The 70,563-nt window shown below is 39.7% G+C and overlaps 1 long non-coding RNA gene and 1 pseudogene across 1 annotated transcript; one reads left to right on the top strand and one right to left on the bottom strand.

The window, feature by feature from the left end:
- The first annotated feature begins 33,003 nt into the window (after nt 1-33,003).
- On the top strand, nt 33,004-34,622 carry LOC113835944 (annotated as a pseudogene).
- A 22,995-nt stretch (nt 34,623-57,617) lies between these two features.
- On the bottom strand, nt 57,618-64,373 carry LOC107980261. The gene is made up of 4 exons (XR_004770244.1): nt 64,190-64,373; nt 62,203-62,288; nt 60,565-60,705; nt 57,618-57,667 (listed from the first exon to the last, which is right to left on the bottom strand). It is a non-coding gene; the product is annotated as an uncharacterized LOC107980261 (long non-coding RNA).
- Nucleotides 64,374-70,563: the final 6,190 nt, after the last annotated feature.

Below are 70,563 nucleotides of genomic sequence, written 5' to 3'. Positions count from 1 at the left end.
GGCAAGAAGTTGCACACAAAGGAGTTTCAAGGAATATGAAGAAGAATTGAAATGCTTTAAGATGCAAGAAAATGCATCCTAAGTCCACAGTGAAACCTACATGCTTAGAAAAATGATGCAAACGAAGAGTCAAAAACATCAGTTGTTGTTGAGACCATGAATAATGAGTACCCATTCTTTGTTGGTGAGTATAAAGTAGTTCAATCATTCTCTGTCATCTACCACATTTATGAATCTCCTCCATCCCAGTAATTTCACTCCCAAATACCCAACATGTGCTCAGACTCTGGTGCATGTGTACCAACCCAAACTTGAAAACAAAACATCAGTCATGCAACCATAACATTGTTTAATTTTGCATTATATGCAGAGCATAGCGCTCTGACACAGGAATGAAAATTAACAAACTATAATTATTCACAATCGTTTGATGAATCTCACAAACAAGAAGGTGAGGAGCAAGGGCTGGTAGGAAAAATCACAGAAATAGCCTATCACTGGGAATACTTATAGTGTCCTGTTTATTTTCCTGGTAGAAGATAGATGAAAATGTTCACTAGGTGCTGAATGTTTTTGCATCATTGTGCTCTTTCCTAAATATGCAATTTATGAATAACAGGTTCTAAAAATTAAAGAGATGAACACCTAATAGAAGATTCACCTAAATTTAAATCCTTTATTCTTTAATAGGAAATTTCACTAAAGATGTCAAAGCTGAACTGCCTTAGTTCATCCCTGCTGTCATAACAAAATACCTTAAATTGAATAATTTATAAACTATAAAAAATCATTGCATACAATTTGGAAACTGGAAAATTTAAGTGCTCCAAGATCAAGGCACTAACAGATTTTGTGTCTAGCAAGGATTAAGGATTTACTCTCTGCTTCAAAATAGCACTTTTCTTCTGTCTTTACATAAAGAGACAAGAGAGACAGCCTCCTTCAGTACTCCTTCAAGTTCTTTTATTAAAGCATCAATTTCATGAAAGTGGAGGCTTCATGGCCTAAGAAGCCATCTCTCACTGGACCCAACCCTTAGAGTCACCTTGAACACTGTTAAGTAGTAGATTTGAAGTGTCCTCCAGAAGGGATCATTTGTTGGGACTTTGGTACCCTGTTGGTAATGTCAATTTAAGGGATTCTGAATAACTGATGGGGCTGAGAGAGAAGAAGCAGGTCACCAGAGGAGCATTTTTGAAGGGCACCTCTTGCTCTGCCCCTTTCTGCAGCTGCCCTATTTACAATCCACCATGAACAGAATAATTTCTTCTGTCACATATCATTGCGAGCTTGATGATCTACCCAGGCACCTGGAGCTAAGCAACCATGGACTAAGCCCTCTAAAACTGTGAGTCTATATAAATCCTTCCTCTCTTAAGGCATTTCTGCCAGATATTTTCACTACAGCTTGCTTGCTAGAGAAAAGTAAGTAGAACAGGGGTTAAATTTCAACATGTGAAATTGCTGTGGCATTGCCATTCAGAGCACAGTATTAACTGATCTATAACTACAATCACCATATAATCCCAATCAAGATACCAATAGTTGTTTAGGATGAGGAGGTTACTCCTTGGTACCTTGGTAGTTCAGGGTTTTTTAAAAGTTAAGAAAAATGATGGGTAATATATCAACTCTTCCCAAGTAGACATTAAACATTTAGCAACTACATAATAAAACATAAAAGTCAATGTTTTACCAATCCAAATCCTCAGTACATAAGATGTGTTGTAAAACTACAATATTAGAGATGGTTTAGAGTTAGTATGGTAATAAAGAAAACAATAGGATTAAATCAAATGGAATCGAGAATCTAGAAATAGACTCAAATGCATATGGAAATTTTATAGCATTCTAATTCAATAATTATGGCATATTTATAGAATTGGGTAAAGAAAAGTGATTATTTTATGGTGTGCATTTGAAAAATGATGTATTTGTCTGGGAAATTTACCAAATCTTCATCTTACTCCCCACAACAAACTATTTCCTATAAACTAAAGATTTAAATGAAAATAATGTAAAGCATTATGTACAAATGACAATCACAAAATATTTTTAAGATGCAATAAGATTATACATGCATACAATTTTAAATTTATGTGGAAAATAATGCAAACCATATGGAATTTAAAAACTGAGAGAATATTTGCAACAGATGGCAAAGGACCATTTTTCTCATTATAAAATGTATCTTTATAATGAGAATGTCTCCTACAAATATATAAGAAAGGGGCATCATGGCTAGAATAACAGAGGATTGGATCAAGTGATATAAATGGAGCTTAGAAGCACACACAAAAATGTTACTCTGTATTCACTTTTGGAAGAATCTTCACCCTTTTACAGTAGGTTCACACTTTCACCACAGGAAACACAAATCCAAACTTTAAATCCCCACACAGAGAACCTGCCATAATCACAAAATTCACACACACAAAAGGACTCTCATTCAAACTGATAAGAGTTCAACTTAAATCACTAAATTTGAGTGCATGCTAGTTTGACAATGCCCTCCAAATTTTAAATACTTAGAGTCTTGATAATATTTATACTGCTTGGTGCTTGATTTTCTTTTCCTTCCAGTTTGTGTTTTTATAAAGAATTATAAATCATCCTGGTTTTTGCATTGTTATGGAACCCACTGTCATAAATAGATCACTCCAAGTTTATTTAAGAAAAGACTAAGCCTCTCCCATTCCAAAAAGAATAAAGTCAATCTTAGTGAAGATTGGAATCTGTACAGAGACATGAAATAACACAGATGATATATTTAAAAAATTGAGAAATGTAAACCATTATTTGAGAGGCTAGAACTGAAAGGCAGAGAGCCGGTCTGAGGAACACAAGACCAGGCATGATCCCACTACTGCCTTCTTAAAATTTTGATATTTGCCACACCTATTTCTAACTAAACCAATAGCAGCAACAACAAAGAAGACTGAATCAAAATCCTTTCTCCCGTGAATCTGAATGTGCCTCCTCTTGTGGCGGTTTTCCTGGAAGAGAGTGGTGATTTATCTTAGCACCTTACTGAGTCAGAGGTGAGCATGTTGTTGCCAAGCCCTTTGCAGAATGCCATGCTCTGTAAGGGCAAGTTCTCAGCCTTAGGGGAAACATCCCTAAGGTATTCAGGTCTTCTCAGGGCTCTCCTCACTAAGGTGGGCTGAGCCCTGAACCACTCTACCTCTTTGTTTCAGGTTCATCTGTGAAGCAGGCGTTATCTATGCCTGCCTTGACCACAGGGTTATATGAGAAAATAAACCACATTCATGAAAATGCATCATTGACAGATATTATGGTCACTTATATGATCTATGTGTGTCCCTGACACCCAATTTCCAAAGCTCTTGGCTGAGTGTTGGATTATTAGTTTCTGAAAAGGTCTCTCAGAAAAAATTTTCCCTCCCTGTGCTAATAATACTTAGACAAGTACAGCCCACTGCTCTCTTGTCCCATGACGAAGATGGTGCACAATTTGACCATTTTAACTCTCAGACATAGCCGACGTGGAAGTGGTCTCCATTGACCCCACACTCAGGGAGAATTTGTCACAGCCTTTCAGAAAATGAAGTTAATAATTTGTCATACTCTGCGCATTCACCACTCATCTGCTACTCGGCTTCCCGGCAATAGGTATCAAAAATCTTCAGATTGGAAATGTGGTGATCCATGCATAAAAGGGTACCCTGGAGAAAAGCCCTGTAACACATTAACCCTGAAGTAAATTGAGGTTCAGTGGGCAGCCTCCTCCGCCTTCTCCTGCTCTCATTTCATGCAGATGTACCTTTCTGAACCATACAGCCCTTCACTCATGCCAAAAAGCATCCTCCCAGAGGCCAGAGGTCCCTTCCGGCTTCTGCTGACTCCGCACTGCCCACGGTCATCTTTGTGCCAGGGCTTCATTCTGTATGGCTAAGTCTTCCTCCCCCAGATATAGTCCTTCTGCCCCTTGCCCTGGGCACAGTCTAAAACGCTGGCTCCACTCTGCACTTCCTCTTGCCTCCTTTGCCATTATACATAGTAAAATAAAGGCTTTCCCTGGATGATTCCCTCAGAACACGCCGGCGAAGATGGTGGCAGAAAGGTGCTCCATGATGTTGCTGGAAGACTGAGAAGTTCCTTTAGATTCTTCACGGACCTCCACTTTAGAAAACTGTGGTCTTGGCTATACTGTGGGAAATGTATCAGGATGAGACAGCACGAGGCAGAGGTGGAGTTTGGGAGCCTTCGAATCAAATGGGTGGACAGTAAGGAAATAATTAAGATTCCCCAGCACCCATTGAAAAACTGCATGCACCTGCAACCACAGCGGTGGGAGGCAGAAACATCCCAGGAGCTTGCTGGCCAGCCAGGCTCACTGAAAAGCTGAGCTTCACATAAGGGACCCTCTCTCAAAACATGAGGAGCAAGATAGAAGAGAACACCAATGTCAACCTGCACAGAATGCACACATACACACATTTCTGGGTATATACCACATGCACACACAAGCATATTCACAATTTAAAAAATAGAGATGTACTATATAGATTATGTGGTTATACCTGGCCTGTGAATTTATTATGAAGCAAGATGTCACTATAAACAAGCCCTTGTATGTGTGTGCTGGTACATGTGTGTGAAAGCATGTGCACATTGTGTGTGTGTGTGTGTGTGTGTGTGTGTGTGTAGGCAAGAGGACACCCTCAAGTGTCATTTCTCAAGTAACATTCATCTTTTATCTTTTGTGTACTGGGTCTCTTATGGCCCTTTCTGGCTGGCCAGCAAACCCCAGTGACCTGTGGCTCCAATACATACGCATTCACAAAAGAAATGGAAATCAAATATATTAATTTTTTAAATTTATGATTGTTACTCTAGCTAACAGATGCCAGTAAGTCTAGCTTTATTACACAGATGCAAATGAGGCCATGTATCAAAAAAATTGATGGAAATGAAAAGGGTGTGCTGTGGGTATCACTAGACAACTCCATGGCAGGCAAATTGAAAAGATACTAATGAGAAATACTTTGAGTGTTTTAACAAAATTATTTATGAAGTATGAGGGTAGGAAAAACTATCACTGTTTCTGGATTATACTATTTTAACATCTGTGTGAATAAATAAACTATAGAACATATTTTTGACATTCATTGCATCCTCAAAAGTTTATATGGTATAATTGAAAAAACTTTTAGTGTGCCTGTGCTACTCCCCAATGGGAAAACCAGAGCCCTTGCATGAAGTCCCCTCCTCCATGGGCTTGTGGGCTAGCCAAGCACCCATGTATTCATACAGTTAAGAAAACGGAAGCCCTACAGTGATATCACAGTCAGCACACTGGAAATGGTAGTGGCAGCAGCTAGACAAGAAGCAGGTGTCCACTTAGGTCCATATTCAGAAAGGAGGAAGCCATTCCACTCAGAGAGGCTAAAGCCAGAAACAGGAGGAACTGCTGTGGGAGAAGGAAGGAAAGAAGATGACAAGTTATTAAACTTTGTGTGATGGTAGAAGACAACAGAAAAGTCAGACTAGTTTTCCTGAAATAACAATATTCTACTTTTCTGTTGTGCTCAGAGTAAGAGGGGAATGAAGCAGAGGACAGAGCAGTGTTGAGGAGAATGGTTGTGAGCAAAGTAGAATGACACAAAGAGATGAGAATGTTAAAATGAGACCATTCCTTTTTATGCTAACCTGAAAAAATTAACAAAATATCTTAAAGTAATATGATGTGGAGAAGCATGGCTTGGTTTCAATTCTTATGTGAACTAATTCGTCCTTGACTCTGTAAAGTGTCACCAGGGAGATGTACCATACAGTTACACATTTAGGAGCAGGATTGACACACACAGAGACATGTACAAATACACACACACACACACACACACACACACACACTCATGCCTCTCCCTCCTAAACACAGTTATGATGCCACCAAATCCTATGACGCAGCAAACCCAATCAGAAAGAGTGTAGAAAACTATTTCTCCTGGAGTTACAGAGTAGGAATCACAAAGGCCAGTTTTGGCAACAGCCAGGAGTTCTGGTCACAGGAAGTAGCTCTCTGCACTGGAAGACAATAAGACTAAATCTCAGAGAGATAAAGTCAAGAAATGTAATGAGACTATCCTGCTTTGAGTCCTTTGTTCTAGCTCTTCCAGAAACAGGCCTTCACACTGTTTCCATTCATATGCTAAACTGTGTAATTTCCCTATTTAACTACAAAACAATAGTGATTATATTGGGGAAAATACAATCAAATGGAAAACAACAGAAATAAACCCAGTCACCATTCAGGAATGAAAATGTTAAACATGAAAATTGCAAAGGGAAAGACCAAATCCACAATTGTACAACTGAAGCAAACTTTGTTTAATACTGGCCAGGAAGGTTGGACCCTGGCCAGGTCCATACCCAGGATTCTCAGAGAAATGATGCTGAATTAGGTCAGTGAGTGGTCTATAAAGGACAAACTCACAAGGCTACATACTTTATGTTCTCATCCAATGGAGCCATAGCAAACATCCTGATGCACTTCCTGCCTATATATCTCCTGCCTACATGTGATCAAGCATATCCTGTGCAGTCAGAGCAACTAACCTTGTTAACTGAATTGAAAACAAGTGACTTGTTATCTTATGGAAACAAGATTTCCCAGCATTCCAGAAAGTTATTTGTCCTTGGACAAGTAGGGCTTGCACATTAAATTTAGCCCTTATAAAAAATACACACACACACACACACACACACACACAAACACACACACACACACACACTAAACTAAAGGATTTTGTTGTTGTTGCTACTGTTTTTCATTATTTTTTATCTGGATTGAATGTGCAATGACTGCTCCCAGCAGGCTTCTGTACTTGTTTACTTGCTCCCCGGCAGTAATGTTGTTTTAAGGAGTGTGGATCCTTGAAGAGATGGGGCTGAAATGACTGCTGCAGTAGATCTTGAGCTCTCTGCTTTCCATCAGGAACAGCAGTGAGACCAGCCAGGACAAGTTTCCATCACTAGACACACACACACTTGTAAGTCAAGAGTCAAACAAACCCTTCTTTCCTTCACTTGCTTCTGTGGGGGTATTCTGTCACAATGCTAAGAAAGCAAGGATACATTTACCAACAATCCATTGAAAATATATTTTCACAGAACATTTACTGCTGATGTCAAGCCTAATATACCCAGTTGTGTGAGCTCGAATCATCTCTTAAATATCTCAGGTTGTAAGTGTATACAACCTCCCAAATAAGGACTTGAGAAAGAGATGGAGTATCAAGATTCAGGCAAGTTGGTCCAGCAGTTGAAAGATTGTAAATGCCTGGTTTGAAGTTTGAAGTTTGAAGAGCCGTAACAGGGGCCTCAGAACTCCATATATTCCATAATATTCTTTTATTCGATTTTTCTTCTTACACAGTACCATTTGAAATTTTAAGATAGTTGGGGTTTTCTAGAGTAACAGAAATTTTAGAATGAATATATATTCTAAATATATATATAAATGGGATTTATTAGAATGACTTAAGGCTGAGGCCCAGCTAATCCAACAATGGCTGGCTTTGAATGGGAAGTCCAAGAATCCAGAAGTTGCTCAGACCATGAAGCTGGATGTCTCAAATGGTCTTGAGCTCATTTTTATTCTTGTTTTGAAAGACCCCCGAAGAGGTACTTTCGTAGAGGGAGACCCACACCCAGGAATCAGCGAGGCCACGAACTGGATGCAAAAAACAAGAGGCTTTATTGGAGACGCGGGTACCCGGGGCGACTTAGCTTTTCTGAGGCCAAGCGCGCCGAGCCAAGGGAAAGGGGTCCTTATATAGGGAAAAAGGCGCAAGCTAGGAGCAGGGATTCTATTGGATGGTTCAAATGAGGCACAGAGTTATCAGTATATTCTCAAGGTCTGCACCTGGTACAACAGACCCAATTCCCCCCTCCGCGTCCAGATGGCTGACCTTGGGACGGAGGTTCCCCATGGGGGGGGCGTCCTCTCCCCGCTCGGCCCCAGCCCCGGGGCGCGGCGCCAGGCGGGCGGGCCTGGGTCGAGGGCCCCCCGCCTGGGTGAACCGGCTTGGGAGGGAGCCAGCCGCCAGGCGTGTGGGAGTGTGCGCGCGTACGGGAGTGTCACCGAGAGAGAACCAGCCAGGGGGCGGGGTCTTTCATTCCCCCATTTCTCTTGTAACTGAATGGAATCTTTCATTCAGAGGTCTCTGGTTAAGTCTTTCTATAAGCTTGTCCATGCTGTCTCTAACTATTCCTGTATGGTCTGTATAAAAGCAGCATTCTTCCTTGAGGGCAGCACATAGCCCTCCTTTCTGTCTGCAGGACTACCTCAGAGAGTGATGTTAAGGATTTCTCGAGTGCACTGACTGACTCTTCTAGGACCTGGATATCTGTGTGCATGGCTTGTTGTAGAAGCTTAAAATGATTAATTCCCTGTAGGGCAACGGTTCCGGTCCCTATGCCGGCTGCTATGCCCCCCACTGTTATCCCTCCTAATAATAGGGCCACGGTAAAGGATATTGGCTCCCTCTTATGTCGGGTTGACTTCTCTAGTACCCTATAAATATATTCAGGTTGGTGATATGTGACCCTGGGCCAAAGTTCTGTCAATATACAAAAGTCAATAGTGGCATTGAGAACGGTAGTAGAGACACAGGGGGTCAAACCAGTACTGCCTATGCATAGCCCCTTTCCTGAGACCTCAGACAATGTGAGCTTGTGCTGCATGGCAGTTTCACAACTGGTAGGCGCTGAGGTCTGGTGACGCCGGACCCAGACAGTGTCCCCGATCTGGTAGGAATGGGGAATGGTAGGATGGTCCCTCTGGTCTTTATAAGTTTTTTTTTTTAAAAGGTGTGAGCCCATATGGCCTAGGGGTATGCTAGGGGGAGTAGGAGGACCCAGTCTCTAGTGTCCCCATCAGGGAGTGATAGGTACTGGCATCCCCACGCAAGGGAGTTCCCTTTGACTTAGCATTTCAACCAGGGAGAATGGACGGCGAAATTCTTTTCCAAACTGCTTCCTGCTGACTTTGGGACGAAGTTAGGGACCCCAGAAGGTTGAAATGCTAGTCAAAAACAAAAAGGAATTTAGGCAATGGGGAATCCATCAGGGGCTTCTGGTTAGCAGACATTGTTGCAGAGATAGGGGGTGTCCATATCAGCAGACTGGTTCACATCCATAGCAAGTCTAGGGTTCGCAGTCTACTTAGAACAGTCTGAAGTCAGCAACTGGTACTCAGATGTCTGTCAGAAGCAGAAACCTGTTTAAGACATATTTAAACTAGGAACAGAGGTTAAAACTTATTTATAGAAGCCCACGGTGCAGAAAAAGCAGATATCTGGATATCTGTTCAAACAGCAAGAACATATTTATAACTTTGAGTCCTAGCAAAAACTACAGATTTGGGCTATAAGCATGTACATTTTTCTTCTGTCCAGAGAGCTAGGTATGGATTGGACAGAGGTGCCTTTGGCCTGATGAAAAGCCCTTTAAGTTTGTACTTAGATGACAACCAAAATAAACTTAAAAACCTTGAGCTTGTGCCTGAACAGTAGATAGTCATTATTTTATCAGCTAACATACTGACTAGTCTATAGTGGATCTGACTGTCTGATGCTGTCAAGCTGACAACCAGTAATATTTCAGAGATCTGAGAAGGGTATATTTTATCCGAATCTACTAAAAATTGACAGAAGCCAGTTAGAAGCAAGTCCATATACAGTTAGCCAAATCCAAGTTTCTCCATTATCGTTGGAGGCAGCTGTCTCAAAGAACAACAATCTTCGCCAGGCCTATATTGTGAGAGGTTTTATTTTCTCTCTGTGGAAGAGGGACATGGAAAAGACTGACCTTGTTTTGTCTAGGCAAAGGGGTACAATCAATTTTCCAGTGCCCAGCAGCTTTGTCCACAGTCTCGGCCAGGTTCTGGCAGGCGGCAGGTTTCATATCTGAGCATCTGCTCATTGGTCCAGGTGCAGGAACTGAGGTGCCTGTAATCTTCGGGTCATTGTCAGGATCTGGCAGTCTGTCTGACATTATAAACTTTAAAGATAACAATTTAAATGCCATATTCTGAAGATCTCTGAAGCATTAGAGGTCTGTTTGTCTGTTTTAATTACTTGCCTTAAGCACACATTAAGTATACAGGTGGCTAGGTAAGGTCTTATTTCTGTAAATAATTTTTAGTCTGACTGTAACTGGTTTTAACTTAGTAAGATGTTTGAAACAGCACAGCTGAACTTAAAACTGCATAGAGCTACCTTATATTCCTTAAACAGTAGCTTAACTTCTTTCTGAGGCCGGGTTTTTCTGTGACTTTGGATCCTGTCCTGGAATTTGATCTGCCAGACCAGGCAGGCCTTGAACTCATAAAGATCTGCCTCTTCCTCCCAAGTGCTGGGATTAAAGGTGTATGCCACCAATGCCCTAAACTTAAAGGCGTGTGCCATCAACACCCTGAGCTTAAAGGTGTGTGCTACCAACATCCTAAACTTAACTTCTAAAAACATAAACTGTAACATCTTACAATAGATCAGCATCTTTCACAAAACAAGAACTTTACATTGTCAGGCTTTGCTTAAAAATAATTCTAAATTGAAGCTCTTTAAGTACAAACATTAATAAAAACAAACATAAAAAAACTGGTTTTAAAAAGAAATTTAAATTCCCTTAAGGTCTTTCTGTAATATATAGAAGCATTAACATTGTAAATCTCAATTGAAAAACTTGTTTCTAAGATGGTACCTCTAATTTCCATGCGGTCATCTTTAGTCAAGATGGCGGTTTAAGTATTCCTTTTTTAATTTTAGCAAAATGGCGACCAGTCAAGTCATATGAACATTTTAAAACAAGTATATATAAAACAGAATTAGCTTAATATGGTTAAAATTTTAGACATGAGAAACCATAGCACAGTTTACATTTTTCTCTGACTTATAATAACCTTTTTTCTGACTTTTAACAACTTTCCTCTGACCTTTTACAACTTGCTTTGACCCTCCATAACTTTCTGTAACGATCTTCTCTGCTATGACTTGCTTGCTTTAATTTTCTATAACCTTTTAGTTTATTTCTCTGACTCTCTTAGACATTTCTAGACAAATTTTCTTTTTATTATTTAAGTTTTCTACATTTTTTTTCATTTTTTAGTCAACATAAAAATTTTGTCAAAGTCCCCTTTTCATGAAGTATTGCAAAAAGTACAATGATCCCTGTCCAGGTCGCTGGTGGCCTGCCCTGGATCTTCCGGATCATAGGGAGTATACATCCTATATATTTCTTTTAGTCTCTCTAGAAAAGTGGCAGGTGATTCCTCCGCCCTCTGTATCATCTGCTTCACCTGGGCCAAATTGGTGGGTCGGCGTCCTGCCCCCCCCCCAGACCCGCTGCGAACACCCGGTGATAGAGACGTCCTACCTGCTTCAGTGGTAAAATCCCATTCAGGTCTTTTAAGAGGGCAAGCTGCATCAATTTCATTGGGCAGCTGTTTCTCCTCCGAGGTTAAGGGGACCTGCCGGGGCCGCCTCCGCCTAGGCGGCGGCGGCCGCTTCTGCCTCTGGCGGGGGCGGCGGCGGGCGGTTAGAGGGGGAAAGGAAGGGGGGGCCCTTGGGGTGTCTTTTACCTGAAATATAGTTTGGGGGTTAAAGGTATCATCCCGCGGCCAGCCCACGTCAAAGGCTGGCCATTCTGAGGAACAAAGAGTAATCCATTTGCGTTTATGCACATCAACTACAAAACAAAGACCGAACAACACAGAACAGGCTTTCGCAGCGCAGTTTCGACAGAGAGTCGAAAGTAAAACTCCAGAAAACAAATGAGCCCACTGAGGCTCCAAGCGCTAAGGCATCTACCCTAGTCAGAAAACAAATGAGCTCACTGAGGCTCCAACGCTGCCAGGACGTCTCCTGGAGCCACCAAATACGAAATGTACTCAGCTGGGTACTGCAAACGCAGGCGCAGTTCATAAGACGGATTCAGACAGACAAGACACAAGACGAGACAAGACAGCGGATCCGCACAACGCTTACCTCCCAGACGTGGGTCGGTGGTCCCTGGGCGGGTCTCAATCCCGGACCGAGCCCCCAAATGAAAGACCCCCGAAGAGGAACTTTCGTAGAGGGAGACCCACACCCAGGAATCAGCGAGGCCACGAACTGGATGCAAAAAACAAGAGGCTTTATTGGAGACGCGGGTACCCGGGGCGACTTAGCTTTTCTGAGGCCAAGCGCGCCGAGCCAAGGGAAAGGGGTCCTTATATAGGGAAAAAGGCGCAAGCTAGGAGCAGGGATTCTATTGGATGGTTCAAATGAGGCACAGAGTTATCAGTATATTCTCAAGGTCTGCACCTGGTACAACAGACCCAATTCCCCCCTCCGCGTCCAGATGGCTGACCTTGGGACGGAGGTTCCCCATGGGGGGGGCGTCCTCTCCCCGCTCGGCCCCAGCCCCGGGGCGCGGCGCCAGGCGGGCGGGCCTGGGTCGAGGGCCCCCCGCCTGGGTGAACCGGCTTGGGAGGGAGCCAGCCGCCAGGCGTGTGGGAGTGTGCGCGCGTACGGGAGTGTCACCGAGAGAGAACCAGCCAGGGGGCGGGGTCTTTCAGTTTTATGGACAAGGGTCCCCACTCTAAGACCCTCTTCTAATCTAAGTACTATCAATCGCTAGAGTATCACCAGCCCATCTGCCCTTCACTCACTCACAATATCCTGTCCTTGGGTTTCTTTTTGATGCAGTTCTAACTTTGAATCCATTTCCATTTAGCCAGGGAGCAATCCCAGAGTGGAGGAATGGCAGAATATATGGACTTGCTTCCCTTCTAGAAATTCTAGGAGTCTGAGAAGGGATTATCTTAATAAGGAACTCTTCATAATAAAAGACCTCCCTGTGGAGAGATAAGTAAAGCCATTTATGGGGTCTGTGGCTCTTGTTCTTCTTTGCAATAAATACCTTGAGGAAAATGATTTCAAACCATTCATCCTAGACTTAATGGATGCTGTGATGATCCCTGTAAGACCCTGGAAGAGTGCCTCCTAACACAGACAGACAAGGCCACCTCCCTGTGCCCCTATGACAGGGCTTTATTTATCAAACAAGGGTTTCATTAATGTTCCACTCCTTCAACAATATTTGCAGTTTCCCACAGATCAGTGTCTTTTCAACACGGTTTCTTACACAGGAAGCCAGTTTATACATGAAGTCTGTGGGAGTGTGAGATAGTGGGAGCAAGTAAGGAAGATGAAAGTTCCTTGTGTCTTGGAGCATCTAGTCTTAACCGTCCCCAAGAAGCCACAATGAGAAGTAATGTTTCCACACCTTTCTTAAACCTAAACTAGCCTCTTGCTGCATGTCATTAGGGATCAGGCCTAAGGAAATACTGATGCACTATGATGATATCCTGTCACTCCAATTTCATCCCTTGCCCTAGTCTTTACCCTTGGAGATCTGAGCCTTTGCAGAGTGGGACTACAGGCAAAAATGTCCAACAATCACATGGCCAGAGGCAGCCTGGAGGTCTGGCAGCCAGCTCAGTGAAGATGGCCTCCCCAAGAAGACTGGTTAGGCTCACAGGATTTGTGACTTATGTCAAATAAAAAAGTAAGGTGAGCCTTTGTTCTAGTTAGTGTATGACTGTGGGTAAGAACACAAAGGAGCCAAGAAACAAATGGAAAATGCAATTAGCAAAATATTGTCTGAGTTAGCTGGACTTCAAGCACTTAAAATGCTGTTTGCAGGGCAAAGTGAGCCCAGAAAGTAGATGCTGATGCTCCAGACTTGCTCTTCTGCTTGATTATTTCCTAGAATCACCTCCTTCTACTTTCTCAAAAGCTATGGTAGCTTGAATGAGAAGGGCCTCCATAGGCTTGTACATTGGAATGTTTGATCCCTATCTGTTGGAACTCTTTAGGAAGGATTAGAAAAGTGACTATATTGAAGGAAGTGTGCCACAGGGGTTGGCTTCGGGGTTTCACAAGTCTTTCACACCATTTCCAGTTAGCTCTCTCTCCCCCTCTCTTTCTCTGCCTCATGCTTGCAAGCTCTCAAATATTGCTCGAATCCCTGCCTGCCTACTTGCTACCACGTTACTCACCATAATGGTCATGCACTTAACTCTCTGAAACTGTAAACCCCATTAAGCACTTTCTTCTGTAACTGGACTTGGTCATGGTGTTTTGTCATGGCAATAGAAAAATAACTAAGTGCTGGTGGTGACAAGCACAAAAGATTTGGTTTTATCATAGACATGCACTTCACATATACTATTTCTACAGTAAAACTGCTCTAAACTTTCTATGCTTTTGAAATTGGTCTTCAGGCCCAGCTATATTTTCTGCCACTGAACAGCACAATGACAACTGGTCGAGATTAATGAGTATCTGGCTTTAAGATTCATAATTGCTGTGTTCATGCTTTAATTGGCAGATACACACAGAGCCATCACAGTAAGTGCTGGGTGAGCAAATGAAATTGCAAACACTGTGTCCTAGCTCAGACAATGGCAGACATCAAAATGAGAGGCATTACTTCAAAGGCAAGGGAAACAGACAGATGAATACAAAGATGATGACTGCTCCACATTTGTGGTTCAACAAAAGGTCACAGGAGTTTAACAAACACAGTCCCAAAGAGCAGGGAAGGTAAAATGTTAACACATGATCGCCTGGCCTTATCTAACCATTCACTGGTTACCTTTCCCTGGCAACTCTTTTGTACCTATGGCTACCTATGGCTGCAGAGCTGAGTCTCCTAACAACTATGCCTTTTGGGTTTTGTAAATAAAACATTGCATTGAGAGACTGAGTGCATAGGTCAGTTGGTAGAGCATTTGTGTAGCAGGAAAAAGTACCTGGATCAGTCCCGAACACCACATGAAACAGGAGTGGTGGCACATGTCTGTGATCCCAGCATGCAGGAAGTAGAAATATGAGCTTCAGAAGATCTTCGTCACCTTTGGCTGTGTAGCAAGTTGAGACCAGTCTTGGCAACATGTGTCACTATCCAGAGAGAGAGAGAGAGAGAAAGACAGAGACAGAGATGGAAAGACAGAGAGAGAGAGAGAGATCTTAAACCTATAGAAGGTATATGGAGGGCAACAGATATATGGAAAAAAATCCAGTGCTAATAATCATGAAAACATGCAATTCAAATCTGCATGATATCTAATCTCCAATCTGTCAGGATTTCCAGTATAAAAGAAATTATGAGTATCAATGAGTGTCAGCAGTGTTACCAGTGTCAGAATCTGGACTGGTTGTCTCCAGGTTCTTGGTATCTTAATCAAGGAACCAGAAATGATGCACAAAAAGCAAAACAGCAAGAAATCATCCTAAGAGCAAAGTCAAAGCACACCTTCTGAACACACTGCCAAGAAATTCTGTGGCCACCTAAGCGAGAACATGCTCAAGGGCTCCAGGTATTGCTTGGGGCTTCCCTTTTAGGAGTATAAAAGAAGAAAGTTCTGATAATTAAGGGGGATAATTTGAGTGCTTCTATACTTTTGAATTGGTTTGGTTTGGTGTTTTTTAGTCAGGGTCTTTCTATGTAGCCCTGACTGCCCTGGAATTTGGTATGTGGACCAGGCTGGCCTAGAGCTACAGAGATCTCTCTGCCTGCCTCTGCCTCCCCAGGGCTGGGATTAAAAGGTATAAGCTACCACATCCAGCTGCTCCTCTAGTTTGATGGACAATTTAATTTATGTAACCTTTTCTCTAATGTGTATGTCCCTTCCTAAGATATAACTAATTTTAATTGTATATACACACAACCATGCATAGGTGTAAGATGGTAATAGGGATTTTGCCATAAAACTGCACTCAAAGGAAACATTCTACATTTTTGCGGATATATCAAAAATCAGACTTGGCCAGACTGGCCACCTATTATATGCTGCTGGGTATTTTCTGGAATGCATTTGAATAGAATGCTATCCAATATAGAGAAGTAATGATGGTTGTTATGGGAAGTAAAATTTTATTCCATTGTTCAAAGTGTGATATGTACATACCTTGATGCAGGTGGGGGTCCCAAGTTGCTGGGTACATTGTTAGGAGAGGGGTCCAATCCAAGTAAAGCCCCAAGTTGCTAAGCTATTCCTTATGCATGCCTGCCTCAGCATGAATATAGGGAATTTGGAACCTTTCATACCATTCTTGGGAATGCAAAATGGCATAGCTGCTTTGGGAGCAACATGGATATTCATAAAAACTAAAAATACGATTATCAAATGGCATAGCAATATAATTTCTGGGTATTTATACAAAGAACTTGAAACCAAGATCTCAAAGAGCTATTAGTACTCTGGTATGTTTTGCAAAACTATACTTAAGATATGTAAATGGGCTGGAGAGATGGCTCAGCCGTTAAAGGCTAGGCTCACAACCAAAAAATAAGATATGTAAACAACCTAAATGTCCACTAAACAATTGGTGGACTTTTTAAATGTGGCATACATATACAAGGGGATGGTAGTTGGCTTAACAAAAAAGAGTAATATTTAAGCATGTGCAATAGAACCCATTAGAACAGTGATTCTCAGTCTATGGGGTTGCAACCCTTTGGGGAGTTGAACAACACTTTCACAGGGGTCGTCTAAGAAAGCACAGATATTTGCAATTCATAACAGTAGCAAAATTACAGTTATGAAGTAGAAAATAATTTTATAGTTGGGGGTCACCACAACATGAGGAACTGTGTTAAAGAATCACAGCATTAGGAAGGTTGAGAATCACATCATTAGTGGCTGTAGAGATGCTCAGTGGTTAAGAGCACTGGCTGTTTTTCCAAATGACCCAGGTTCAATTCCTGGGACCCACATGGCAACTTGGAACTGTCCATTGAGTTGCTGTGACCTCTCATTTATTGTGACAAACGAAAGCTAAGTGAATAATATTTTTCAACAGAATTGCCTGTAAATATTCTTTTTCTTGCTTGCTTATTGTTGCTTTCTTTTTTAAAGCAAAAATCATAAGCTTTGTTATTCATTTTAATGATCTTTATGTCTTGCCATCTATTTTTCTTTAAATCAATTGTATTCACTCATAAACAATAAGCCAAGGTAAAGACAGTGAAATTCCAAAAACTATTTTATCTGATTAGATATGGTCTTAATCTCTGCTTTCAAAGGTTCTGATTCTATAGCCACCACATGATTCTGATCGTCTCTAATCACACACAAAATCCCTACCTGAATTTTTTCCATGACTCTTCATATTTCCCATGACTCTTCAAACCTATGGAGAATATACATCCTCCCCAAATGTCCTATGATTGGAAAACTGTATCAACTGTCTGATACAGGTAAAAAGCATTTCAGCTATATCTTTTGACCTAATTATTTTCCCTGTCTGCAAGAAAATGAGTTCAGCAATGATACAAATTGTTGTGGAATAGTAATTTAAGATGTGTAACATTCATTTATGCTGTGGAATATTTGATTAATGATGCAAAGACGTGTTAAATTTGTTTGATTAAATAATTAATCTGGTATCAAGAGGATGAGTCAGCAGTTAGCTGACAGGAAGTGGTAGGGGAGCCATGTGTAGTGAGGGTTCTTAAGTGGGGGCTGAGCAGAAGGACACCCTGTTTTGGTGGGGAGATGCGAGCTAGGAAAGATTAGCTACTTACTATTCATCCTCTCTGAGCAGAATTTCATCTAAACCTTTGAATCCTGAGTTCTGTAGAGTGATAGAGACCTGGATAAAATTCCCTTTAGAGGTGTAATAGAGCCCATGACTGAGGAAGCAGAATTCCCAAGTGCCACTACTAACTATGGAGTTGCAATTGCCGATTAGAACATCACTGCATTTGATGAAAAAAAATCAACAAATATTCATAACCTGGGAGTCTAGGTATCAAGTTAAAGGCAGTTCATTCCCTATATCCTGTGGGTCACGTGCTACTTGAGACACAAATGAGAGCAGTGAAATTACAGCATACTCTTGCTAGGTACTGTTCCAGGGTTGGTGCAGAAAATATAGTATACAGTAACTGATTACTTGGGGGAGGACAGTAAAAGTCAGTGACTTTTAGACCAGCTCTTAAGTTTACAGGTTTCACCAAATCAGGCATCAAAGAGTAGTCCTTTAGCGAGAGCCTAACCAGCCTCTGCTTGCCAATGGGATGATGGGATGGTCAGAAATTAAGTATGGCAGAGGACTAGGTAATGAGATGTGGGAAGAAGTGGCCATCACTTCAAACCCCGATAGGTGAGTCTGACCAAGAGATCAAGAGAGAATTTTATTTGGCTAAAGATACAGAGCAAAGGGAAAGGGAGGAGTGACAACATCTGGTCAGAATACCACCCTAGGCCACTTCTCCAGAGCCACGGTTGGTTGTTTAAACATCCAGAAAATGATACCCAGATGTTTTGACATGAGGACCTGACTTCCCGTGAAGTCAATTAGATGCATGTGTGGCTAAAACACAGACGTCTGCTCTCTGCCTGATTAGTGTGTGCTCTGAGGGGATGTGCTGTTCAACCCTCTCATTTCTCCCCAGTGTAATTGTCATGTATGTGTCTAGAGTTAATTCATGCTCGCTTGCTTTGTAATAATTAGTCAGGTGGTGGTAATAAACACTGAGATGAGAAACAAAAACCCGGGCTGAGCTCCACTTAATGACTCTTTGGATAATGAAAATGAATAACCGTTTAGTCCAAGCACAGCCGGCCTTGACCTTGTGTACTGAAGTAGAGGGTAAAGACAGGTATTCCTGCTGTGGCTCCCACTGAAAAGGAAGTGGGACACCAAAGAGATGTTGTGTGTCTCTGTGATGGTTTCAGGTTCCTAGAGAAAGACTGAATAATTATCAGTGGAACAGATAGGGCCTCTCTCAGCATCCTTTCTCATCTGCATTGCTTTGCCCTCATCTGGACCTCTTCCCTCCAAGAGCTTTCCCGTAGTCTCATTTTGCCAACTCCTCCACTGGAGAACTTCCAAGACCTTTCAATCTCAGGATCCTCTGAGTACTATCTTGATCTTCCAGGAAAAGATGTTAACAATGTACTACAAGCAATTCTACTGTTGGCACAGAAACTTCCAGAATTGAAGTTTATGCTATTCTATTAGACAAAGAAACTTACCCAGTTGAGACCTTGGCTGAAGCAAAGGGAACATAATTAATACTGTTAGAGGAAAGTCATTAACATCTACAGTACCCTTCAAATTAACTTTTAAAAACAATTGCAAATGTTCTTCTTGCATACTTTGCATTATATTGCACTTACCACTTAAATCTTCATGCACAACACACTCCCATATATTTTATAGCAGTCTGTAGAAGTATAAAAGACTTAGCATTAAACTTAATGTCTTTATTGAGGTTAGAAGATAAATATAGATATAGTCTCTCCAGAACTAGACCCAGCCATCTAGAATAATGGCTGACTACCAACTTTCCATTTGCTCAGGTTTGGAACCACAACATTTTCTCTTTGTGTGTCACATTTAATCCACTAGCAAATACTGTTGGAATCCTCCATTCTCTGACATTATTTGTCACCTTCACTAGGATTTGTTATTGAGGAGGAGGTGGAGATAGGAGAATTAGAAGGCTGATGTTATCCTTGGCTGCATAGACAATTGAAGCTAACTTGGACTATGTACAAGACTGGCTCATATCTCTCTCTCTCTCTCTCTCTCTCTCTCTCTCTCTCTCTCTCTCTCTCTACTGATCAGAGTTCCTCTGGGCAGACCCTGCAGGCTTTTCACATTTAGAATACAAAGTAATTTTTGTATGAATGTGCTTCTTTGGGGTATATGCCTAAGAGTGGAATTGCTGGATCTTATGATAGACTCATTCCCATCTTCTTGAGGAGTCCCCATACTGATTTCCAAAGTGGCTGTACAAGTAGGCACTCCCACCAGCAGTGGAGGAGTGTTCCTCTTTCTCTGCATCCTCTCCAGCATCATCATTGTTGTTTTTTATTTTGGCCATTCTGACAGAAGTCTCAGAGTTGTTTTGATTTGCATTTCGCTGATGGCTAAGAATGTTGGACACTTTCTTATGTGTCTTTCAGCCATTGTAGATTCCTCTATTGAGAATTGTCTATTTAGTTCTGTACCCCCACTTTTTAATTGGATTGTTTGGTGTTTTGGAGACTAGCTTCTTGAGTTCTTTGAAAATTTTGGAGATAAGCGCTCTGTCAGATGTGGGGTTGGTGAATATCTTTTCCCACTCTGTGGGCTGCCATTTTGTCTTGCTGACTGTCTCCTTTGCCTTACAGAAGCTTCTCAGTTTCAGGTCCTATTTATCAATTGTTGACCTCAGTGTCTGTGCTACTGGTGTAATGTGCAGGAAGTGGTCTCCTGTACCAATTAATTCAAGGGTATTTCCCACTTTGTCTTCTAATAGGTTCAATGTAGCTGGATTTATGTTGAGATATTTGATCCATTTTGACTTAAGTTTTGTGCAAGACGATAGGCTTGGGTCTAACTGCAGTCTTCTATATGTCTGCAACCAGTTATGCCAGCACCATTTGTTGAAGATGTTCTCTTTGATCCATTGTATAAATTTGGATTGTTTATCAAAAATTGGGTGTTCCTAGGTGTGTGGATTAATATCAGGGTTTTCAACTCTATTCCATTGGTCTACCTGTCTATTTTTGTGCCAATACCATGCTGTTTTCAGGACTATAGCTCTGTAATAGAGCTTGAAGTCAGGGATGGTGATGCCTCCATAAGTGCCTTTATTTTATTAGGGTTGTTTTGGCTATCCTGGGTCTTTTGTTTCTCCATATAAAGTTGAGAATTGTTCTTTCAAGGTTTGTGAAGAATTGTGTTAGGATTTTGATGGGGATTGCATTGGATCTTTAGATTGCTTTTGGCAAGATTGCCATTTTTACTATGTTGATCCTACCTATCCAAGAGCATGGGAGATCTTTCCATTTTCTGGTATCTTCTTTAATTTCTTTCTTTAGAGACTCAAAATTCTTATGGTACAGGTCTTTCATGCTTTTGGTTAGTGTTACCCCAAGGCATTTAATGTTGTTTGTGGCAATTGTAAAGGGTGATGTTTCTCTGATTTCTTTCTCCACCAATGTGTCATCAGTATATATTAGGGCTACAGATTTTTTTGAGTTAATCTTGTATCCTGCCACTTTGCTGAAGGTATTTATCAGCTGTAGGAGTTCCCTCATAGAGTTTTTCGGATCACTAATGTAGACTATCATATTGTATGCAAATAGTGAGAGTTTGACTTCTTCCTTTCCGATTTGTATTCCCTTGATCTCCTTTTTTTGTCTTATTGCTCTAGCTAGGACTTCTAGGACAATATTGAAGAGGTATGGAGAGAATGGACAGCCTTGTCTTGTTCCCGATTTTAGAGGAATTGGATCGAGTTTCTCTACATTTAATTTGATGTTGGCTGTCAGCTTGCTGTATATTGCTTTTATTATGTTGAGGTATGTTCCTGTTATCCCTGATTTCTCCAAGACCTTTATCATGAAGGGGTGTTGGATTTTGTCAAAGGCTTTTTCTTACTGTTGCACTAGCCACCGAATTAACTATTGACAGGTACTGACTTGTTTTATCTTTACAACACCATAAACTCAGCATTGAAACATCTACAAATCTCCAAATGCTAAAAACAGAGGCAACATCTTGCATAAGTTCCAAGATCTGCCCTGGATTTTGTACATAACAGTTGATTGGTTGCCTCTTTCTCTAATGTTGATTATCAGCAATGTCCTTCCCATAATTTATTATTAAAAATAATAATAGCTCAGTTGGTAGAGTGATTGCTTGGAATGGGCGGAGATTCTGGATTCCATCCTCAGGTTGAGATAAAGTATGCATGGCGACGAACACATACAACCTTATCACACAGGAGGTGGTAATTGGAGATCAGAAGATTGAGGTCATCCTTGGCTACACAGAAAATTTGAAGCTAGCTTGGGACTAAAGCTAGCCTGTGTTTTATCATTTGGAGAACTGGAGACAATGTTAATTCTGAATTTAAGGTGTTGTTGTAAAGATAAAACAAGTCAATGATTGTGAAGTCTTTTTTCCCTCCAGTTATCCCTCAAATGTCCTTTATTGCAGTTATTTTAATAGCATAATTATATAATGATTCTTTTGGAATTTCATACCATGTACCCTATCCCACTCACCTACCAGTCCCTCCATATCTACCCCTTACTCCAGCAGTATCACCCCCAAAAGAAACTCTCCCAAATTAATTAAAAACAAAACAACAACAAAAGTCACCTTGATCCTCCATCTTTCTTTTTTTTTCCAACTTTTTTTATTTGAATTAGAAACAGGGTTGTTTTATATGACAATCCCATTTCCCTTCTCCCACCCGTCCTCCCCTAACTGCCCCCCCCAAAATAAAACCTTATCTGTCACATATCTTCTCTGCTCCCCCTGGATGGTGAGGCCTTCCATAGGGTGTCATCAGAGTCTTTCATTTCCTTTGGGGTAGGGCCTAGGCCCACCCCCCGTGTGTCTTGGCTCAAGGAGTATTCTTCTATATGGACTGGGCTCCCAAAGTCCACACCTATGCTAGGGATAAATACTGGGCTTCTACAGGAGGTCCCATAGATTTCTGAGGTTTTCTCACAGAAACCCATGTTCCTTGGGTCTGGATCAGTCCCATGCTGGTATTCCAGCTATCAGACTGGAGAGCAAGAGTTCCCGATATTCAGGTGAGCTGTTTCTGTGTGTTTCACCAGTGTAGTCTGGACTTCTGTGCTCTTCACTGGTCCTTCTCTGCATCTGGGTTCCAGTTCAGATTGGTGATTAGTTATGGGTGTCTGCTTCTACTTCCACCAGCTGCTGGATGAAGGCATATAAGTCAGTCATCAATATCATAATCAGGGGAGGGCATTTAAGGTAGCCTCTCCTCCGTTGCTGAGATAGTTAGCTGGTGTCATCTTTGTAGATCTCCAGACATTTCCCTAGTGCCTGATTTCTCTGTAAACCAAAAATGTCTCCTTCTATTGCTCCTCCATCTTTTCAACACCTCTTCATTCATCCTAGTGACCTTGGTTGTACTGTGGTGTGTCATGCAGTATACCCTTTTATCCAATTATCCCCACCCTCAAAATGGTCATTGTAATGAGTCATTGATCTGGTTCAAGGCCTCTGGCACACCATCACCACTAGACTTTTACTGACACTCTTCTTGAATATCCTGCTGTTGACCAGAGTCATGGAGATCCTGTGGTTATCAAGATACACAGGACTAGTCTCTTCATATACTCTAGCAGGTCATAGATGGGTAGATATTAGGGTGAGCCAACCTAAGGCCCAGGATATGGGTCTGGGTGGTAGCTGACCTGGTTAATCTGGGCCACTGGAATCATCCCCCACCCCATCAGGTGAGGGGCATAGCCAGCCCTGCTAGGACAATGCCATTGGAGCCAGTTCTCCCTGCCCATGGTGAGGATTGGGGTCATCTCTCCTGAGTGTGCGGACCAGCTCTCTCATAGGTTGTGGCCATATCTCCTCCTGTAATGTCTAGCAGGTGTAAGATCAACTATCCCAATAAGGGGATGGGCCAGCTTATCACAGCCCTTGGATTTCGACATTCATGCTTTGTATGACCCCCTGTGGTGACACGGGCCATGGACATCATCATACAACCTAGCTGCAGCAGGAACATGGACCCAGATATGGCCCTCTGCAGCAGCTCAGGCCCACACATCACCACAACCCCAGTGTCAGCACAGGCTAGCCAGGTTAGGACTGCTTTGGCTGTAGCAAGGCCCTCAGACACCAACATGGTCCCAGGTGCCAGCCCAGACCCCTAGCATCAGCATGGCTTTCAATGGTGTCAAGAGCCACAGGCATCAACACAGACCTTGGCTTTGGTAGGGCCACAGACCTAGACATGGCCCTCAGTGTCACCCCAGGACCAGATGACACAATGCCCCCATGTGGCAGTACAGGCCACCCAGATCTGTATGACCCTGGTGGCAGCAAGGCACTTGAACACCAACACAGCCACAGCATTCAGTTTCCCCTTCTCTCCTCCCTTCCAAAAGGCCAAAAGGAAGAGCTCTATATAATACTTCCAAAGAGATTTTTCTAGTTCTTTATAGTGCTCCAAAGATAACATTGAAGAAGAAGATTAGAGCTGTTGATTTATTAAATGAATGTGGCCTGTGATTCCCTTTCATAAGAAAAAATATTAGAATGGCCTTTGGTGTCAATTCCTTTAGAACTGCTTTAATATAGCCTGACTTAAGGACAAATTTGCCAACTGCTAATGAAATCAGCAGTAAAAATGAAACCCTCGTGGAATTATCTAATTTAAACCATATTCAAAAGTTTTTTGATTATCAAGTATACTTTTAAAAATTAACTCTTTGCTGTCAAGAGTGTTAGGTGGTGATTTACACTAGAAAGATCCTATAGTGGTTCAGATTTTATTATGTCCAATAGCCAGAGGACTTAGATGGATTCAAAATGAACTTTGTCATTAACAGGAAAACACCTAGAATATTTTCAACTCTTATGTTCATTCCAGTTGGGTCTACTTTCTCCATTCATGGGGTAGGGGAGCTGGGGGGGGCTGGGATGAAATGAAAATCCAAGAGGAAAAAATAAAGAGGAAAAACAAAATGGCAGTTGGGTCAGGATGGATGATTACCTTTAGTGACCATTTGATTGCTTCATTTACTTACCCAGGGGTTTCTATTATGTGCAATGGGAAAACTGATGAGCATTTTAAGGACAGTGTATAACAGAGACACTGCAGACACTTAAAAAGACATGAGATGCACTATGGAATGTGAAGCAGAAAATACAAATGGAAAGTCATTTGGAGGTCAAATCATGCCTATCTGAAGGAAGGGCAGCTAGCATGAAAAAATGAATAAACAGAAGAGAACACTAGACTGTCAGAGAGCAGAGATGTTTCATAAGCTGTGACAAGAGTGAGAAGCTGAAGGGCACCCCATATGGGGCAGCCATGGGGCTAAGGGGGTACAGTATAGAAGAACCAAATGGTTGCTTACCAAGTTTTAGATTTACTATTGCTGCAAATAGATCCATCAAAGGCATTTCAGCTATAACAACAACCTGAGTAACAATAGTGTTTCTTTGGATTTGCAGTTTCCAAAGAGTATTTTGTTTGTTTGGTTTTTTGAGACAGGGTTTCTCTGTGTACTTTGGAGCCTATCCTGACACTCTCTCTGGAGACCAGGCTGGCCTCGAACTCACAGAGATCTGCCTGCCTCTGCTCCCCAAGTGCTGGGATTAAAGGCATGTGCCACCAACGCCAGGCAAGAGTATTTTTTATTATATACTAGAGTCTAGATTTAAGAAAGATAATTTAAGAAAAATAATAAGAAAGAAACATCAATATAATATATACATCTTTTGGCGGCAAACACCATTCTTGCACTCTAAACAAAGGTTACACCCCTATACAAATGAGCCATCAATAACTTTTTTTCTAGGCACTAAAGATGCAGCATTGAAAAATGATAAACTGTAAGAAGGCAAAAATAATTAATAGTCTAAAAAAGTAAACATAGATCAACTAGAATGCTAGCTATCAGGAACAGAGCAGACAGATTAATTTTTAAGTGACCTGCATAAGACAGTAATACAGGAAGAGATAGGCAAGAGAGAACAAAATGAATGTCAAAACTCTGTGTTAAACTATTTATGGATCTGTTTTTTTAAAAAGAAATATGAGTGATGAACAGGTGTGCGAGACATGTCAGTGAGGTCAGTTTTGCTTCCAAAATAATTCCAGGTGATTTGAAACATTCGAGTGGAGATAGAAAACAAAAAGTTGTTTACAAATGGCTGTGGGTTGTCTGGGGCCAGACATGGGTTTCCTTACTCAGAAAAACTATGAAGTTAGGTAAGTTTTGACCAAGAGCAATGTAAAAAGTGAAAAAAAAAAAGAATCTCAAGGAAGTTTTAATTTTGTGGTTACTTAAAGGACTCAAAGAACTGGTAGCTACTTAGAGCTGTTCAAAGAAAGTAAAAAGAAATAATGAGAGAGTCTGGGAAGAGTGGATCCTTGAGCGTAGTCAAAAATGGCAAATGTTCCCATAAGGTCAAGTGAGATATTGCCTGGGAATCACCTGGTATATTCAACATGAGTGAAGGTCATTGGCAGTCTTGGTAAAGACAGCTGTAATACAGTGATGGAGGTAGAACCACACTTTGGTGAATGGAGGAATAAGAGATTTAAAAAATGAGACATAATGAGGATAAAATTACTAGATTTAAAAATGGGTAGAAATCAGGACCACCAAGAAATAATTTGATCCAGGTGAAAAAAGTTGTGGGTTGTCAGTGCATTGGAGAGAGGTGAGCCCCAGACTACTTTCAAGTCAACCCTACCCCAGCAATTTATCAAGTTATACTGACTTGCCTTTCTCATCCCTACTCCATCTGGCAGCTTTCTTTGTTGTTATTTTTGATGGAGAGGAATGTGGCTGAGATATAGCATATGTGAAGAAATTGCAGCCACTAGCATTGGAAGGAATTCAACAAAAGGATGAGCTCTGGGAAATGAGTATGATGCAAGAATTGCACTATTAGAAGAGATACCCACTCCCTTGTAGTAGGACAGAGGAGGAAAGTCCATTAAAGTGTAGGAGAGCTATGAAATTGGTAGCAGAAGTTGAGGAGGTTCCCGTCTGGTGATTTTTATAGTCCCTATTAAAGAGGAGTTGGATCATCAGCTTCATGGAACAGTGAGATGCACAACTTTTAGAAGCTTGAGGACAGTGTGACAACTTGAAATGGAAAAATGAATTAATGGAAGATATCTGGCTAATATTGTACCCTCGTTAGCAATGGTGTTCACACCACATAGTTGTCCCAGTCTGCACAAAATTATGGCTTTTGTCGAGAACAATAGATCAGATACAAGAGCATGAGAATTTCAAGTGGATCTATCCAGGGCTTCCAGGTTCATGGGTTTGTAAAATGGACATAGGAATATGAGGTTGGCATGTTAGAAAGAACAGTTTCAATGTTAGAATATTGCATACATACTTGGTAAGAATGAGAGATAGTAAGAAGTAGAAGAATTGGGTAATGCAGAACCTGTGTGCTAAAACCCAATGTATCCTGAGAATAATTGAGTCAGAAGTTTAAGGTGTAACTTGGGGTTACTATTTCTGAACAGTTTTGATTCTAGACTGTGGTTGTTCATAGCTGAAACTGTCAGAAAGGAGCCATGCAAAGAAAGAGTCCAAGTATGGAGCATGATCTGGGGACAGTGAAAGGCTCTTGGGATGATGACTGGACATTTGAAGTAGATATACATGGTAATCGGGCTTGATTTGGTTTGTTTGTTTGGTTTGTTGTTTTTGGTTTTTTGATACAAGGTTTCTCTGTGTAGCCTTGGCTTTCCTGGAACTTGCTCTATAAACCAGGCTGGCCTCAAACTCACAGAGATATGCTTGCTTCAGCCTCCCGAGTGCTGGGATTAAAGACATACAAGGCATATGCCACCACCACCTGATGGCAATCAGAATTAAAGATAACTGTGGAATGATTGTGTGGTCAGTAGGTGACTGTAAAGAAGAAAAGTTAATAACAGAAGCGAAGGTCTTGAGTCCTGCCATGGTTTGAATCAGACCTAACCCCTGAAGACTTGTGCTTTGAATGCTAGGTCCCCATCTTGATATGCCATTCTCAAGACTGTGCTGACCTTATGTGGGGGACTGCCTGGGAAAATCAAGTCATTAGGGATGGACCTTAAAGTTCATACCTGCTTCTCATTCTGGACTGCAGTTTTTCTCCCTACTTTACATGCTGTGAAGACCCCCTGCCTCAAGCTCCAACCATCACTGGCTGAGCGTCTCCCACTCCTGCCATGCAAAATTGAAATTTCTCTGAAACCATGCTCCAAAATAAACCTTGTTTCCCATAAATTGTTCCTGCAAGGTATTTTTAATCACCAATAACTAATTCACATCTGTATAGAGAAGCTGGTACAAAATAATGATCTGGAAGCCTTAGGAACTGAAAATTATGCCTGCCACACAAACCTGGAGCCTAATATAAGTATAAGGTATGACAGGGAAGAATGTTTCTCAGGAGTGACCTGGGTGCATGTCACAACCAGAAGAAGCATCAGCGTTTTAATGAAATAGCTAGAAAACACAGTGGGGGGGCATATTATCAATTGAGTAAGAATCAATTGTGAATGTCAAATGAATGATATAATAGGGTTACATCAGAGGAGATATAACAAGGAATTATATGAGACAATATGTAAAAATTGCTTTAAGCTAAGACAGGAGGCATGAAGGATACCAGTGATTTCAGGACACTCTCATCACATTTCTTTATAAATATGAACAACATTTATCAACAGACAACAAAGGATATTTGATATCCAGTTGATTAAAAACTCTATATATGTCATATACAAAAGAGGGAAGTTAATACTTGAATTAAGCATATGAATTATTTTGTCAATCTCTGTTTTTTTGGACAGATTGGTCTTGAGTTTGCAATCTTCCCACTTCAGTTTCTCCAGCACTGGGATTACAGACATGCACCATCAAGCCTGGCTTTGCATTAAACATGCAGAAGAATGGTTTCTGAAGTATAAATTTGTCCCAGTGTTTTCACCTTCTCTGTAACAAAGACAAAGAATGGGCATTAGAAGAGGACTCTGATTCCCTAGGAGACACATGTTCCTTATGGAAGAAGGCTTGCCACATTCCTAACTCCATAGTTTTCCATTCCCAAGACACTGGTGAACTGGAGAGAAGTCTACAGATACAAGGCTTAGCACCTTCCCTATTTTCTTCCTTCTCAGTTTTTGCCTGCTCTCAGCGTGAACTCACCAGCTGCTCTCTAGTGAAGAGAAAGCTCTGTATTGGTTGTTCAAGAGGACTGAGCTGATAGATCACAGAGGCTGGGTGCCTAAAGTTCTGCAGAGAACAAAATGGAAAAAAATACTTTCTTGGTAGTAAAACTAATAATTTCCTGTCTCTACCCATCTGCTGCCTATATTTCTGTTCTGAGCTGGCTTCAAATCAAGGAAGAAAACTCTTACATGTGTATTATTGTTCTTACTGCTGTACAAACAGGTTAGCACATCCTGGGTGACTTAAAATAATACCACCATATCAACCTACTGTTCCTTAACTCACACAGTCCATAGATATCAGAAACAATACCACTGCATCAACCTACTATTCGGTACATCTGCAGTCCACATATATCAGAAACAATAGCACTGCATCAACATTCTGTTCTATACATTATAGTCCACAGATATCAGAAGGTGGATATTACAAGGAGTCATGATTCTTCTTCCCAAAGACAAAAGACTGTCTGACACCCCAACCTGAAGTTGTGGGGTTTCCCACTTCTGTAGGTAGTTGAGGAAAGGCTGGAAACAGTCATAGCTACACAGCTTGACTCCCCTAGGACATTGTTTCTAAGACCTTCAATATTTTATATAGACTTTGCTGAATAATTTAGAAGACTTAAGGAGAGGGAATACTTGAAGAAAAAACACAAAGAAAGGATTACCTCCAGACTAACAGGAGGCTTTCAGAGCTTAGAAGATAAAGAAGAGGGTCTCAGTTCCTACTCACCTCTGAATGAGGACACATTGATCTGCCATTTCCCAAAGAGGCAGGATCCTAACCAGGGCTCCCAGACCTGGAACTCATTCCCCAACCTCCAAGGGAAATGAAAGGAAACAAAAATATCAGTTGTCAGAGTATTGCTGTGATTTGGACAATATCTGCAGTGCCTAGGATAGATAGTCTGGACTTCAAAAGCTCTTCTCCCATTTCCTGACTCAGCCTTAAAAACCTTCTTTAAAACAAATACTTTATCCACCTTCTTTTTCAAGTCATAGAAGATCCCTATTTCTCAGCTGTTCTCCTCTGCTTCTCTTCCTCCTCGGTTAACTTACTTCTTACAATTTTTCCAAACCAAATAATTTCTTGGAAAGCATATTAAAGTATTTGAATTTCAGATAATAAATCATTCACTTTAAGCAAATGGAACAGCTCCATCCTTGTTCAGTTTCTTTAGCCAACTGAGAGAGGAGGTGCCAGGTGGCTGATTTTCAATGACGGATATAATGTGTAGGCAGAAAGAGGAAGTTAGTAGAGATGAAAGTGTGTGTGTGTGTGTGTGTGTGTGTGTGTGTGTGTGTGTGTGTTAATTTATACCAAAACCTTGCTAAAGTTATTATTTTGGAGTATTTGCTGATGCAAAGCAAATTTAAATTTCTTATAAGGAAGTCACAGAAAAGTGTAGCCCTCCATTCCCAATATCTTCAAGAATTCCAGCATACCCATTAATCTGTTCCTGTGAGAACCCTATTTTGGAAGACAACTGAGATAATAGCAATATGAAGCAAGATGGTTGGGGTGGTGGGAGGTCAGGCCTTAGCGTTCAGCTAGGAGAGCTGCAAAGAGAGCTGTTGAGGACTTCCAAATGGAGCAAGGTGATGTTCATTTCACTTCATCTAATCCAATGAGTAGTGTGATGGGTCGTTCAATGACATGAGCAGAAATGCCAATAAAACCAGAAAGGGTCTCTCTCCACTTTCCTTCAATGAAGTTTTGGCTCGGATTAGCATTTGTGCAATCCTTGGATTAGAATCTCTTTGCTAGGCATCTGGCTATAAGGATCATACACACTTTAGATTCCCCTCCTCCGGTACTATCTGCTTGACTTTGATTCTTGAGGATAATTCCACACTTATTCTCTGTTGAAACAGCAGTTATTGATCAGATATGTACTTATCTGCAGCCACCTAACTCCTGCATGCCTCTTCCAATCAGCCCAGTGCAGTAGTTCATAGAGAGAACAGTCTATTACACAAAGGATTAGGGAACAGTAGTTTCTAATACCCCTGGGCTTAGGGAAGAGTTTCTAATAACACCCTCATTCTTTCCTGTGGAAACTCGTAGAGTCTACAGTCAGATGGTTGGAGGCTTGCCCCAAAGCAAGAAATTGTGAGCAAAAACAGCAAGACAGGGAGATAATAAGAAGTCAAATTAATTAGAAATGATGGAGGAGCAGCAACAACACTTAAAGTGTTTTACAGCAGAATCCTGGCTCAGCATCTTGGCTCCTCTACCTTCAGGACCCCCTTGGTTTCTCTTTGCCCATCCCCTGACAGTTCAGGGACTTCTTCACAATACCCTATTAGCAAGGAAGTTGATTGCTGAAAATTTGTTTAAATCAAGAAACTGGCTATAAGAGTTTTTAGTCTATCAGTTTAAATATTTAAGGAAAGACATTGAGTATTTTCCCCTATTCCGGTAAAAGAATTATGCTGGAATAGAAATGGAGACAGAAGGATGAGTGCAAGTCAGTTTTTGGTCCTTGATATCATTCTGAGAACAAACTATATGCCCATAAATGAGGCAGAGTGGGAAGATTGAGGAGATGTCGAATCATTCCCAGCAGCACCCTGCGTTAGTAACATCATCATTCCTGAGGAAATATCCAGAACTCCCAGAGCACCAAACTGGGAAATGCTAAGACAAAATTACATATCAATTCAAAAACTATATTCTGTCTCTAACATAAACTATTCATAGTATCCTAAATCACATGTGTAACTAACTCTGCATTATAGAATTCATAAAAGTGAAAGCGCTAGAATGTAAATAAAATTAAAAGTGTAAAACCCCAAACCGAACCCTAAATGGTACTAGAAAAGGGAGCTGATATTGAACTTGGAATTCTTTGGGGGTTTCAAGTCTATTTTAGCCAACACAGTCCATCTTTCTGTTCTTTCTCACTGATAGAGTATTCTGATTTTACTTGTGAGAACTCTAATGTCATTCCAAAACCTGACGAAATACAGTGAGAGGTAAAATGGAAGCCACTAGAAAACAATTTTTTGAAGCACTCCAATTCACACTCCCTGTATGAATTTAAGACTCACTCACCAAATTAAATATAACAGTTATAGGTCTCCTTTTCTTTATTTTCTTTCTTCCTACCTCTATTTATTTATTTGTTTTGTATGGCAGCATGTTAATGCAGGCTCTGACTATGTAACCCAAGCTCCTAGTGAACTCGTGGAGGTCCTCCTGCCTCACCCCCCCACACACACACATGTGGGATAACAGTCATGCCCTGGTAGAAGCTTTCAATTAGGCTATTAAAACCAACAAAAAAGATGGAAGTTGAAACAGCACACCCAACAAGGTAATGGTGTTGATTTATTAACTCCAAAAATACTATGTGAAAGCTGAACAGCTGTTTCCAAGTGAAAAAAAAAAACAGGAAATAAATATATAAATGACTGCCAGCACTAAAATATTTGACAAGTTAAATCATAACAGGGTCTACTCAATTACCACTCTCAGGGTCCTGTAACAAAAGAACCCTGGGAACAATAGCTCACCACATTTAGGTAAAGGATATTTAGTTCTATTTGAGATTGATAAGTATACAGACACATTCAAGCTCCATGGCAAATACAGAAATTATATCAGAGTGATGTAGCCAATGTCTGTAATAAATGAAATCTAAATGAAGGAAGATCCTAACAAGAAAATTGTCAGGTGCCCTCAGCAATGAAATTTGTATTATTTGACACCAGCAATGACTCAAGCAAACAGCATTTTGATTTCATTTTAGTATTTTCCCTGTGTGTTGTTCCCTCTACCATTCCAAATGAAGGGGAAGTTGAAATGATAATGGTCTCATAAAATAATTTTCACCCTGCTGACTCTATGTTTGCATTAGCATGTGACTGATATCCAAAGGTACAAGCAATTATTTAAGCCAATATCTGTTGACAGCACTCTGCAAACAGCATAGACACACAGTGCCTGCTGTCAAAGGAAAATGCATGGCCTACTTTCATCTCTCCAGGCCATCTTTCTGCTGTTTATGTGAAAAATAAATGAGGACATCCAAGCCAGTAAAACTGTTTCATGCTTACAGGTGCAGGGCACACGGCTAAGGCTCAGTCACCAAATCTACCATTTCTCCACATAGTCCCATTCTCTCTTCTTTTAGCCCCATGTTCACCATCAATTTTCTCTGCTTCTGAGTTGTGAAATTAATCCTTGGCTTCAAAGGGCATTGTGCTCCTATTCCATAGGCCATGGGTGCCCTGGCAGCCTCCAATGCTGGAGCTGCAAATTTTGCAGCCTTCAGATGCTGCCCAAGTGGCACCTTCACCTGTGCACAGCAATGCATGAAAATCGCTAAGGCAAGACTCAATGTTTTAATTCAAAGGAAAGGCATGAAAGACAGCTCATGGAGTAGAGTTAATGAAAAGTTTATCTTGGCAACAAGAAAAGCCAAAACCTTCCAAATCTTTCATTGTTGTTGTTTTGTTTCATTTTTTGAGACAGGGTTTCTTTGTGTAGCTTTGGCTGTGCTAGACCAGGCTGGCTTCAAACTCACAGAGATCCACCTGCCTCTGCCTCCCAAGAGCTGTATTAAAGGCTTTCGCCACCAGCACCAGTTTTACTTCCTTACCCCCAAATCTTAAAAGTTAAATTGTCAAGCTCTTCCTTAGTAGGTAACTACATCTTCTTGGATCCTGCAAAAATACTTTTTATGAAGATTTACAACTGTATACATATGTATACATATATGCTTATTAGATTGGTACAAGAATAATTTTAGTTTTACACTGTTAAAATTTGTTTGATGTTGAATACATTTTTAAATAAATTTGGCTATGTTATATAATATTTAAAATGTATTTGTCACTGTTTCTTTACTAATGATATTGTTTGCTATTTATTTTATATTTATTTTATCCTATGAAAATGTTGTAAAGCAAAAAACAAATATGATGGTTTTCTTATTGGAGTTCAATTGAGTTGTAAAGCAACAAAGACAACTTTCAATGCCCAAAACACATATGTCCCAGAAACTATTGACCAATAGATAAGGCAGTGGATGATTCTAGAAGTTTTTGCAACGGGGCAGAGAGCCTTGGCATGGGCAGTGTATCCTGCCATCAGAAGTTGACAATGACCAATTATGAACAATCATAGATGTTGCTCATCTTACAGTTAGATGAGAAATTGTCAAAGAATTCAACCTGGACCACTTAAAAGATATTCAACATTTGAAGCAAGTTGGAATGATGAAAAAACAAAAAAACCAACAAAAAAAACCAACAAAAACCAAAAAACAAAACTCTCTAAGTCAGCGGTTCTCCACCTATGGGTCCCCTTTGGCAAACCTCTGTCTCCAAAAATATTTACATTAGGATTCATAACAGGACAAGAGCAGAGGCTGAACTCAGGATCCAACAAGATACCTGGACTGCCCTGCAAGAAATCCAATGTTTACTGGCAGAACTAGTTCCTGGCTAAAGCAGACCCAGATGAGAACAATGCCCATTATTTTCAAGTGCTCATTGCTGGCCCCCAAGATTCCCCCTTTGAGGAAGGGACTTTTAAACTGGAAATCTTCATTCCACAAGAATATCCAAGGGCAGCACCCAAAGTATGTTTCATGACCAAAGTTTATCATCCTAACTTAGACAAGTTGTGAAGAATATATTTAGCTATTTTGAAAGATAAGTGGTCCTCAGCACTACAGATCTGCACAGTTGTGCTGTCAATCCAGGCTTTGTTAATTGCTCCTAATCCATATGATCCATTAGCATATGATACAGCTGAGCAGTGGAAGACCAATGAGTCCCAAGCCATAGAAACAGCGAGAACATGGACAAGGCTATATGCCATGAATAATATTTAAGTCCATCAAATCATCAAGTGTACATCAATTCTCTGCCAAGACTCTTCCTCTTTTTGTTTGCATTTAATGGATGCAGTCTTAGAAATATTACAAAATAAAAGCCCAATCTTTGGTGATTACACCTCTATCATGCTGAGCCCGAAAAGGGCTCAGTTATTCTCCACTAGAATGTCTGATAAAATTCTTGCAATCAACACTTCAAAGACTGAATAAACTGTGTAATGGAGTTTTGCCCAACCCACCAGTATTCACCTGGCCTCTCCTCATCTTTTAACTTCCACTTCTTTAATCATCTCTACACCTATTTTCAGGGAAAGTTCTTCTACATCCACCAGGATGCAGAACATTCTTTCCCATCCAAATGCTTTGGAGATTTGACAAATCCTAACACATGGATTTTTGCACTACAGAAATAAACAAATGTATTTCTCATTAGCAAAAAAATGTGTTGACCCTAATAGTTCCTATTTTGATTACTAAAGATGTGTTTGAGCACTGGGCATTGGTGGCACACACCTTTAATCCCAGCACTCGGGAGGCAGAGGCAGGTGGATCTCTGTGAATTTGAGGCCAGCCTGGTCTCCAGAGCGAGTACCAGGATAGGTTCCAAAGCTACACAGAGAAACCCTATATCAAAAAAATTTTTTAAAAAGAAAAATGTCTTTGAGCTTTTGAATGTAAAATTCAAAGTCAAACCCACCATTACTTTTGAACTACCTAATACACACACATACATACATACATACATACATACATACATATACACACACACACACAAACTCACCAACATTGTCATCCATATTATACTGTGTGTGTGTGTGTGTGTGTGTGTGTGTGTGTGTGTGTGTGTGTGCTTGTATGTGTGTAAAATGTGTGCTCACATATGGTATCTCAGGCCATTATTCTTAAGGAGCCTCTCAATGGCTATGCTGTCTGGCCAGGGAGCCCATGAATTGCTCTTTCTGTCAGTGCATTCCACTACCCAGAGCCTTTTATGTGGGCTCTAGGGATCTAACTCAGAACCCCTTGCTTATGCATAAGCTATCTGCTGCAATGAGATATTTCACCAGCTCTACACATTTCTTAATGCAGTAGTAAATGAGAACTCATAAAATTATATTATACTACCCATTACAATAGAAATTAGAAATGTTTTGTGAAAGAAAACCCCGTATTTTTTATACAATGCCTTCTTTCAAGATGCATTTGGAATATATTCTTTACGACAATGTATTACTCCGAGCTTTTCAGTAAAGAAAAGCTGGGAAAGAAGTGTGGTAAGATGAGAATTATAAATATTTTCTTTCATTTTTAAAAGCCTACTTATTTCGAATTGCTTTAAAATCCTCTTATGTAGGTTTTACTTTATTGTAAAGTGAATGAAAGCAGCAAGGTAAAACAAATTGTGACAAAGTTGGAAGGAAAACACCAAAGAAACAAAACAACAAATAAATGCAAATGGATTCTGGAAAAGCCAGGAGAGAGTTGATTCTGTGTTTCCTCCTAAAGTACCTTGTGTCATTTAGTGCATTTGGATGTATGTTCATCCACCCATTTAATAATCAAGCAGTGTCTACCCCTGGCAAACTCTTTCCATAGAGTTTTTCCTTCCTTGATGTGCAGAACATATCTGGTCTTCTTACTATGATTCCCTTTCTACCTTGCTGTTCCTTCTTCCATACTGTAAGTTGGAGAATTGTTCTACTTCAGTGTCTTTGTTTTTAACATCTCTTTTAAAGTAAGTAATCTGGGGATGAAGAGATGGCTCAGCAATTAAGAGTGCTTGGTGCTCTTTTAGAGGACCCCAGCTTTCAATTTCAGTACCCATATGGAACAGTTCACAGGCACCTGCAACTCCAGCTCCAGGGGATTCAAAACCCTTTCTGGCTTCTGAGCAGCTGCATACATTTGCACATGGCCATACAAATTCACAAGCATGGGCACGGCACGAGTGTGTGTGTGCACACACACATGCACACCAACAATGAGATAAATCTTTAACAATTAATCCCCAAATATGGGAAATTAACTCACCAAATTCAAAAGACATCTCTAAGAAGCCACAGGATGTATACATTTCACATGCTTTGCCAGTATCACAAACTCGCATGACAAAAACTACTTTGTGCTATGATTTACTCACCAGAGGGCACACACACAGTCTAGGCACAGAAATAGTTCTATCATCATTCTTGTGACATTACTGCCTAACTTCCAGCCACCCAAACAACAAATCGTGGAAACATCTCCTATCCTTGTGCAAAACCCTTCCTGTCCTCTACCATCAGCCTAAGAAAAAGAGGGTAGACAAAATCAGAGGTCTTGTTATTTGCTGATATTGAGAAGGTATGAGGGAATCACCTATTTACAAATATAGAAACTGGTTTGCAAAACAAATCAAGCTAAGAGAAACAGAAGAAACAAAAATAAGACACTCAGAACTGTTTTTAAAGGGGTGAAATAAATGTTGTAAAGATTGGAGTATTTACGAAAGAATTTTATATGAACCTCTCTTGGAACAAATGAATATCACACATATCTTTTCTTATATCCTCAGTAAATATCATGGATGAACTCAATGAATAATAAACAAAATGTAGACTTTGGATTTTCTTTCAGTATTAATTGTTTGAGAGTTTATACTAACAAATTTTAGAATTTAATTATCATATTAGTCATCAAAAAACTAAAGCTTTTGAATACTTCTTCTCTGTGGCAGATGGTATTTTAATCCCTTAATATTAGTTGATCATCACTCTATGAGTAAGGCACAAAGACAAAGGTGAGGAGACTGAAAAAGAAGGTCAATATATTTAAGATAAAAAAAACTATAAAGAGGTGTGCAATGTAATGGAGCCTCAAAAGTCTAAGTGCAGGGTTGGTTCTTTTAAACAGACTAAGGCTTAAACACTAACTTAGAATACATATGCCTTAGTAGTAATATAATCCCAAATTTTAGTGACCTAAAATGAAAGTGGTTTGCTTCTTTCTTAGTTGAACCACAAATCCAACTCTCTGGGGAAATTGCTCTGTAAACCAGCTCACTTCCATTTGGCAACACAGCTACCCCCAAAACATCACTTCATTGGTTTCCATGGTTCGGGGAAGAAGCTAGAGAGCAGCATATAACCTTTAAATACTTCATTCTGGAAGTGACACACTTTGCTTCTGCACATAGCTCATTGCTTAGACTAATGACACAGTCACAGCCACAAGCTAACTGTGAGAAAAGCCAGAAGATGTTGTCTTCTGAATGTTCAAGAATGGAAAAATTAAATGAGTTGCAGGGAGGTCACTGCCCACAGTACAACTGTATTCATCTGAACTGAAACCAAATGCCTGACAGAAACATCTTCAAAGAGAAAAGCCTTATCCCACTTACATTTCAGACATTTCAGTCCACCATGGCAGAGAGGGTGTGGTGCAGCTCGTGCCTTGGAAGACAGAAAACAGAGTGCATCACTAACAGAAAGAGATAAAGTCAACATACATCCCAAAGATCATGCCTCCTGTGACCCACTTTCTCCGACTAGACCTCATCTTCCACAGCTCCAGAATCTCCCAAAAACTCTATTCAACTTTTAAAGCCATCAAGAGTCAACTGTAGATTTCAGCAGAACCTTCAGTGTCTAATTATATCTATCCTGAGGTTCTCGGTTTCATAAAGATTAACCATAACAGCTATCAATAATGTGTCTTAAAGACTTTTAAAGAGGTTGTCTTATGTATCATGTAGAACTTTATTCAACATAGTATGTTTAGTAAGTGTGTTGTCTTTATCTAGGAGAACTATGTCTCAAAGACAACTAGAAGAGGTTACTAGTTGTTTTCTACAACCTGATGGTAAGGTCCTATTGGAAAGACAGCATTGACTTTTGTCACTGAGCATGGAAATGTCAAACTGGTGCCTAACTGGAAGCTTCATCCCTACTGACAAGTGTTCACGGTGCTGAAAGGTACTCTGCACATGACTATAGTATAAAAGTAATATCAATATCATCCAGTTGCAACCTACAGCAGCAACCCACCTGCAAGAGATACTGTTGCAATAGAGACACAATTTTTTTCTTTTCCATTCATTTATTTAGCTCATAAATAAAGTCATGCACAATTATGATACACAATACAGTATGTTCACAATGGCATGGCTAAATTAAACCAATTAACATGTTATATCATACATATTCATCATTTTTGTTTTGAGAACACTTAAAGTATACTATCTCACAACTTTTAAAATATAACATATTATTATCAACCATATTTATCATGCTCTAAGTAGACCTCAAGACTTCAGAGAGTCCATGCCTCTTGTCCAACTGCAGTTTTATATCCTTAAACCAATCGTTTCCCCATGTTAAAAGACCCACATTGAAGCCTAATAGCCACAATTCTGCTCTCTGTTCCCATAAGTTCATCATTTATAGGTTACACATAAAATTGAAATTGTATGACATTTGTCTTCCAGTGTGTTACTTTTTTTTTTTTTGGCAAGCATATAACTTTACTACTTACTAAAGATGAAATCAAATTTGCATGCACAGGTGAGCACTCACTGAAATACCTTGGATTAATCACATATTTGAGTTTCAATTAGCATATATATGTATATATATAGAGAGAGAGAGAAAGAGAGAGAGGGAGGGAGGGAGGGAGCAATAATGGCAGTATGTTATGCATCAACAGCAGCAACAGTTTTTCCAGGTTCTGCAGTCATTTGAACAAAATTGTAGAGACATCCAACACACTTCATTTAAAAAAAAACAAAAAACAAAAAACATACAAAAACAAAAAAACAAACAAGCAACAACAACAACAACAACAAAGTAAAAAACAAAATCCAAAGAAAACAGCACAGTTCTGTTACTCTTGTGGTATGTGGCATCATTTTTTAAAAAAAAAAAATTAGCTTCTCAGTCATCATCTGGGAGGAAACCATTCTGAGCAACATCATTAAAAACAGCTCTGATAAAGCATGGTCACTACTATGTATCATAAAGCAGCTCCACATATGAGTGAGTACATATCATGTTTGTCTTTTTGTGATTGGGTTACCTCACTCAGAATGGTTTCTTCCAGTTCCATCCATTTTCCTGCAAATTTTAAGATTCCATTGTTTTTTTTTCAGCTGAGTAGTACTCCATTGTGTAAATGTACCACAATTTCTCTATCCATTCTTTGGTTGAGGGGCATCTAGGCTGCTTCCAGTTTCTGGCTATTACAAAAAATGTTGCTATGAACATGGTTGAACATATGTCCTTGTTATATGAATGGAGACACAAATATTATGAGAGTAACCAACTGCTTTCTAAATATTTAAGGCCTACTCCATGAGATGGAATCCATCCCTGACACTGCTAAAATGACCAAGAACCTGAGACTAGATAAGTCATGAGCTTAGGGGAAAACCTCATATTATTATTCTGCTAAAGGAGCATAGTGATAAAAATGACTCCTGATGACAGATTGCTATGCCCATAAATCAGTGCCTTGCTCAGCCCATATCAGAGAAACTTTCTTACAGTTTCTATGAAATTAACATAGATACCCACAATTGGGCAATGTACACAGAATAAGGTCACAGTACATTATGTAGTGTCATGCACCAGTTTCATCATTCTATATAATCCATCATCATCACTAGTGTGTGTTGTTCCATCACTCTTATTCAGCAGATGTCACTGCTGTGCAGGCTTGAAGCATTTGAAAGGGCAGACCTGCTTCTCCTATGCTTTGTGTGGAATCACTTGGAAGTATGGGCAAGACTGAGAGTTCCTAAAACTCAAGTTGTTGACATTCCAACCTCTAGTTACCTCTCAGGGTAATCCCAGACTTGAAGGATCCTCATTGCACAGGGGACTCCCAGGGTTCAAATGACCATCTGATCATAGGTTAAATCCCCTTCTTTTCTCTTGCAGTCATCAAAAGATTCTTGATTTCTCCTTTCCCTCTAAAACAACTTCTGAAGATTCTTGCTCTTTACAAAGTACAAAAAAATGTTTTGACTCCATGTGCTATCTGCTTTCACTTCTTTACATGGCTGGAGACATGTAAATGCTAAAGACTAAGCTTCTCAGAAGCAGGAACTTAAGTAAAATTTCAGCTTTAACAAATGATACCCTACTGATGCTTTTCTGTCAGCTTAGCAGCTGCACATAAATCTACTGATATCTTAATTATCATCTGCTGCCCCATCGCCCAATAGTCAGTGCCCCACAGGCCACTCAGGCTGTGACCTGGAAGACCTTCTGGTCCCACAGTTCTGGTTCTGTCATGACCACGACATGTAGGTTTAAACAAATCTCTCTCATTCTATTTACCAACAATAGAAATCAGATGTGGGGTTGAAAACCTATTGGATCATAGAAGCTGAGGAACAGCCATCTGACCTTGTTTTTTTTGGCTGGAGACCCAGCAAGAGACAAGTCTCTTTACTTGTCCCCAAACCAAACAGAAGCATCAAACACAAGTTCCTGCCCTTTTGTTCCCTCCTGTGCTTCTTCTCTATCCAAGTTGCTGTCTTCTCTCTGATTCTGGTCAGCTAGTCCCTGGCTCCACCCCCTGACTCAAGGTAAACTTTATTAACAGTCTCAGAGTGTCATAATGAGACCAAATACCCTACTACTACATATACATGGAATACAGACATCCATGCAACATGTGACCACTTTTAGTAAGAAACAGACCAGAATGACAATGGTTACCTTTAAAATGTGGGATTTGGAATTACTACATTTTCCAAACCTACTCTATTGAACAACATACAATTGCTATGATAAAGAAACCTCAGACATTCCCAAAGACCTAGGCAATCAGAAATACTGTGGAGTAGACAACACAAGGACCAATCCAAGGCTGAAGGAAGTTGAGATTCAGTAGGTAAAGACTCACCACCTCCCCTGTGCTCAGAATAATCCTCCAACACATACCCAAAGTACTTCAGAGATTTCCAGTGAAATATGTCCCTCATCCATTGTCCAGAGAACACCATATGCTCATCAAAATACATTCTAGTGGACTTTATCCCTTCCCTGACTCACTCAGCCCAGTAACTCAGATTCATTGCACCAAACTAACAGCATCTATGCCTTTGAATTACAATTTGTCACACAACTAAATTGTGTGCCATAGATAAGTGTAGCACTCACCTCTCATCTTGGAAGCTCCTCTTTGCAGCAAAAGCCATTGAAGAATCACAACTTGTCAAAACACAGAGGTCAACTGATCATGGCATGTCCAGTCCCAAGAGATACATTTGCAATACAACTCACCTACTTAAGTCTCAAGGAACATTGAAGAAGAGGGAACAGAAAGATTGTAAGAGCCAGGGGAGTAGGATGTCTGTGAAATTGTGTTTCCTAGAAGTGACAGGAAAGCTACACTCATGATATCTCAACAATATGGTTACCTAACTAAGATCCAAAGACAATACCAGTAGATAAGCTAACATGGAAGGGAGAAATCTCTCAGGACTCCACCACTAGACAAAAAACTACAGGGCACTAATGACTATTGAGAGATAGCAAATAAATCTTCCTCAGCGATGACTCCCTCACTGGTTATAAAATACCAAGTGGTCAGGCCTGAAATATACACATGTACAACACTCAAGAGACTCAGCATGGTGTGTGTGTGTGTGTGTGTGTGTGTGTGTGTGTGTGTGTGTGTGTAATCAAGAAATAGCAACCATCAATTTGAGAGTGAATTAGGAGGAAGATATGAGAGTGGCTGAAGGAAGGGTATAAAGAAGGGATTGGAGGAAGGAAAGGGAAGGGGAAAATCATGCAGTTATGTTTTTGTTCACTTTAAAAGAAAACACAGTGATAATGTGTCTGCTTTATAGCAGGGGCTTGGGTGCTGCTGTTGATCAGTTTACATACTAGCTCAGGTGGTACCATTTCAATAATTATGCATATTAAACAAGACTACTTTTCATGCTCACACCTTCTAGAAGAGTCTTATCTTGGGCCAGCAGCAGTATTCCCACAGTGGGCAAGCTACCCTTGGTGAGTAAATAGTGGCTCATTGGCATTCTCTCAAATTGAGTTCTCCATGAGCCATTAATCCCCAGTCTGCTAGTACAATGAGAATTCATAGTAATACAGATGAAACCAAGCATAAATTTCATGACCCTCAAGTGTTTTCAACAAAGAAAACTTGAATTAAGTTTAATTGTAGAATCATGGTTCAAAAATTGTCAGTTCATCTGTGAAAGCCTTAGTTAACTAGAATGTTTTATGGACAGCAAGTTCTCAGCTGATTTAGTACCCCGAGTACACAGGACTTCATGCAATACATTACTGAAGACACTGAGTCCTGTACCTCACCCTGGTAGAAGACCCACCCCTTTTCTGTAGGGAGCCGTCCCTGCATTCTCCATTACAATGATGGCGCCTGAAGGCACTGAATGTAAATTATTGCGCAGGTGCTGGGTAATTTTCCATTTCCTTGATCTCTGCCTATTCCGTGGCTCATATGGCCTGAGGAGCTGAAGCCAATCATAGGGTGACACGTCCCAGGCAGGGCTGCCAGCCTTTATTAGGGGACGGGATTCTTGGCTCGGGGTCTCCGCTCTGGTAAGCTTATGCTCTTCTCTCAAGATGCATTAAAGCTTTCCTGCAGAAGGATCCGAATGTCCTGTGTGGTTCTTGCTGGCGAGACTATTGCGCGGGACACTTTTCTATGACTAGCATTTGACTTGGGTACTTCAATATGATATCATATCAACAAGAAAGGTGGCTGAACATGGTAATTATTTTCAGAACCTTCTTAAGCACTAGTTTCAAGAACTCAATATAATTTAAAAGTCCTAAAGAATGTCTTTCAGCCCCCACTGCACTTGAAAAATGGGATTACTTTAGGATTGTGTTTGCCCAAATTAAAAGCCATGATTCTCTCTTCCAGTGCCTTCCATTCTCCAACTTAACAATCTTCACATTTCGTCCTGAATATACAAGATAAAAATAAAGGTGGCAAGAGAGCTTGGGACTTCAGTGCACACCCTCTTCCCACCTCCTAGTTGATGGAGAGTATCCTTTGAGTATATATTCTTAAAGTATATTCTCTCTGGGTTTGTCTTTTCTTCCTTCCTTCTCGCATTACTACATTTATTTTCTCTATTCCATATTTTATCTTTGCTATCAAGACATAGACCATAAGAAAATATATGTATGGTAGCTTGGCAGTTTGTTTTTGCATGCATATAGTGATGGGTTTATTTATTATATGATAAGCACTAGTCGAGATAATTTAGTATATCTGTTTAAATTCAAAGCAGTTGTCCCTTGATTCCTTGTTATTTTCTTCTTATTTAGAGGAAGGCAAGCACAATAACTAGTAAAGCTCTCTCAGGTCTTCGTTGTCCAAATTCTTGGCATTAAGTTAAACACAAGGGCAATACTGGATACAACACAATTAAAAACATATATAAGTATATCGTCCTCAATGATGGTTAAAAGGAACAGTCTACCCTAGTTGAGCAGGTGATACAGAGTGGCTAAAACTTGTGCTTTGGAGAGGTTTCAACACCCACCAGTTATTCTAAACTTTATTTCCTTGTCAATGAAAATGACACAGGATAATCTTATACCATAGAATGGCATGGTTATGAAATGAGATAATATACAAAAACATTTATTACAGTCCTTTGACATAAACCGCAGTATGAAAAGAGGCTGATTGTGAGTAAAGATTTACTCTTAGTTTGTATGTTAGAGTAACCTTTTTTTCTCTTTTTCCATAGTTTTCTGTTTGTGTTTCCTGTATGTGTTATCAATTAGAATCTCTTTTAGTGGGGGAAACAGACCTGGCATGACTGTCACCCTTCTCATACATACAGCAGTGGCAGCTCTTGACCCTTTACTAAAACCATCCCCAAATGACATCTGGACCATGCTTTACCCTGCCTTGCTGAAGTTGCTCTCCACATGGTATTTAAGGGACAGCACTCTGTAGCTTCCCAGTGCATGCACTTAGGCCCATCTGGATGTTGTCCAGATTGAATTGATATAATTGGATAAATTATAGGGTGACAGAGAAAGAGAAAGTGAGTTAGTAAAGCAGAAGAGATCAATGGAAGGCCTGGTGTGATTCACACATGAAAACCAGTGGAGGTGAATGGATACAAAAAGTAGAATGGATGCAGCTGGAAACGGAAATGCAAATCCCTGTGTTGGATTAGGTTTGGAGAATTATTTTCACCAATCCACAGGAGGTTGGTGCAAGTTGTCAGTGTGCATGAAGTCAAGTCACATTTGATATTCCTAGCCACTCACCCAACAAATATTTATTGAGAACACAAACACAGTTACTCTGAGATGTTACAACATAATGCTGAGAAAACCAACTTCCATCTCTTACAAGTGGAGACTCAAGGTGGCTAAGCACTAGCATTTGGCCATCTTCATTTTTCCCCTAGACATATGAGTCTAAAAATAGAAAATTTCCTGTGTTTGAAAATAGCAAAATGGTTTTCATAACCTCTTTTCCTGGATTCCTTCCAACAGGCTCTTAAAGTGTCCATAGTTACACATAAAAGCACCAGGGCAGGGGTTCTCAACTTGTGTGTCATGACTCCCTTGATAAACTTTAATCTCTGAAAATGTTTACATTATAATTCTTAACAGTAACAAAATAATGGTTGTTAAGTCACAACAAAAATAATTTTATGTTGGGGGGTTCGCTACAAAATGACAAAATGTATTAAAGGGTCACAGGATTAGGAAGGTTGAGAACCACTGCCTTAGGGGAAGGAACTAGACATATTGGAATTAAAACCTTTTAAAAATTGGCAGGTCCGCCCTCTTAAGTCTCCTGACCTGAAGCCGACAGACCATTCCTGCCAGAAAGACATATATGCCACCACCAGAATCTAGGGACTGTACACTAGCAAGACTTGAACATCCCAATGTAGATGAAATAGAAGAGAATGACTTAAAAACAACTTCATGAAAATGATAGAGGCCCTCAAAGAAGATATGAGAAAATCCCTTAAAGAAATGGAAGATAAAACAAGCAAAAATGCAAGAAATCAACAAATCTTTTAAAGAAAGCCAAGAAAAAATAATCAAACAGATGAAGGAAACAATTCAAACAGTTCAAGACATGAAAGCTGAAATAGAGACAATAAAGGAAACACAAATTGAAGGAATGCTGGAAATAGAAAAGCTGATTAAACAATAAGAAACTACAGATGCAAGCATAACCATCAGAATACAAGAGAAGGAAGAGAGAATCTCAGGTACTGAAGATAAACTAGAGGAAGTAGATTCATCAACTTGACCAAAAGACAGAAATAGAGAAAAAAACATACACAATACCACCACCAAAAACAAATCCAAAACAAACAAGAATCACAATCAATGGTCACTAATATCCCTCAATATCAATGGTATTAACTCCCCTATAAAAAGACACAGGCTAACAGAATGACTACAAAGACAGAATCCATAATTCTGCAAAAAACACCCCTCACATTCAAAGGCAGACATTACCTTAGAGTTAAGGGTTGGGAAAAGATTTTTCCAATCAAATGGCCCTAAGACTTCAAACCATGATTACTCAAAAGAGATGAAGAAGGTCATTTCATATCCATCAAAGGAAAAATCCATCAAGATGAAGTTTCAATTCCTAACATCTATGCACCAAATACAAAGGCAACCACATTCGTAAAAGAAACTTACTAAAACTCAAATCACACATTAAACCCCCCACACTTACAGTGGGAGACTTCAACAACCCATTGTCACCACTGGACAGGACTACCAGACAGAAACTTAACAAAGAAACAAAGGAACCAACTGAAGTTATGAACCAATCGAGTTTAGCAGACATCTATAGAACATTCCATCCAAACACAAAACAATATACCTTCTTCTCAGTGCCACTTGGAACCTAATCTAAAATCGACCACATACTCCACAATAAAGCAAACCTCAACAGATACAAAAAATAATGGCATTAACCCCCTGTATCTTATCAGATCAACATGGCTTAAAATTAGAATTCAACAACAGCACAAATTGCAGAAGCCTCACAAACTCATGGAAATTGAACAATGCCCAATTGCATCACTCCTGAGTAAAGGAAGAAATAAAGAGAGAAATCAAAGATTTCCTAGAATTCAATGAAAATGAAGGCACAACATACCCAAATTCTGAAAGCAGTGCAAAGGGAAAAGTTCATAGCACTAAGCGCTCACATGAAGAAACTGGAGAATAGCCACACTAGAAAATTAACAGAAAAAAAGAAGCAAACTCACCCACGAGGAGTAGACACCAGGATATAATAAAAGTGATGTCTGAAATCAATAAAGTAAAAACAAAGAAAACAATGCAAAGAATCCATGTAATAAACAGTTGGTTCTTTGAGAAAATCAACAAGATAGACAAACCTTTATTTAAACTGACCAAAAGGCAGAGAGAGATCATTCAAATTGGCAAAATCAGAAATGAAAAGGGAGACATAACAAAGGACACTGAGGAAATCCAGAGAATCAACCTTCTGTGTATATGTTTGTCTTATTGGCTGATAAATAAAGCACTGTTGGTAAATTGGGGAGCAAGTTATGCTGGACTAGGAAAAAAGGAGGATTCTGGGAAATGTAGGAAAGGGACATGGTCACCATGTGATCACACAGCCCACCTCCTCAATAAGGTAAATCTTTATAAAATATATAGCTTAATAATTATGGTTGATACTTAAGACAGAGATAGTAGATAAGAAATCCTAGTCATTGGCCAGCAGCATTGTAATTAATATGAGACTCTGGGTGTTATTTTGGGCGCCCACATGGCAGTGGGGCTCAGGCAGCTTGGTGGAAAGACTTATTGTTACAAAATAGTATCAGGATGTGGTTTTAAGAACTTCCACATTAAAACGTGACAAAAGCTTAAAAAGGGATTTTAGAAGCAAAAGAACAGAGACAAGCACGACTTCTTGGTAGCAGCATTTTCTCAGGTGGTCTCTATTTGCCAGAAACAAGCAGAGGCTAGCAGCTCCTTTAAGAGAGGCTTCCTGACTCAGCATAAGCAGAGGGGTGGGGGGACGCAGGGCCCTTGCTAACAATTCAATGGTGTGTACAAGCAGCTGGCTCTCCAAGCTGGCATCCTGTTGCTTGATGGCAACATAGACCAAGGCAGTGAACACAGCCCTCAGTGCTGTCGGTAAATGTACTCCTGCCATCTTGGAAAGACAGTGGCTAAAAAAGCTGCTGCTTTAATTTTAGCAATGTTGTTTAACAGATAAAAGACCACATGGCCAAAAAAGATAAACATATACAGTAAAGACAGATTCAGAGGGATAAAATAAAACCTGTAATGGTTTACAGTGTGTTAAAAAAAAATACATAGGCTTTTAAGAGAAAAAGAAACAGGATAAAGTGTTTAGAAAAAAAAGAAAAAGAAATAAAGTACCTGGGTGTGATGACACTCTATGCTATATTGCTGAATTTAAATTGTTTGATTGCTGAGGAAACAGCAACAACTGCTAAAGGACATTTGATTATCAATGCTACTAAATTAATCCAACTTATATGTTTTAAAAATGCTTTGACTTCTAAATTTAAATATAAGGAGAGGGACAGGTTTCTTGGGAAAAGAGTTTTTGCTTATGTTTCCACAGAAAATATAAAGCCATGGATTCCTTCCAGACTGACATGGTTTGATCAAGCAAGACCCCCTGAAGCAATGGCCCAACTGATCTACATCCAAAAAAGTTGAGATGATGCAGGCATAGATTACTACAGTCAGTTTTCTATGTTTTATCATGATCCCCAGGGTATGGACATTGCCCCCAACCAGCAGGAAGCAGTTTGGAATGAACAATGCCCAAATTCCCAAATATTGTTTATAAAGGTTTGTTTTCATTTAAATGGTGTTGGTTATAAATGGTAATGATCACAGTCAATCTCTTTTTAAAGGAAAAAGGTGGAATAGGATATGGAAATGAATACTTTGTATTGGTATGGATTTTCATTTATTAATACAATTTTAAGGTCCATTTTGTGATATATATATTTCTCCTCTTGTTTAGGTATTGTGTTTATACTGAACTTTTAAAATGTAATGCATAATTAAATACAGATTAGTCAGGTATAATAGTCAAAATTACAGTTAGGTTAGCTAGGTTTTCTAGATATACAGAGTTGTATTTGAGACAGATAGATATTCTTGAAACCTTTCAAAGACCTACAGAATATATGCTATTTAAATGGCTCATGACAGTGAGACACAACTGCTCCTTGCACACCAATTATGTCTGAGAGGAAAATGGGCATCAAAGAAACATGTTATGGAGTTTGCTTTCAACATGGCAAGATTAGCCATTTGGGTAAGAAAGTGCTCTTGCCTGGACTGTTTGTTGCTGTATAAACTGGACATGCAGGAACCACAGGAAAGTGACAGCTGAACTTGTAAAACAAAACAGTCCTAAAGGTTTCCTGCTTCACAGAGAAGTCTGTTAGACACACTGTGGCCTATAGGCTGAAGATGGATGCCCCAACATTACAGAGGAAATTTGGGTGACTGTCCAGGTAGCTCGATGTCTCTGTCAGTTCTACATTTTATATATTATCCTTCTGTCATCTTTGATGGAGTTGAAGACAGATAGTTATGCTTATAGTTTTCTTTAGTTATTATAAAAGATAAGTTACATATAAGACCTTAGACTCACAAAGACAGGATAGATGATAGAATATTTTCTTTAAATATTAATGAAATAAATATTGTAACTATGGTTCTTATTTGATAACTGTTTTGTTATATATTTTACTATGTTGATGTTAAAACTATTCTTTTTATTTAGACAGAAAAGAGGAGATGGTGGGGGAGGTCCTTCTGTGTATATGATTGTCTTATTGGCTGATAAATAAAGCACCATTGGCCAATTGGGGAGCAAGTTAGGTGGGACTAGAAGAGAAGGAGAATTCTGGGAAATGTAGGAAAGGAACATGGTTGCCATGTGATCATATGGCCAGGCTCCATGAGAAGATAAGTCTTTATAAAATATATAGATTAACAATTATGGTTGATACTTAAGACAGAGATAGCAGATAAGAAATCCTAGTCATTGGCCAGCAGCATTGTAATTAATATAAGACTGTGTGTGTTATTTTTGGTGCCCACATGACAGAAAGACCTATCGTTACAAGGACTAGATGGTTTCAGTGTCGAATTCTACCAGAAATTCAAAGAAGGGCTAATACCAATACTCCTCAAATTGTTCCATACAATAGAAGCAGAAGGATCATTGCCAAACTCTTTTTACGAGGCTACAATTACCTTGGTGCCGAAACCACACAAAGACACAACAAAAATAGAGAACTAAAGACCACTCTCCCTCATGAACATTGATGCAAAAATACTCAATAAAATACTGGCAAATCGAATCCAAGAACACATCAGAAAAATCATACACCATGATCAAGTAGGCTTCATCCCAGGGATGCAAGGATGGTTCAACATATGAAAATCCATCACCATAATCCACCATATAAACAATCTGAAAAAGAAAAACCACATGATCATTTCACTAGATGCTGAAAAAACCTTCCACAAAATTCAACATCCCTTCATGATAAAGGTCTTGGAGAGATCAGGGGTAACAGGAATATACCTAAACATAATGAAGGCAATATACAGAAAACCAACACCCAACATCAAACTAAATGGACAGAAACTTAAGGCAATTCCTCTAAAATCAGGAACAAGTCAAAGTTGTCCACTCTCTCCATATCTATTCAATATTTACTTTAAGTTCTTGCTATAGCAATAAGACAACAAAAGGAGATCAAGGGGATACAAATTGCAAAGGAAGAAGTCAAACTTTCACTATTTGCAGATGATATGGTAGTTTATATAAGTGACCCAAAGAATTCTACCAGGGAACTCCTACAGCTGATGAATACCTTCAGCAAAGTGGCAGGATTCAAGATTAACTCCAAAAAAATCTGTAGCCCTACTATATATAGACAATAAGTGGGCCAAGAAAGAAATCAGAGAAACATGACCCTTTATAATAGCCACAAACAACATCAAATATCTTGGGGTAACTGGAATCAAACAGGTGACTAGAGCTGTATGACTAGAGCTTTCAGTCTTTAAAGAAAAAAATTAAAGAAGATACCAGAAAATAAAAAGATCTACCATGCTCTTGGATAGGTAGGATCAACATAGAAAAAATGGCAATCTTACCAAAAGCTATCTGCAGATTCAATGCAATTCCTATCAAAATCCCAGAACAATTCTTCATAGATCTTGAAAGGACAATACTCAAGTTTATATGGAAAAAGAAAAGACCCAGAAGAGCCAAAATAACCCTGTACAATAAAGGAACTTCAAGAGGCATCACGATCACTGACTTCAAGCTCTACTATAGAGTTATAGTAATGAAAACAGCTTAGTATTGGCACAAAAACAGACAGGTAAACCAATGGAATTAAATTTAAGACCATGCTATTAACCCACACACCTAGAACATGTGATCTTCGACAAAGAAGCTAAAACTATACAATGGAAAAAAGAAAACATCTTCAACAAATGGTGGTGGCATAACAGGATGCAGACATGTAAAAGATTGCAGATAGATCCATATCTATTGCTATACACAAAACTTAAGTCCAAATGGATCAAAGTACTCAACACAAATCCAGCCATGAACCTATTAGAAGAGAAAGCGGGAGATACCATTGAATGAGGAACAAGAGACCACTTCCTGAGCATAACACCAGTATCACAGACACTGAGATCCACAATTAATAAAAGGGACCTCCTGAAACTGAGATGCTTCTGTAAGGCAAAAGACACAGTCAATAAGACTAAATGGAAGCCCACAGAATGAGAAGATATTCACCAACCACACATCTGACAGAGTTGATCTCCAAACTATACAAAGAACTCAAGAAGCCAGTCACCAAAACACCAAATAATTCAAATAAAAAGTGAGGTACAGAACTAAATAGAAAATTCTCAATAGAGGAATCTAAAATGGGTGAAAGACACTTAAGAAATTGCTCAGAATCCTTAGCCATCAGGAAAATGCAAATCAAAACAACTCTGAGATACCATCTTACTCTTGTCAGAGTAGCAAGTGGCTAAGATCAAAAACACCAATGACAGTTTATGCTGGAGAGGATATGGGGAAAGGGGAACACTTCTCCATTGCTGGTGAGTACAAACTTGTCAGCCACTTTGGAAATCAGTATGGCAGTTTCTCTAGAATATAGGAACCAGTCTACCTCAAGATCCAGCAATTGCACTCTTAGGCATATACCCAAAGGATGCACATTCATACAAGGACATCTGTTCAACTATGTTTATAGCAGCATTATTTGTAATAGCCAGAACCTGGAAGCAACCTATATGCCCCTCAACTGAAAAAAAAAGGATACAGAAAATGTGGTACATTTACACAATGGAGTACTACTCAACAGAAAAAAAAATGGAATCTTGAAATTCACAGACAAATGGATGGAACAAAAAGAAACCATCCTAAGGGAGGTAACACAATCACAGAAGACAAACATGGTATATACTCACTGATATATGGATATTAGACATAGAGCAAAGGATTGTCTGCCTACAATCCACACCGCCAGAGAAACTAGGAAACAAGGAGGACCTTAAGAGAGACATACAGGGTCCCCCAGTGAAGGAGAAAGAGACAAGAGCCCCTAATAAATGGGCAGCATCAGGGGTGGGAGAGGGAGGAGGAGAAAGAGGAGAGAAGAGGAGGTGGGAAGAGAATATGAGGGATCAGGAAGATTGAGTGGGGAGAGGAATAGAGGCGATCAAGAAAAGAGACACACCAATAGAGGAAGCCACTAAAGTTTTAAAGAGAAATCTGGCACTAGGGAATCATATAGAGATCCACAAGATGATCCCCAACTAGGAATCTAAGCAATAGTGGAGAGGCTACCTTAAATGCCGGTCCCCTATAATGAGAATGATGACTACCTTAAATGCCATCCTAGAGCCTTCATCCAGTAGGTACTGGAAGCAGAAGTAGAGATCCACAGCCAAGCACTGAGCCAAACTCCTGGAATCCAATTTCAGAGAGGGAGGAGTGATAAACAAAGGGGTCAAGACTATGCTGGGAAAATCCACAGAAACAGCTGACCTGAGCAAGTGGGAACTCATGGACCCCAGTCTAACAGCTGGGGAACCAACAAAGGACCAAACCATGCCCCCTGAATGTGGGTGTCCGCTAGGAGCACTGGGTAGTCTATGGGGCATCTGGCAGTGGAAACAGGATGTATCCCTAGTGCACAAATGGACTTCGGGATCCCATTCCCCATGGAGGGATACTCCCTTAGCTTAGATACACAGGGGAGGGCCTAGGCCCTGCCCCAAATGACTTGACAGATTTTGATGATTCCCTCATGGAAGGCCTCAACCTCCCTGGAGAGTGGATGGGGCATTGGATGGGGGAATTGGTGGGGAGCATAGGAGGATGGGAGGGCGAGGAAACTGGGATTGGTATTAAAATAAGATTGTTTCTAATTTAAATAAAAATTTATTAAAAAATGGTAGGTCCATCAAGCCAATGACATCAAAATGAGAAGGTACTGATAATGTGAATAAAGCCATCTAAGAACTAAGCCAATAGGAACTGTTTCCAGCGACTTAATATATGCACTATAATTATTAATGCTGAAGGAACTAAAACTGTCACTTTTTCCAAACTAAGTTAGTTGAACTGGTGAGCACTGAGAAGCCAGTGTGGGCAGCCATTCAGACTGACTTTAGTGGAACTTTATGGTCTGGGCACAGTGATGCAAACCACACACACACACACACACACACACACACACACAGCAAGATGAATCCATGCAATGGCCACTAGTGGGGTCAATCCACATAATATGGACAGTCAGCCAGGGTGCCCTGATTTTTAAAATTGCCTTTGTAGCACAATTCTTTCTGAAGAAAAAAAAAAATGTGATTGCTGAGCTGGTCTTGGAAAGGAAAGGGAGTGTACTTGGAGCAACATTGAACTCAATTTCTCATATTGCTGCCTCATCTTGATGGCTATAACACCGGGGTTATATTATTCACCTGAAATAGTTCTCAGAGATAAGGCTAATGCATAGAGAGCACCAATGCAGAAATAATCTTGGGTGATAACACTGCTGCTGGTGGCACTCCTGTCACCTGACAGCAGCTGTGGTAGCTGAAAACTACATCTCATTTCATGAATTTATAGGCATGCCTCTTCTTGGAATTTGAATAATTCAGAAAATCTCGTCCCAAAATTCTTCCCCATTAACTCCCATTGACTCTGCCCACCGTGGTGTTTTGTTTGGAATACAACCAATGCTGTGGTCTAGAGGGTTGAAAGTTCCTTCACTCAAAGGATATTTATTGAAGTTCCACTATATGTTAGAGCACTGTGATTCAGTGATAAGCCAAAATATGACTCTGCTTTTGTGTCACTGATAGCCTGACAGATGGGAAGGAGATCAATGAATCCATCCTCTGAGGAAGTGTGGAAGGACATATGACCCTCCTCAATGCGAAGGGAGCTGAATACTGCTATGAGAGCTGGAGCAGCCATCCATGGATGCAGTGATCAAAGGGGAAATTATACATTGTTGGGAAGTTTCAATTACGTGGTTGAAGCAGAATTTCTCATCTCATTTGCTGTCCTGTGTAGCAACGCATAGGAGACATTGAACATTATTCTATTGCCAACTGCTGCAATGGCCTTTGATTGTCCAGTTTTTTGAGTATTATTTTTTCTGCATAAAAGCTTTAGATGTTCAAAATTAACAGTCTAAATCTCTGTCCTCAAGTGTGTGGGTAATTAGAGAACACGCTTATACTACCCTTATTTCTAAGGTCTAAATTATGTGTGTGTGCGTGTGTGTGTGTGTGTGTGTGTGTGTGTGTGTGCGCACGCGAGCGCGCGTGCGCGCGTGTGCGTATGTTGCTTGAAAAGAAAATGTTTCTTGCTGTGGTAGTTTAGTTTCTGATAGCCCCTAGTCTAGGGAATGAGTTGATGTGGCAAAAATACCCTAATGGAAAAAGCTGGAAGTATTTCCTTTTTTGCTTGCAGGGCAAATCCAGGTTGAGAATGTCATTCTCTTCTCACTGGAAAATCACAGAACAGAAAAAGAAGAATTCCTGTTGTTGAACAATCACTACAAAAACACAAGTCTCTCTGTTTTATTTTCCTTAGTGGGGAGCTCAGTAGTTCACTGAAAGAGAAGAGCAATGCCAGTCATATTTATGCTGTACTTACTCATCTCTATGCATGATTATTTGGATGATAGAAACCCCATAAATGGCTTTCTGTGTCTAGCTAATTTATGATTATTAAGTGTGTGTTGGATCTTATTAGGTTTTAACAGGTCTTCACATATTTTAGAAAGAAAGAAAGGTCCAGTTTTCAGATGATAATGAATACCAAAGAAACATGGTTGGTAACTACCAGAATTGAAAGGCATTGTATAAAGGTATGTGATTCTATGTAGTCCATACCATAGAATATCAGTGGACATGGACATACTCGCAGGCCTGGAAGAACCACCAGGTCACATCTAGAGAGACCAGAATTGTATCCAGTGTGATTTGTCTTCATTCTCATCAACAGTTGGGTTGGATATAAATTAATGCTGATTTTCATTGATCTACATGCAAAAAAAAAAAAACCTTCAAATTTCAAATGTCAGGTGGATGTAGAGGGTAGGAAAAAAAACAAGAAATCGTGATGGACTCGGTGAAGATGGAGAATTTGTCTCTGGTAAATATTCAAGGTACACGGAGATGCCAAAGAATCAGTTGCTAAATCACTTCATGAATCCTGTGGATACAGTATGTGTTTTTTTTTTTTCTCCTGTTCTGAACAGTCTTAAATCCTAAAACTAGAGTCACTGTTTGAAAGGAGTCCCAAATGAATTAACCTTATTGTTTTCATAAACTAGATGGAGCAGTTCCTGACATGAAAGCACAATTTAATTAAAGCTGAAGTGCAGATGAGCTGGAATTGAAGGCAGAGGAGGTGCTATTAAACCCAAAGCTGTCTTTCATCCAGTGACCTCTGGCCTTGAGCACACAAAGTAGGCATCGTGTGTGTAGAGGGGAAGTCACTGCCCTGTTAGGATAAAAATAATCATGCTAATAATAATAATACCATGACCAATATTAGAACAATTAAAAGCATTAATTATATTGAACTATATTGAAGATGGTATCAGAGTAATGACTATTTAGCTGAATTCCATCTCAATGACTAGTTTTAATTATTAATAGTAATCATAGTGCTATTGAAACTGTCCCCTTTATCCTTCAATACCCACACTCCCTTGGTGGCCGGGATTAAGGAGATGCACATTTTAAAGTCTGAGACAGACTTCTGCAGATATTGGGTAACCTTTTGAGCACCTCCAAGTAGATCTGAGAATTAGTTCACTTTTCCCTGAGACTTGCTTATTGAGATGTTTTTTGTTTTGTTTTGTTTTTATAAGACCTCCTCTGCCTTTCCAGGACAAGGCATCACTTGGCAAAGCCCAAACAGTACACCATTTCTAACAACTTGAGAAAATATAGGCAATTCCCCTGGCCAATTCCAAGTTTGCCTTGAATTTCAATGTTCATCCCATCACTTAAAGGGATGCATATTTTTCCATTCTTACATATCACACTATAATGTGAGATATCAAATACTTGAAAACATAACAGCACCATATTTCACTAGAAATACTTATTCACCTGCTCAAACTTATTAACTTAAACTAACACAAGAATATCTGAAGTCAGGGTTTATACAATATCCTAATACATCAGCTCCCCCCTTAATGACTGGCCTACATCAGCTCCTCCCTCAATGACTGGTCTACACCTGATCCTCCCTCAATGACTGGTCTACATCAGTTCCTCCCTTAATGACTGGTCTATATCCACCCAACCCTCCCACGACTGGTCTACCAAATAGATGAAGCAGCCTTATGCTGTGGAACTCCAAACATTTTTCACAATGTTTCAACACTGGAAAACCTAACTAATTTTCCATTTGATTTGACAATGTTTATCCCAAATTGGAAAATTTCACCGTGTTGACTTCAAGTGTACTTACTTGTATACTTGATTTTAAACTACCATATTACACTTTGCTTTCTATTTTTCTTCTGCTCACTCTCAGCTGCTTCCTCCCTTCTCTTGTTTTTGTCTATTTTCCCTTATTATTGTCAGGGTTTGTACAACTACTGCATAGAGTCAAAGTTTTGTCACTGGAAAAAATCCAGTTACCTGTTAAGTATTATTTCAGCCACAATTTCTTATCCTTGCCTTTTTCTTTCCTTGAACAGTTTTTCAATGTAATTTTACTTTTTTCCTTCATGGCTGGCCTGGAACTCACAGATATCTCCTGTCTCTGCCTCCTGAGTTTAGGGGTGTGAGGCATGTACCAGCACACCAGCCCATCTTGAACTTTTTAATAAGTGTTTTGAAATTCATGTATATTAACTCCATTATCTGAATCCTCTGTGGGTCTAGCTGTTTGACCCTTTTCCTCTCCTGGTTTATAGTAACAAATTGGTGTTTCTGAATGGTTTACACAGAAAACGTAGACAAAATGTAAGGCTCTTCAATTAGAAATATTCTTCCTGGCTTCACCCTCCCTGTGAGCAGAAAGGATATGTGATAGGTAGGGTTTTAGTTGGTGGGGGGGGGCGGTAGGGGATGTGGGGAGGGAAATGGAACTGGGATTGACATGTAAAACAATCTTGTTTCTAATTCAAATTTAAAAAAAGAAAGAAAAAAAAGAAATATTCTTCCTAAAAGAATTTTAAATTTGCTTCTGAATAAAGACTATGAGAGGAATTCCCAGTGACTTTTTAACCAAGGTTTGACATGAAACTAAATCTATTTCTGACACCTAGAGTCTCTGTAATTCCAGAGGCAGGAGGATCATAAGTTCAAGTGAGTTCAAGTGCTACATGGTGAAAGAGTAAGATCCTGTTAAAACTAAACAAAGCATGGTGGAAAGGGCTGCATACTTACATCAGTGGTAGAGCCCCTGCCTAATTTGCACAGGGTCCTAGGTGTGACCTGCAACACAAACAATTTCCCATCTACCATTACCACTAGAAATAACAACATTAAGATCACAACACAAAGGCAGGAGTTAGGCAGATAAACCTTTACCTAAAATATTTTCCTCACCAGCCCTTTGAACCACACACCTTTGCTTGTCTTCTGAGATTGTGAGGTTCCCCCTGCAGAAATTGAAGAGCTGTAGAAGGGGAAACAGTTCCAAGGGCCAGCAAGACCCAATCCTTTGGGCTTCCTTCTTCTCTCATATCTCTAGTCACTGTCTTATTTACTTAAGCCTCAGAAGAGATTTTTTCATATCTGATAGCTTTTTTTTTTTTTACATTATTCCTGTGGGAAGACTGACCTCAATTGCCTACTTTCCCATCACCAAAAGTGGATCTCACAATGTCTAAACTCTAAGCATCAGAACGCTGTCTATGACTGGAAGCTTTCTCTATTCTTAGAATCTAAACACCAGCAAAGAACACATCCATAAATTTCATTTATTTACATCTTAAGTAAATATATTTATTCTGTCCTGAATGGTAGGATTGCGGTAGAGAGTACAGAGGGGAAATCTGGGTGCCTCCAGTTACTTCCATTAGAGTTAAGCTGATAGGAAAATATACTGGTAACAGGGATAAAGCAAGATATGTATTAATACTTGTCCCTGATAGAGAATGTTTTAGATACTGCTGTCTAGATGATACTACTGAGGGTATGTCACTGGGAAGATCAAAGGAAGGACACAACTCATCCATCTGTGGATGCCAATGGCAAGGTCAATTGTCATCTGCATTGTTTGCCCTCAGCATGAAAACTCTGCTCAACCTTAGCCTGATAAGCCATTCTGAAGCCTTTCCCCAGGAAGCACTGGCTGCTAATTGCAAAGCAGTTCTGTCAGCATTTCAGAAAGTTTATGCTCTCTGCCAAGAGCAGGCACAGCCATTTATTTAATTAAATATTTATTCATAAACACTGTTAATGCGCAAAGCACCCATCTAGGTATATGAAAAGTAAAAGGAAGAATTTTATTGCTACAGTTTAATCACCCGATATCAGCTCAATGACTGTGCTTTTTAAGATTTCTGTTGCTCACATCTTTGTTGCAAGTCATCTTGAGCCCTTTCGGAAAGAAGACAAGGCATAAATAATTAATAAACCCATGGACAAATGTCTGTCTCTGTTCTCGGGGTGTTTATGATCCATAACTAACTCAACTTACTGAGAAGTTAATCATAGTGGCTGTCCTTGAGCAGAAGGTTACTGAGATACTTGAAAGCATATAAAGGTGCTCTTAGAGGTGACATCATGAGCTGTCTGCTCACAAGTCAATCCATCACTTTACTTCCTTATAGAATATACATACTGTACTCTCCATTTGTCTACTTGTCCCCTACACACACACACACACACACACACACACACACACACACACACACAATAATGAGCCTTACAAGAAGCTGATCTATATCATAGATGGTGGCCAAGCCCCAAGATTGAGCATGATGCATCTAAAGTTAATCTGCAGAGGTTCAGTAATTATGACACTGATGGTCTCTGTTACCACTTCTGGGCATTGAGATGTGAGAATGAGTAGCATAAGCAATTTGTAAGACAAACATCACAGGAAAAGTTTTCTTCTCTGCTTCCTATGAATATGTTGTGTTCTTCTCTGACTACTAGTCGTACTACATACTCCTTACCATAAGGCTGAGGGGGAAGCCAACATGGAGCATGGCAGACTCTAAAGATGGAAAGAATATGACACTCTGAAAACATCACTGAGCCAGTGGACTAAAAGTGGAGTGTCTTTATTTAATGCTGTCCACTGGGGGGAAAAAAGGGTACTCTGAGGCTGGGAATAGCTTTTACCCATGGGTATGAACATATATTTAAAACCAGGTGTTTTAGAGAAGTCCAATGGTATTATATAGCATAGATGTGTTGAATTTATTTATTTAACCACTTAAAGATTAGGACTAGAGTTAGTAGTTCCAAGCATATTTCTTGCATGCAACACTACAGTGAGCATAAATGCATAGAAATTGAGAATACATGTGTGAGCACTCTGCTACGGTAAATTATATGAAATGGAATCACTGATCGAACGTCTACCTCCAAAAGTGCAATTACGGAAACAAAAATCAAGAAGAATGTGTAATGTATAACTATGATAATTTGCATACACAAAAAATTACCTTGGGGAGTTTAAGGGTAAATTATTGACTTTTGTTGGCAGAACCAACACAAGAAAGTAGGCCTTGGTATACTAGGTAAGAATCCCACTTTACACTGCTTCAAGGCTCTTAGATCTTCAGTGAAGCTCTTCTTGACTTCCAGGCAAGGTGGTAGCATGGAAGCTGTCACTGTGTAACAAAGTGATGGAGAGACAGGATAGGATGAAAGACTCTATTACAAAGAAAAAAATGGAAAGAGGTCCAGAAATCTGTTGTGGGATTAATCACACTTTGTGAAAGTTACCTTCTGGTTTGTTTAATAAATAGCTGAATGGCCAATAGCTATGCAGGAGAGTCTAGGCAGGACTTTCAGGGAGAGGAACTGGAGATGAATTTAGGCTCATGTGAGAAGCCAGCCAGATGTGGAGCAAGTCAGACATACATTATGGAGAAAAGAGCCATATGGCAGAATGTACATTAATAGAAACAGGTTAATTTAAGTTGTAAGAACTCAAATTGGGAACAAGCCTAAGCTAATGGCCAAGCTTTCATAATTAATAAGTCTCTGTGTCATTATTTGGGGTCTGGCAGCTAATAAGAAAGCACAACTACTGAAATCCACACAGGAGTGAAAATGCAAAGAGAAGTAAGGTTTCCTCAGCTGCAGCCCCTTACCTGAGGAAACTAACATGGAAGCTGCTTAGGAAAGTAAGCCAGGACAGGCAGTCCTACCTTCAAGACAAGCCCGCAGACCTCAGAAGCATCAGGTTCAGTCGTAGGCCTTGGTGAGACAGTGATTCCTTCCACAGAGGCGGGGATAGAATCAATTCAATGTGTCACTCTGTATGACTCAGGACAGGGCTGGACACCATCCTGAAAGAGAGCCTATTGTTAAAAACCAAGAAGTTTGATTGTTGTCCTCCAGCTGGTGGGAGGGCTCAGGCTGGAGATCTAATGAATACTCCCCTCAAAAAGAAAAATTATTACACCTATGGCAGAAGTTTTAAGCTCAGTGTCAGCTGCTTCAAGGCAAAATATACGTATGACAAAGGTGTTGAATTCATAACAAATTTACATAATCAAGAGTTCCAGATAAAATGTGTCAATCTAGACATGAAGACCATGAAAAAATATGATGTGTGCCTAAAACACTCATAAGTTGCACACTCTTATCAGCATAAAATGTACACAAAGGCATCCATCCCAGGAAATAGACACTGTGAAGACACTTGAGCTAGAAAAGGCACACACACCTCAAGTTCACAAGAATATCCTCAGTGAACCCAAAACTATGAGTGGTTTAAGCACTTGAGACATATCCAGCCCTTGAAGCATCCACAAGAACTTTGAACAGAAAATAGCATGTGTACCACGTGCCTCAGAATCACTGGGGAGTTAGTGACATCTGATGCCTGTGGAGCAGGAAGCAAAGTTGCCCCCCCAGGCAGTTTCAGGTTTACAACATGCAAATCACATGTATTTAAAAGGAATTGTTTTCATTAAAATATATATTTCAAAAGAAAAACTGAGATATACTGTGGCCTTAAATCAGGGGACAAATCACAGGTCATAAAGTCTCACTTCCATTTGCCACAGCCCCTAAAGAGTTCATTTCAGGGGTAGGGGCAGCATAAAGATGGGATGCTGACAAGAAAAACTGCCTTAGGTGGCAGGTGGCTCAGGCAGAGAAGCTCATAGGGAGAAAGGGCAAGGATGAATTGAGAGAAATTTGAATGGGAAAGTACTTGCCACACTTGCGCATGGATGCCTACACACATGAGTACATACATGGGCATGTACACATACACACAACTAATTAAGGATGCCCAGAAATGAGTCTCATTTGCTGGTAATAAACTTGAAGTATGATAACTCTGAGCTTTGGGTGAGTGGATAGATTGTCCTCTAGAGCCACCTATGTGCTATTTACTTCAGGAGAGCCTGTATCCTTCCCACAAGACAATTAAGAGGAAAAAGCAAAGGCAGCCCTTTTGCCTACACAGATGGATCTCAGTGCTGTGATTTCTTCTATCCTCACAGTAGACCTGCGAGACGCAACCCAATTAGAATATTAGCCACCCCAGCAGATAGAATCTTAAAAGTTCAAGAAAGGTGGGAGAATATGATCAGCCTACAGATTTCAGAGCTAAACATGAGACCAGGTGAAGTCCCTTTATCCCCTCATTCAAAAAAGAAAACTCATCAAATTTGGAGGTAGCACTGGAGGACACTGAGTACACATCCAATACAAGCTTAGTCACCCTGGTTTGTGGAGTCACATTAAATGTAAATGGATTAAACCCAACAATAAAGAGATTAAGACAATAGCAAAAGAAATTACTTAGTAGTGAGTTGGCATTCTCAGCTTACCGCTTTAGATTGTGGAGAGCTGTGATGCGCCTCACCAGAAGATGGTGCCAGTTTCAGCCTTCCACCATCCCGAAGGTGATCGCTCTCTGGAATAAACAACTCCTTATTTGGCTTGGTCTAAGATTCAAACTTGCATCAGCAAATGCGAGCCTATCCTCCTTAGCCACGTGGCGTTCTGGGGTTGGCTGGCAAGAGTGCTTTTAAGCTGTGGGGGGCCTTTCCCCGGAGTCAGAAGATTGTCTCAGTTTCCTGAGTAAACTGCTTAAGGAAGAGTCTCAGCGTTGTGTCTTCCTTGCTGGTCGAGGCGGTCGTGACATTAGATATTGTTCCTTTGCTTACTATTTGTGACATCTTGATACAATATGTCGTAGAGATGTCCTTTTCTGGTAATGTTTACTTGGATGATAAATGTCTCTTATGTTTGGTTGATAGGTGCATAATTTACAGAAACTAAACAAGTACATGGATACTGAATCATGTGTTCTTTTTGTTGTCTTAGTTATTTTTTTATCTTTTTTGAGATGTAATTACATTGCTTTTCCCTCTCCTCCCTCTAAACCCTCTCACATATCAATCCTTGTTTTCTTTCAAATTCATGACCTCTTTTTTCAATAATTCCTATTACACATGTGCATGAACAATGTATTCTTAAATAGGCAGTGTGCCACTAAAAATGAGAAAGAAATTTGAAAAATTCATAGAGTTAAATAAAAATAGGGGCAGAATTTACCAGAACCTTTGAGATACAGCCAAAACAGTTACAAGGGGATAGTTTAAAATAGTTATGAGTGTTCACATTTTTTAAAAGAAAAAATTCAAATAAATCCCTTAAAGAGGTAGACACAAGAAATAATGAACATTGAAACAACAATTAAAATGAAAACTGAAAGAAAAATATATTAAATCAATAAAAAAAAACTATTGATCTTTGAAAAGGGAATTAAGGTTGAGAAGTACTTAACCAAATTGGCTAAACGAAGAATATCTAAAAGTAGTGAAATTAGCATTAAAATGAGGTTACCATATATTCTAGTGAAGTTCATATAACCATTAAAGAAAATTACATTTAAAAAACTGGAAATTTTAGAAGAAATGTTTAAATTTCTAGACACATATAGCATACCAAAATCAAATCAAGCTGTATAAACAACTTAAGCAGTTCCATAACAATGAGATTGTAGTCACAATAAAGCCTTTTAATAAAGAAAAGCCCAGGAATTGATAAATTCAGTTCTGAATTCTACTAAACGAGTTCAAAGGAGCTCCTTAAACTGTTTCATAAAGCAGAAGAGAGGGAATTTCTAGTGGCATATATATCGTGTTAGGATGTGGCTTCAGTGTGCAGATGAGACCCCTTATAAGGAAGAGGAGGGGCTCGCTCACTGAGCCTCTGAGGGCAGAAGAACATGGTGGTGGTTGTTTACCATTATTGTGTGAGTGCTCCCCAAATAAATAACTACTAATTCTTTATTAAGATGTCCGTGAACTTCATTTAACCTACCTCCAGGAATAGTGTCACTGTCACACTCATTCTATGAAAACAGTGTTAACCTGATACCAAAACTGGATAAGGACACACCAGTAAAAGCAAACTCTAGACCAACTTTCTGATGAACGTAGATGCAAAATTTCTCAGTAAAATTGAGAATTGTCCACAATAAAATTCATGAGCACACTAAGGAGAGCAGATATCATTTAAAAAGTGTTTTCAATGAAGGGATGTCAAGTTGGTTCAGTGTCCATTAAGCAATAAATGGCAATAATCAGTGCATAAATCAACCTATGAACAGAAATTACATGGTTATCTTAAGAGATGTTGAAAAATACCTTCAATATCACTTCATAACAAAAACTCTTGCAGAATTTTTGGTTGTGGTAATTGTGTGTTGATATGACTAGCTTCTAACATCAGAAGTTATGGTTGCTGACACCTCCTATAACATACAGAGCAGTACCAAAAACCACAGAATTATCAGGCTCAACATACCACATTGCTGAAATTGAGGCCCCAGTAACAGTTCCACCTCCATCCACTGTCCAGGGTAGGTTAGGGGTTGTTTCTGGTTCGGCGGCCCTGCTCAGAGACATCTGACCCCAGGGGTCTGCTCACTGGATCTGAAATTGGCAGCAGGATCCAACACTCTGGGATGCTGCCAAAGCCCCGATAACAGTGCCACCTCCATCCACAAGAAGAAGACAGATATCAGAGTACTGGATCTGCATCTACCAAAAGATGCAGATCTTGGTCCCATACCCACCAGGAAAGGAAGAGACTCCTGTTACACCCACCAGAAGAAAGGATGAGAAGAGGTCAAGGTAAAAGCACATCCAACAACAGAAAACCCAATATGACACCACCAGAGACCAGGAACCATACACCAGCAAGATGTGAACATCACAATGCAGATGAAGCAGAAGAAATTGACCTAAAAAACATCTTCATGAAAATGATAGAGGACCTCAAAGAGGACATGAGAAAATCCCTCAAAGAAATGGAAAAAACACCAAAAAAATACAAGATATCAACAAATCTCTCAAGGAAACAGTTCAAGATGTAAAAACTGAAATAGAGACAATAAAGAAAGCACAATCAGAGGAAATGCTGGAAATAGAAAAGCTGGGTAAATGAACAGGAACAACACACATAAGCATAACCAACAGAATACAAGAGATGGAAGAGAGAATCTCAGGAGTTGAAGACACACTAGCAGAAATAGAATCATCAACCAAAGAAAATCTTAAGTCCAACAAATCCCTAACACAAAATATCCAGGAAATATGGGATACCATGAAAAGACCAAACCTAAGAATCATAGGTATAGAAGAAGGTGAAGAAATCCAACTCAAAGGCACAGAAAATATATTCAACAAAAGAAAACTTTCCCAACCTAAAGAAAGACATGCCAATAAAAATACAAGAAGCCTACAGAACACCAAATAGACTGAACCAAAATAAAAGGACTCCTCTCCACATAATAATCAAAACACCAAACATACAGAACAAAGGCAAAATATTAAGAGCAGCAAAGGAAAAAGTCAAGTAACTTATAAAGGCAAACCTATCAGAATCACACCTGACTTTTCCATGGAAATTCTGAAAGCCAGAAGGTCCTGGACAGATATGCTACGTATACTAAGAGTCCATGGATGGAGCCCAGAATACTATACCCAGCAAAGCTTTCAATCAATATAGATGGAGAAAATAAGATATTCCGTGACAAAACCAGATTCAAACAATACATATGCACCAATCTAGCCCTACAAAATGTTCTGGAAGGAAATCTGCAACACAAGAAAGTTAACTACAACCAGAAAAATATAGGCAATAGATAATCCCATTTTACCAACAGCCAAAAGGAAAAAGGGATAAAATCCCACACATAATTTGGCCACCATCACCAAATCAAAAACAAACAACAATGAACAATCAATGGTCATGAATATCCATCAACATTAATGGTCTTAACACGCCTATAAAAAGACACAGATTAGCAGAATGGATAAGAAGACAGAATCCACCCTTCTGCTGTATACAAGAAACACACCTCAACTTCAAAGACAGATGGTACCTAAAAATTAAAGGTTGGGGAAAGATTTTCCAATCAAATGGACCCAAGAAACAAGCAGGGGTAGCAATCCTAATATCCAACAAACTGGATTTTAAACTAAAATCAATCAAAAGAGATTAAGGAGGTCACTTCCTACTCATCACAAGAGAAATCCATCAAGATGAAGTCTCAATTCTGAACATGTATGCCCCAAATAGAAAGGCATCCATGTTTGTAAAAGAAACATTACTAAAACTCAAGTCAAACATAAAAATGCACACACTTATAGTGGGATACTTCAGCTCCCCACTCTCACCAATGGACAGGAATACCAGACAGAAACTTAACAAAGAAACAAAGGAACTAATAGAAGTAATGGCACAATTGGACTTAACAGACATCTATAGAACATTCCATCCAAATGCAAAACAACTTACCTTCTTCTCAACACCACATGGAACTTTCTCTAAAATCGACCACATACTTGGCAACATAGCAAACCTCACCAGGCACAAAAAAATTGAAATAACCCCCTGTGTCTTATCAGACCACCATGCTTTAAAGTTAGAATTCAACAACAACACCAATTACAGAAAACCTACAAACTTATGGAAATTAAGTAACACCCAATTGCATAATTCCTAGGTTGAGGAAGAAATAAAAAATGAAATTAAAGATTTCCTAGAATTCAATGAGAATGCAGACACAACAGACCCAAACCTATGGGACACTTTGAAAGCAGTGCTAAGAGGAACACTCATAGCACTATGTGTCCACATGATGAAACTGGAGAATAATCACACTAGAGAATTAACAGCACAACTGAAAAATTTAGAACACAAAGAAGCCAATACACCCCAGAGGAGCAGATGCCAGGAAATAATCAAATTGAAGGCCGAAATAAAAAAATTGGAAACTAGGAGAGCAATACAAAGAATCAATGTAACGAAGAGTTGGTTCTTCAAGAAAATCAACAAGATAGACAAACCTTTACCAAACTTACCAAACAGCAAAGAGTGAACATGCAAATTAATAAAATCAGGAATGAAAAGGGGGACATAACAATAGACACAGAGGAAATCCAGAGAATCATCAGGTTATACTTCAAAAACCTATTTTCCTCAAAATTCGAAAATCTAAAGGAAATGGACAATTTTCTGGACAGACTTCACTTACCAAAATTAAATCAAGAACAGATAAGCAACGTAAATAGACCTATAACCCCTAATGAAATTGAAGCAGTCATCAGAAGTCTCCCAACCAAAAAAAGTCAAGGGCCAGATGGCTTCATTGCAGAATTCTACCAAAATTCAAGGTACAGCTAATACCAATTTTCCTCAAAGTATTGTACACAATATAAGCAGAAGCATCATTGCCAAACTCTTTTTATGAGGCTTTAATAACCTTGATACCCAAGCCACCCAAAGACACAACTAAGAAAGAGAACTACAGACCAATATCCCTCAAGAACATTGATGCAAAAATACTCAATAAAATACTGGCAAATTGAATCCAAGAACACATCAGAGAAATCATCCATCACGATCAGCTGTAGCCAATATCCTGCTTCTGACAACCAGATATAGTGAGAAATTACCAATACGGAGTCAGGTAGAAATATAAGGGTATTTAATAGGGAAAAGCCTTACTTACAGAGCGACCTAGCCAGCCGGCGTGGCAACAGCCTGTATAGCAAGTTCCAAAGTGAAATCGAAAGAGCAAACGCAATCACACTACATCACCCTGACCACTCCCTCACAAGCGTGGTCAGCCCCTAAGTAGGCGTGGCTACAGCTTCCCCTACAATGATCAAGTAGGCTTCATCCCAGGAATGCAAGGATGATAATAAGATTGATGACTGACTTATATGCCACCCAATAGCCCTCATCCAGAAGCTGGTGGAAGTAGAAGCTGACATCCACAACTTATCACTGAACTGAACTGGAATCCAGATGCAGAGAAGGATGAGTGAAGAGCAATGGGGTCCAGACCAGGTTGGTGAAACCCACAGAAACAACTGACCAGAACACTGGGGAACTCTTGCTCCCCGGACTGATAGCTGGGATACCAGCATGGGGACTGATCCAGACTCCAGGAACATGGATTTCATTGAGGAAACCTCGGAAATCTACAGGACCTCCTGTAGTAGTTTAGTACTTATCCCTAGCATAGGTGTGGACTTTGGGAGCCCATTCCATATAGAGTAATACTCCCTGAGCCAAGACACACAGGGGTGGGCCTAGGCCCTATCCCAAAGGATATGATAGTCTCTGATGACACCCTATGGAAGGCCTCCCCATCCAGGGGGAGCAGAAAGGATATGTGATAGGTAGGGTTTTAGTGGGGGATGGTGGTAGGGGAGGGGGGGAGAAGGGAACTGGGATTGTCATGTAAAACAATCTTGTTTATAATTCAAATTTTAAAAAAAAATCTGAAAAAAATAGCACCTCACTATTCTGTACCCCTCTAAGCTTTCTAGTCACTATTGAATGAAATATTTGAATAACTATGTCTTATAGAAGAAAGAAAATACAAGAGGAATCATCATGATTACCTCACTGGGATTACCTAAAAAAAATTAAAAACCATCTTGGAAGAGTTAGAGTGAACAATGGGGTGTGTCTTCATAGAGTGCAAGCCTCATGAAGCCAGGGACTTTGTTTCTACTTCCCCGTGCTGTAGTGTCCAGCATAAGGCTTGACACAAAATGAGTATTTCTTGTTAATTCCAAATGATGATAAACACAAGCTGGACCCCAAAATGCAAAATTAAAGAAGCTTCATGTTTTAAATCATCAACATTGCCAGTGACTCACACTGCTATGCAAGCTCTCCCAATTCTTCCTGCTGTTTCTTTCATGAGCATCCATCCTAGTGTTCTTCCAGATTCATTAGGGAATATCTGCCACCTTTAAACACTAATTATCCTGACATTTTCAGACCCAAAGTTAAATGTATCATCAATGAGCTTTAACCTTATCAGTTAGAGCCCTGTACCATGGCACTTAAAGGATGGTCAGCTAGTTCCCAAGACTGTAACCTGGAAGGAATTATCCAATCCTGCTTCAGGACTTAGAGGGACAAAAAGGAAATTTATATATCAGAAAACATTGCATTTACACAAAGAAATATAGTGTGTATGGAAACCAGAATATCCCTGGTGCTAAGCTTTGTCTTCTGAAAGGGACTGTTATTCACAGTCAGATGGCAAACGTTACTAACTTTTAACCAAACTTACCTTTCCCAACGTGTGTTGTAAGCCTAATAGGCTTCTGTGTAAAACCGTTAATGTTCCCCATTTGTTCATTTTGATTCCTTTTGTCCCTTCAGTCCTCCTTGTTACTAAATTTAGATTTGATCTAGTGAAGTTATGAACCCAAAGAAAACCTCAGGGTGTTCAGGAAATGTGTGCACTTGAGGGCCAGTGTTGTAAAACCAAAAGAGATGTTCCCTGTGTGAAGAACACTCCAGGCTAGATGCACTGTTTTTCTTAAAGCTGTCTAAAGATTGATTACATATCATCATTGACAAAAGAAGCACATTTATTCATGTCCATGTAGTTCATTGCAAAATCTTTCACAACCAAAATGTTATGCTAAATCATAATGTCAATTAGTGGACACATAGACAAAGAAATGGACAAATAATACAGGGAATGGAAAAAAGAAAACAAATAAGATTTATACTCTATGACACTATTGAACAAGTATTTTACATTATCCAAATATATGCTTTGAGTAAGTGCAATAATGGGCAAAGATCACAATAGAGTTTATTGTGACTTTACATGACTAAAATAATCAAATGACCACTCTGAGCAAGTCATCAGCACTTCAGGCCATCTGCATCAAGTAACTATATATTTTTTAAAGAAACACATTAATATGTCAAAAGATATACTAAAAGCAAAAGCAACAAATTCAACATATCAAGTACAAGAATGTTGTTATCTTCAACCAGCATCGAGCATTCCCCAGCATTGCCCACTGTCTGATATTTGTAGACTGTTCATTAGGAAGACCAGGGTCTGATAAGGAGCTCATACCAAGTACTGATCTATAAGTTGTGTATAATTTAGTAACTGTCAAAGAAATTCTCAAGAAAACAAGGCAATTACAAGTTTTAATTGATGTTAAAGGCTAAAGTTTCAATCATTTTCCCTGAGGATTTAAAAAACAAGATGGGTAAACTGAGGACAGGAGCCCTGTGGCTATCCTAATGCATAATGGCCAGGTACTTAATCACCACAAAAACTGCATCACATGCTGACTGCACCCAACAGTGTGTAACAAAGAGAGAAAGAGAAACTGAGCTGGCTGACACCCATGGCTTCAAGCCAGCAGGGAAAATGTGACATATTAAGACATATGAATACAAACTTTCAGCAATTTCTCTGATAATTTTAACAAGTTTGCACATAATTATAAACAACCAGTTCAGCTATCCATACCCAGCTCCCCACAGCTACACCCAAAGGGCACCAAAGTCTTAGTTTCTTAAGCAACAGGGGGATAGAATTACATATTACATCCCATCCTTCTAGCTCCATCCTGTTTCCATCAACCTTTTAGATTTCAGCATCTGATCCTCCTGGTCCAGAGAGAAACCATGTATATTTCAAGGAAATATTTGAGACAGTCTATGGCTAACACAAGCCAACTTTTTGAAACAGAGCTGACCAATCAGGATTACTCAAGCAAAACCCAAGGAGTTCCCCAAGAAATATGACACTGAGGGCTCTCCAGGTGCCAGTACACCTGGAGAGCCTTCCTATTTCAGAATGGCCAAAGCTTCCTCTTCTTAGGCATTTCACA

This window comes from Cricetulus griseus, chromosome 5 (genome assembly GCF_003668045.3).
Source record: "Cricetulus griseus strain 17A/GY chromosome 5, alternate assembly CriGri-PICRH-1.0, whole genome shotgun sequence".
In the NCBI taxonomy this organism is placed as follows: domain Eukaryota; kingdom Metazoa; phylum Chordata; class Mammalia; order Rodentia; family Cricetidae; genus Cricetulus; species Cricetulus griseus.
The sequence above is the reverse complement of the archived record's forward strand: the minus strand, read 5'-3'. Positions and strand labels throughout refer to the sequence as shown.